This window comes from Cupressus sempervirens, chromosome 3, assembly GCF_028749045.1.
Source record: "Cupressus sempervirens isolate cs-2001-9-10 chromosome 3, ASM2874904v1, whole genome shotgun sequence".
NCBI lineage: Eukaryota > Viridiplantae > Streptophyta > Pinopsida > Cupressales > Cupressaceae > Cupressus > Cupressus sempervirens.
In genome coordinates, this window is record NC_143120.1 from 71,855,579 (window position 1) to 71,927,667 (window position 72,089).

General features: G+C 34.5%; 1 protein-coding gene across 1 annotated transcript; it reads right to left on the reverse strand.

Moving 5' to 3' along the window:
• Window positions 1–11,196: 11,196 nt before the first annotated feature.
• LOC149564843 (protein NRT1/ PTR FAMILY 6.4-like) lies at window positions 11,197–16,543 on the reverse strand. The gene is made up of 6 exons (XM_089818414.1): window positions 16,047–16,543; window positions 15,847–15,958; window positions 15,158–15,375; window positions 13,479–14,041; window positions 12,670–13,076; window positions 11,197–12,454 (listed from the first exon to the last, which is right to left on the reverse strand). Exons 1-6 carry the CDS (start codon window positions 16,047–16,049, stop codon window positions 11,940–11,942), a joined length of 1,818 nt encoding a protein of 605 aa, XP_089674540.1. The 5' UTR covers window positions 16,050–16,543; the 3' UTR covers window positions 11,197–11,939.
• Window positions 16,544–72,089: the final 55,546 nt, after the last annotated feature.

A 72,089-nucleotide genomic window follows, 5' to 3' on the forward strand; every position in this document is an offset into this window, starting at 1 on the left:
AGATGCAAAAGATGGAATATCACCTACTTGATGTGTTGATGTTGTGCCTTCAACATGACATGATGTAGTGTGTACAATGCCAAATCTACAAATTAGTGTCTCTTCAACATGAGAGGATGATATGACTCCAACATTGAAATATGGTGTAGCTTCACAATTCAATTGTATTCTTGAGCATAATAGTCTCATTTGTTCTCTTTGTCTTTCCAATTCTTCCTCTTTGTTTCTTTGTATTGGTGGTTCTTGATCCTCTTCAAAAGTCAATTCTTCATTATTGCTTTGCAATTTTCTTTGTTCACGTAGTAGTTTCATTTTATCTCTTTTAATTGCCAAATCTCTCTCCCTATCTTCATTTGTTTGAGTTTTTGGTTTCTTCCTTAGCATGATGATGATTTCTACATGCCAAATTATTCAAACACCTGAATTACTTACAATGTGTAAATTACAAATTATTCAAATACATATAAATATTACAATTATTTGAATGAATACACAATATATATCAAACAACTTGTCAAAGTTCTAACCATTTCAAAATAACATTTCATTCAAACATACAAATTTCAATGAACTCACTATATATTAAACAACATGTCAAATTATAATCAAATTTGTATCTATATATCAACAAACAATATTTAAAAAGGATTGCACTAACCTTTTCTATACAAGGAATATTCAAAAAGTCTTCAAATCACATATCCAATGATTGAATTTGGTGTTTGCTACTTTCAAAAAGCCTTCAAATAGTGTTGGCTATGTTGAAACCTATGATTTCTATCAGAATAACAAAATGCACAATAGGCCAAAAGTAGAGAATGGATGAAATGGGCCCGAAAGTTTCTTTTTGAGCATTTTTGGGTGATTTCACATAGTGCGTACACACTATAGTGCATACGCCCTATAAAGCACGTATACACTATGTCAAAACACATCCCTCTCTATCCCACCAACCCTCTCTCTCCCTACTCTCTCTCCCCTCTCCCATTCCCTACTCTCTCTCCCCTCTCCCATCCTCTACTCTCTCTCTCATCCTCCCTCTCCCACCACCTACTCTCTCTCTCTCTCACCCTCTCTCCTCTCCCATCCCCTACTTTCTAGATCTCTCACACACACTCCCATCCTCCCTCTCCCACTGCCTACTATCTCTCTCTCACACTCTCTCCCATCCCCTACTCTCACTCTCTCTCTCTCTCTCATCCTGTTCTCTCTCTCTGCCCCTCCTACTCTCTCTCCCATCCCCTACTCTCTCTTACACACACTCCCTCTCCCACTCCCTCTCCCACCACCTAGTCTCTCTCTCCCATCCGCTACTCTCTCTCTCTCTCAGGCTACTCTCTCTCCCCTCTCCCATCCTTTAAACTCTCTTTTATAGATACACACTCCCATCCCCCTCTCTCTCTCCTCTCTTGTCCCCTACTCTCTAGATCTCTCACACACACTCCCATCCCCCCTCTCTCTCCTCCTCTCCCACTCCCTCTCCCACTGCCTACTCTCTCTCTCTCTCTCTCTCTCTCTCTCTCTCTCAAGTTCTCTCTCTCCCTCTCTACTCTCTCTCTCCCTCTCTACTCTCTCTCTCCCATCCCCAACTCTCTCTCACACTCTCTCCCATCCCCTACTCTCTCACACTTTCTCCCATCCTTTCACTTTGTCTCTCCCATCCCATACTCTCTCTCTACCACACCCTACTCTCTCTCTCTCACTCTCTCCCATCCTTTCACTCTGTCTCTCCCATCCCGTACTCTCTCTCTCTCTGCCATCCCTACTCTCTCTCACACTCTCACACTCTCTCCCATCCCCTACTCTCTCTCTTTCATAGACACACACACACTCCCATCCCCCCTCTCTCTCTTCTCTCCCATCTCCTACTCTCTAGATCTATCACACACACTCCCATCCCCCTCTCTCTATCTCCCTCTCCCTACTCTCTCTCACACTCTCTCCCATCCCCTACTCTCTCACACACTCTCTCCCATCCCCTACTCTCACTCTCTCTCTCCCATCCCATTCTCTCTCTCTACCACCTCCTACTCTCTCTCACACTCTCCCCATCCCCTACTCTCTCTTACACACACTCCCATCCCCCCCTCTCTCTCCCTCTCCCACTTCCTCTCCCACCACCTAGTCTCTCTCTCCCATCTGCTTCTCTCTCTCTCTCTCTCTCTCTCTCTCTCTCTCTCTCGCTACTCTCTCTCCCCTCTCCCATCCCCTAAACTCTCTCTTTTACAAATACACACTCCCATCCCCCCTCTCTCCCCTCTCTCATCCCCTACTCTCTAGATCTCTCACACAAACTCCCATCCCTCCTCTCTCTCCTCCTCTCCCACTCCCTCTCCCACTGCCTACTCTCTCTCTCTCCCATCCCCTACTAGATTACTCTCTCTCCCATCCCCAAAAATCTCTCACACTCTCTCCCATCCCCTACTCTCTCTCACACTCTCTCCCATCCTTTCACTCTATCTCTCCCATCCCATACTCTCTCTTTCTGCCACCCCCTACTCTCTCTCACTCTTACTCTCTCCCATCCTTTCACTCTCTCTCTCCCATCTCATACTCTCTCCCTACCACCCCCTACTCTCTCTCACACTCTCACACTCTCTCCCATCCCCTACTCTCTCTCTTTCACACACACACACACACACACACACACACACACACACACTCATCTCCCCCCTCTCTCTTCTCTCCCATCCCCTACTCTCTAGATATGTCACACACACTCCCATCCCCCTCTCTCTATCTCCCTCTCCCTACTCTCTCTCACACTCTCTCCCATCCCCTACTCTCTCTCACACTCTCTCCCATCCTTTACTCTCACTCTCTCCCTCTCCCATTTCCTACTCTCTATCCTCCATCCCCTACTCTCTCTCTCCCCTCTCCCATCCCCTACTCTCTCTCTTTCATAGACACAAACACTCTTATCCCCCCACTCTGTTCTCTCCCATCCCCTACTTTCTAGATCTATCACACACACTCCCATCCCCCCATCTCTATCCCTCTCACTCTCCCACTCCCTCTCCTACCGCCTACTATCTCTCTCTCAAGTTCTCTCTCTCTGTCTCTACTCTCTCTCTCCCATCCCTTACTCTCACTCTCACTCTCTCCCATCCCCTACTCTCTCTCACAATCTCCCATCCCCTACTCTCACTCTGTCTCTCCCGTCCTGTATGATCTCTCTCTGCCACCACCCACTCTCTCTCACACTCCCACTCTCTCCCATCCCCTACTCTCTCTCTTACACACATTCCCATCCTCCACTCTCTCTCCCATCCCCTACTCTCTCTCTTACACACATTCCCATCCTCCCCTCTCTCTCCCTCTCCCACTGCCTACTCTCTCTCCCCCATCCCCTACTCTCTATCTCCCCTCTCCCATTCCCTACTCTCTCTCTTTCATAGGCACACACACTCTCATCCCCCCTCTCTCTCCTCTCCCATCCCCTACTCTCTAGATTTATCACACACACTCCCATCCCCCCTCTCTCTCCCTCTCCCACTCCCTCTTGCACCACCTACTATCTTTCTCTCAAGTACTCTTTCTCCCTCTCTACTTTCTCTCTCCCATCCCCTACTCTCACTTTCTCTCTTCCATCCCCTACTCTCTCTCTCTCTCTCTCTCTCTCTCTCTCTCTCTCTCTCGCTACCACCCCCTACTCTCTCTCACACTCTCTCCCATCCCCTACTCTATCTCTCTTACACACATTCCCATTCCCCCCTCTCTCTCTCTCACACACTCCCTCTCCCACCACCTACTCTCTCCCATCCCCTACTCTGTCTCTCTTACACACACTCCCATTCCCCCTCTCTCTCCCTCCCACTCCCTCTCCCACTGCCTACTCTCTCTCTCTCTCTCTCTCTCTCTCTCTCTCTCTCTCTCTCTCTCTCTCTCATCCCCTACTCTCACTCTCTCTTCCACCCCTACTCTCTCACACACTCTCTCTCTTACACACACTCCCATCCCCCCTCTCTCTCCCTCTCCCACTCCCTCTCCCATTGCCTACTCTCTTTCTCTCCCATCCCCTACTCTCTCTCTATCTCTCTCCCCCCTCCCATTCCCTACTCTCTTTCTTTCACTCACACACCCATCCCCCCACTCTCCTCTCCCATCCCCTACTTTGTCTCTCACTCGCTCTCCCTCTCCCACTCCCTCTCCCACCACCTACTCTCTCTCTCTCACTCTCACTCTCACTCTCTCTCTCACTCTCACTCTCCCTCTCTACTCTCTCTCTACTACCCCCTACTCTCTCTCTCTCACACATTTTCACTCTCTCCTATCCCCTACTCTCGCTCTCTCTTACACACATTTCCATCCCCCCTCTCTCCCTCTCCCACTCCCTTTCCCATCGCCTACTCTCTCTCCCATCCCCTACTCTCTCTTGAACTACTCTCTCTCCCCCCTCTCCCATTACCTACTCTCTCTCTTTCACACACATGCACTCCCATCCTCCTCTCTCTCGCTCTCCCTCTCCCACTCTATCTCCCACCACCTACTCTCTCTCTCCCCCATCCCTACTCTCAATCTCTCTCTTCCCATCCCCTACTCTCAATCTCTCTCTCCCACCTTGTACTCTCTCTCTACCACACCTACTCTCTCTCACACTTCCTCTCTCTCCCATCCCATACTTTCAATCTCTCTTCCCCATTCCATAATTTCTCTTTGCCACCCCTACTGTCTCTCACACTTCCTCTCTCTCCCATCCCGTACTCTCTCTGCCACCCCCACTCTTTCTCACTTCCTCTCTCTCCCATCCCGTACTCTCTCTACCACCCCTACTCTTTCTTACTTCCTCTATCTCCCGTCCCCTACTCTCTCCCCTCTCCCATCCCCTACTTTCTCTCTATCTCTCTCTCTCTCACACACATGTAGCCATCCCCCCCACAAACCCCCACTCTCTCTTGTTCTTTCTTTGCATCTCTTCTTCCTTCTCTATGCACTATTTAAGTCTCAATAGTGTGTGTGCAATATAGCGAGCACGTGCTATTGAGACCAAAATTCAAATGCTTCAAATAGGGCGTATGTGCTATTCAAAGCTTTGCATTAAAACCAAGCCTAAGGCTTGGTTTTGCCTTGGAGATCCAATCCAAAGGTTTGGAGTTTATAAATAGCTCTGAGATGTGTTTTTCTGCAAACATACAAAAAATGATTGATTTTTCTTGTGTTCTCTCCTTCAAGATTCCTCATGGTTGGGCATCGATAAGATCAGATTACATGACATTGTAGGTCTTTATGTTAGCTATATAACCATATAATTTATTTTTAATTTGAACTATTTCAAGCCTTTCATCTATAATTTCTTTTGAATGTATGTTCATTTTTTGTCAAAAACCACCATGTACTAATTGGGCTATAGATTTTAGCTCGTTCATTGAATTTTGCAACAACTTAGTTTTTTAGAAACTAGACTCCATTCTACACACTTTGGAAAAAAAAATTGATTTTAGATTAGTTTTCAATTATTCTAGGGGGGGGAAAGGGTGAGTGAATAGCCGAGTTGGTTTGAAGGCGAGTCGTGAGGCGTAGTGTTAAACTAATGATCTCGGTGCTAGGCATCAACTCCAGTTCGAGTCACACTAGGTTACCACAAACCCTTTTAAGGGTGAGTGAATAGCCGAGTTGGTGTGAAGGCGAGTCATGAGGCGTAGTGTTAGGCTAATGATCTCGGTGCTACGTATCAACTCCGGTTCGAGTCACACTAGGTTACTAGGTTACCACAAACCCTTTAAGGGTGAGTGAATAGCCGAGTTGGTGTGAAGGTGAGTCGTGAGGCGTAGTGTTAGGCTAATGATCCCGGTGCTACGCATCAACTCCGGTTTGAGTCACACTAGGTTACCACAAACCCTTTAAAGGTGAGTGAATAGCCGAGTTGGTGTGAAGGCGAGTCGTGAGGCGTAGTGTTAGGCTAATGATCCCGGTGCTATGCATCAACTCCGGTTCGAGTCACACTAGGTTACCACAAACCCTTTTGCCAATAGTGGCATGTTGTGATGGTTAAGTTGTTGTGTTGTTATCTTTGCCATCAAGGTTCAAATCTCATGGGGATGAGGTCCCCCGTTTGTGGCCTCACTGGTTCATAGCTCCAGGTCAAAGCGTTTACCCCTTTAAAAAAAAAAAAAAAAAAAAAATTATTCTAGGGGGAGCACACAGATATTTCACATTTTTGGGATGTCTCTAGTTAAAAAATTCATTAAAAAAAATACACATTATAAAATTACCCAAAAAATCTACGATAAACTACATAGTGTTAAGTAACTTTTGACCAAAGCGATTAAAGAATTTCAAAAAAAAAATTAAAATTTTAGGGGGGCCATACTTTGTACTGTGTTTTTTTTTTTGGAATAAATAGTACCACTTTCTGTGGGCCCCTTTTTTGAGGACCTAAAACTAAACCATTTTGAAAAAAAATTAGTAGTTTAGAAACTAGATTCAAAGGATTATGACTTTTGTTTTTGTCATATCTTAAAATTTTGATCATAACTATCTTCAAATTCTTGTTGAAGTTCAAAAATTGTTGATTTTGGGAAAAAGGTGTCCACTTATACCCCTCTTTTGGCACCACAACTTGGTGCACTTACCCAAATATGAAAATGTAGGATTTGGGCCTTCGAGATTGTTAGCAATCCAAAAAGGGATCCAAAATGGAGGAATCAAGCCTTACAAGTTGTTATAATAAGGGATCCAAATATGCAAAAGATCATAGTGTGTGTATGAGAAATTTGAGTGAAGTGTATGCCCCCATGTTAAAGCAATTACTAATGCCTGAATAGGAGCAATGACTTTAACAAAGTGCACATGCATCTACTAGAGACATTTTCACTATGAAATTTCCACAAGGACACATCAAGGGAAATAGGCACATGTCTACCAATTATGGGGTCAATATAATCATATGATAATATATAAAATACTATGGTAGATATGAAATCTCATCATTCCCCAAAGAAAATAGACCTACAACATAATAGAGAAAAAACACATAAGAGTTATGAAGAAGAGTCTTTTTCGGTTGGCATTGCAAATACAAAAACTAATTTGATACTACTATGTGATAATGTTTTCTAAAAGGACTACACAAAGGCACATTTACAAGCAATGACACTGTACAACAAAACGTGTAAGAAAATATAGAATAAGAGAGGTATAGATAGAAGAATGAGTGCAACTTGTTTGATCCCTATATCACCTTGTGTCAATGGAACAACAAAGATCATTTCAAGCAATCTAGACAAAACATATAACAAGAAGCACATCATAGAGGAAGAACATTACAATAGGAAAAGATTAGATAAAACCATACAAGAGAAGCTAATCAAGCGCATCACCTTCCCCCTGTCTTGGTCCATAATGCTTAGTGAAGGTGGGAAGCTCACCAAAGAAACAACGTCAGGCACAACATAAAGAACAATCTCCAACACTTTGTGCATCATTCAACACTTTATCTCAACCTTTGACTCATCTACTGCAATTTCTATACTTATTTTATTTTTTGCATTTTGTCTTCCATTACCTTCAATCACAAGATGATTAGAAAAAGATATATTTTCCAATGCATCCACTCTTCTTCTAGTTATGTTCAACATCTCATTGAGTTTTCTTTTCTCCACACCATCCCAATACTCATCCCTAGATAGAATGATTATGAACCTTATTAACTTAATCCCCATCCTTACTTGTGTAGTAATCTTATCCACTCATAATCCCATATGATCTTGTCTTCCTTCTTGAACTAACTTTTCACAACCCTAGTCCTCAATTGTTCACGACTCTCTCCTACCCGCAATAGTATTTTTGAGCTCTTCTCAACAAACCACTTAATGCTCCTCTCACCCATAGATATTGGTGTCTAACCACCTCATGATTGATGATCTATCACCACTTTTAGGAAATTAATCTCTAATGTCATCTTGAAAAAATTCAATGTTCACACCCTAATCAAACAAAATTAACCTTGCCCTCAAAATTGAAGAAACTCAAACTAAAATAGTAACTCGCCGAGAAAATATAAATTCCATGCTTATACTAGCAATCTCACTACTAATAAAAGATAATAATTCTTCAAAGAGAAATAAAAAAAGACAATTCTTCAATGTTAGACACGAAGGGGGTTTCAACCAAGACAAGCTTCGTAAACCCTAGAATGGGTTATGTCTAGTCATGTAATGAAACTATACCTAACTTTAGAAGGATGATTTGGGGTTTGTTATTTTTTCCATTTCCCTTTACTAAATCAACTTTGCAACCATGATATAATGTCTATTAGATTTTTCCTCATCCACAAATTGGAATCTACTGTAATGGATGTTAGGGAGAGAAAGAAGAAAAGTAAAAATTTCACCATTTTCCATCAAGGGCTCATTCTTTGACTATAGAACTTTCATCTTTTCCTCTGCTAATTCCAAAAAACATAATAATATCTTGGAAGGAACCCAAGTTACTAGCAAAAAAATAAAAAGTTCAATTTTTTTTGAGATTGATTTGTTGGAGTCATGGTTGTAGAAAGGTTGGGAAGACTTTCTGAGAGATAATCCATGCAAAAAAAAAATTGAGAATAGGAATTTGAATGTGGATGAGGAAGAGTTGGGCTCTAGAGAGAGTGAAAAGACAAAACCAAGGAGGAAGAAAACTAGGAGGGAGTATATTAGTAGAAAAGAGGAGGAGGAGGAAGATGATTATGTGGAGGAGCCATCAGAACCAGAGGAGGAAAATACTAAAAAGAAAGAGGAGATGAGAAAAAGATTCTACTCATTTCTTAGCAAGCTTTACTATGAATACCTTTGATTTTACCCCTGCTCCTCACCCAAACTAACATGAAAACCTCTCTGATGACTACCACTTATTTAGGGAGGATTGATGAAAAAGATAAAGAGAATTTTTTCCTAACCCCACAATGATGCGGGTTTTGGAAAAGGATATTCCTAAATGGAAATACATTGATTATCAAGGGTTGACTAGTACTATGGAAGCAACCAGTAGTGAGATGGAAGAACTTAAAACCCTTTTTTCTACCTCATATGAGAACTTCAAGAGCTTGTCTCAGTTTGCTATGAAGGTTGCACATGTAGAAGCTACCACGATCTAGGTGCTCCAACGAGATAAGGAGAATGGCCATGGTACAAAGGATTCAAAAAAATTGTATGGTTTCCTCATGGATGATTGGGCAAAGGTGTTGTTGGGAAGGAGAGGAACTGAAAAGGCCAAGAATTAGGCCTTTAGTTTTATATGATTTAATTTTGATGATCTGTTTGTGTTAAAATGTTCTAACTTGTTATACTCTGAACTAGTCATATATGGCTTTAGTTTTATTATGTTTAAGATATTATGCTTTACAGAGGTTTAGTTCACATGGCTACTATCTAAACTTTGATTTTAAAAACAATTATAATATGATTAATAGTAGTTTAGATATGATGGTTATGAAGAACTTGTTTGGGATGGACAAGTTAGGGGTTTTAATATTTTTTAATATTAAAGCTAAAAAGTGTGATGTGTTGTTAATCTAGTTATTGGTAGTCTATTGGTGGGACTACAATTTTTTTTTTAAGGGCCAACCCCCTTGTTTTGGCTACTTTAATATAAAAAAACAAAGAATAATGATAGGAAGTTCAATTTGAAATATAGATTTTATTAAAGTGAGCATACAATCTCTCAATATTTGTTAGCAATCATTATGAAGGCCTTTAAACAATGTCCTCAATTATAGAGGTATCAAACATCATACATGATGATGTTGCTTCTGGATTCGATTGTGTAAGTTTTTTTATCATCAACGTTTCGGATCACACTCTGTGATCCATCATCAGGATGAGAGAAGGAAGTAAAAAAGTATGCAGACTAGCCAAGCCAAGCAGAATAAAAAGAAGAAGAGAGGGGGAGGAGGAGCACACAACACGAGGCAGAGGAAGAAGGAAATGAAAAGAAAGAAAGAAATTTAAAAATGGGACAAGAGAAGAAAAAACTTACACAATCGAATCCAGAAGCAACATCATCATTAACAATGGATTGTGGAAACTTGATATTATTAAACATCATACATGTTAACATAATCTCAAAAGCTTTGCCTTCCCTTCATTCAACACCCCCAACTCCAAATTTGTAATGTATAACATAATGTATGAAATGAGTTAGAATTATAAGTCACAAATGATGATAGATAACACAATGCTCACTGGACCAGAGAAACAACACCTTACTGAATTAATTATGAATTCCAAGATTAGTTACATGATCTTTGATCATTACAAGGGTGGTTCCTTTCTGCATAGACTCAATATTGATTTCTCACTTGTGATGCCAATTACTTTTTTCGCCTCCACCTTGTTTTCACATATGGTTGGTTTTTAATATTTAGCTTTTGGCATGTAAGAACCCCCCATTCCATATGGAGTGTTCCACTCCCTTTCAACAATCATTTGAGAAACAAACTTCTCCAAACTATCATTGTTCCACAACTACCCAGTGACAACAAGTGGCCAAAAAAAGTAGAGGCCAAGCTAATCAAACCAAAATTTAGACTTAAGTAATCAAACCAAAATTTAGATTGTAGTAATCAAACCAAAACTAAGATGACCTCTGATAATTAAAATTTTAGGCCCACCTTATCGAATATGTTATCACATAAGTATATTATTTTGTTAAGGTATCTAAAAAGAACCCCCAAAAATAATAGTCTAACATATGTCATGTTTTATCATATAATTTGTTACTTTAGAATCATTCAATTCATTCAAAATACTTATAGTGAATATTATCAACTTTAAAGTCTTGAGTGTTATATCAATCAAAATGTTGAGCATTACATCAAATATCGCAATATTGAAACATGCACAGCTCTTAAATCCTTTTCCAAAAAAGTAGGTTCATATAGAAATATCACTAAAAAAATATATGTAAATTTTTGTAAAACAAAATCATTGACATTCTTCTTTGAAAGGGTGAAATAATATGAATTATTTTTAAATTTTACTACATATACAAACACTATAAACCTTTTATAAAAAAGAAAATGAATTATTTTTAAATTTTACTACATATATAAACACTATAATCTTTATAATAATAAAAAATTAGACAAATTAGATTTTGAAAGGGCCCGGAACCATATACAGAATGTAAGAATATAACCTTAAAACTGCAATCACACAATCGAAAAACAGAGGAAAAAGACCTAGAAGAACCAAACACACGATCTGTCAGTACTCCTTGCAAGAAAAATAATGAATTTAACTTCCCAAACTGATCATAACAGTTCGATGGACCAGTAAAAAACAACTAGCTCAAAACAGTCACGAGGACAGAGCTAGTCATCTCCAATGAGATGATAGGAACAGTTCGGAAGTAAAATTAGTAAAAACTCAACTGAATGCAAATTCGATCTTCGGCAACCTTTAACTCAGATTACAAATCCAAAAGATACTATTCTTACATCACAACTTCAACTCACTATTCCACAAAATGCCCAAGGGAACATTAAGAACAATTTGTTAGCTTGCTGCTTGTCAATCAGAAAATAAGTTCCCATGACAAGAGCCTGTGAACTACAATGAAGATCTCTGTCATTAAAACACCTGGCATTAAAGATCAGTACTGTCCTCAACTTCTGCCTGATCTTACAAGGACCTTGCATGCTCCATGTGTGCTTCTATATCGACTGCTAGGTGACGAGTGTTCAACTCTTAAGAACATACTCTAATGGTGGAAGTAACTCTTCTCATCCATATAGGTTAAAAAACATTGACCAGTATTTATATATGGAAAACTTAAGAAATCCCTACTCTATGCTCCCATACAAGGGTCGTATGGACCCTGTGGACCTCTTGGCTAGTCTGCAGCATGAAAACCGTTTCCTATCCTTGAAGGTATGGCAGAAATAGCTTTTCTGCAGCTACAATTTCTTCAGAACATATTTCAAATGTTACACATAAGTTCCTTTAATCTTCATTATCTCACACATCCATGTACACTTCAAGCTCTTCAGTTCTTGTTTTCTCTAGACTCGAGTTCAATTCTTTCATATTGACAGAGTTCTGATCCTCTTCATTGCCTGTCCATTCTTCTTTGTACTTATACCAGCGGGCAAAGAAGAAGAATATTACAAGGTTAATGATACTCAAAACTGCAAGAAGCCAGTAGAAGTAATCTAATCTTCCGCTGTTCAGGTTGCTTGGAAGCCAACCCCTGTTCTTCCCATGTTTGGTGACCCTATTAACCACAGTAACCAAGAGGCTGCTCCAGTAGAATCCCAGCGAAAGTGTGGTCAGAAAAAGGCCCGTGCTCATTGATTTCATGGTTACTGGGGATTCCTTGATGAAGAATTCAAGCTGACCAACATAGGCAAAGGCTTCCCCTGCGCCTACCAGGAAAAACTGGGGGACTAGCCAATAAACACTGATCGGAACAGTGGCAGTTCGCTTTTGGGTCAGTCCATATTCTTTTGCTGTATTCAGGCGTTTCTTCTCCACTGTGAAAAGAAAAACAAATATATCATGTTAATGTGCACAAATGGTATACAGCCATAAAATTGTGAGCTTCTTATCTTAAAGGTCTTGAGTTCGAGTCTAATCAAGTTAAACTTGTAATAATAATAATTAATCACAACAAATAATGATAATTAATCTTGCTTCTTCAGTGGACTTTGAAAGAATGCCATTGATGAGTGGTATGAGAAGAGATTACCTAGAGCAGCTGCCAACATGGCAAAGATTGATAAAACCAGACCCACAGATATCCTCTGAAGGCTGGTGATTCCATGCGCCTTTCCTGTCAAGCGCCTCAAGTAGGGAACCATGACCTTTTCACTTAGAGTTGTGAAGAGCATAATGCTTCCTACCAGAAATATTTGCAAGGAAGCTGCTGGAATCTTGAAGGATCCGATTCTTCTGTCCATGGTGTTCGCTTGCTCTACTGAGAATGTTGTCATCTGGGAGTAGACTGTCCAGAACATGATGCATGTGGACCAAATAGGCAGGAGTCTCAGTACCATCTTCACTTCTTCCACCTTCGTTACAGTGGCCATCTTCCAAGGGCTACTTTTTACACTTTCTCCCATGTCTGGATCCAATATGGCGGCCTTGTCTAGGCACCTGAAAAAGCAAAAGAAGGCTCGATTCAGTGGTTTTGATTTCTTTTTCTAGTTATTAAGAGACATATTCCATATTTCCCCATGTTTTGGGCAACGTTTTCCAACTTTTTCTATTATGGCTTAAGAGAAGAGGCCATGGACATCATTAAACTCTCTTCTTTAAAAATGGTATTGGCCTTTCTCAGGAAAAGAAAAATGTTATTTGGCCTAGTCATTTCTAGAAATCTATAACAATTGAATTCTATCAGATTCCATGTCACTCATTGGACTATGTCAAGACATCATAAGAAATCTTCGCCTAGACCAAGTGAATATACTAGAATATAGTAATGATATAGACCTGAAATCATCTAATTCTACATATTTCCTATAGTTCTATTGATTGATGCACGAATTCACTCACAGGCATTGATTGGTGTGAAGGGTTCTTCTTTTGATAGGATCACTGCCGTTGCCATTTTCATCCTGGTTGAGGAGACTTGGGTCAGGAGGCAAACTCATTCTCCTATTTCTCCATGCTGCAACAAGGACTTGGGCTATTTGTGTAAGAGGGCTTCCCGCAGGTTTTCTGAATCTATATAGATATGAGCCCCCAAGCAATAGTACCACTGCCAAAATCATGCTCCCTGCAGGGATTCCATATCCCCATCCTCTTCCTATATTGTCCTGTATGTACACTAACACCGTGACTGCAAACATGGAGCCAATGCTGATGCAGAAATAGAATCTGTTGAAGAAATAGATCATTTTTCTCTGCTCCTTTGGATCCTCATTGTCAAACTGATCTGACCCAAATCCCGAAACGTTTGATTTTACACCTCCTACACCAAAAGCAGTGATATAAAGAGAGGCGTAGAGAAATGCCATCATTTTCCCACTCGCTCGAATACAAACCCGGTGATTATCTGTGCACGCTGGAGGCTGCAAACTTGGCAATGAGGTCGAAAAGGCCAGTAATCCAACACCCTGCAAATATCAAATCATACATCATTTCAATTCAAAAATAAGCTCTCTGAAGCAGAAATATGAAGAACATCGATGAATTAATCTTAAAATCTGGCAGACAAATGAAGCTTATACACAAATAGAAAGAAGAAATGAAAATAACGCCCACAGCTCACTTAGAATAAATCAGGTGACCATTCGGCTTGTCTTCAATGAGCTCTAGGTATCAGAAGTAAGAAAAGATTGGGAAAAAAACGCACCATGAATATAGGAAAACATGCCAAAATAGATAGCAAAAAGAGTTCAACCTAGTGATAATTTGATAAACATGACACCCTGTATTAGTATCTGAAACAGGCTATCAATTTGAAGGATGTTCTCAAAACAGAAACTAAAAATATCAGGGTGGCACGGGCTGTGGTAAGCCAATTGAATTATCCCACCAAGAAGGATATTACTACATGATCTATTTATCTTCTTAAAACCTAAAACTGTCAAGCCAATAGGGAATTTGGTCTGTAGGCTTATGAGAATATGTCATCAATTACTGCTCCCGGCAAAAGATCAAGTGAAAGAGTATTGGCTGGGCTTTCAACAAGACTTTCTAGGTGACGTCTCAACATGTAACATTAGAACCAGAAGCTTAAAAGATGGATCACCTAATCAAAGAGAAAAAGCTAAAACTCATCCTGTCTACAGAACATGTTTACTAAATTCTATGGTAGCTAAATGAAAATCCACTAAACTTTTGGAATACTAGAAAACGAGATTACAGAGCATGGCTATCATACAATTGTTATGGTAACTTCGCTTCCTTGAAAAATTATACCAGAGTTTAACTTAAAACCGTAAACTTTGTGGTAATTGTCTCATTAAAGGTTCATTTATTATTTATGGCTACAAGTTTTTTTAAAGCAAGTTACAGAGCCATGTTATGGTAGAGTAATAGCTTTAGCCCAACATATTAGTGAGAAAGCACAACTTTTTAAAAGCGATAAAAAACACAATCATAAAAATAATCTATGCCTCCAAATGCATAATGAATACGCGGCTATAAAATGCGTGTCAAGTCCAGATTAAGATGAATTTGATGTGCTTGAAATGCTAATTTTTTTCTCATGAAAGCTTAAGACTTACCAGAGCTTGAATTGCGCCAAATATTGCAATTGTCTTGAAACGGCCAAGGAGGGCGTCTGCTACAAATCCTCCAAGCAAGCACAACAGGTACAGGGTTCCCATAAAATTAGTGACAATATTTGCTGCGTCAGCATTTGAGAGATGCAACTTCCCAACCAAGTAAGTGACCAGGTTTGATGCTATGCCTATCACACACATTCTCTCTGAAAGTTCTGCTCCTGAAGAGTACATTAAAAAGAAAAACCGGTTAGAACTTATACTGTCCTCTGAATAAGATTTGTCATGAGATACTTGTCAAGACCACACAAATTCTTGAAAAGCTCAATGCTTTGGCATCCCCTGTTGTCAATGGCCGAACGCATTCAAGCTTTTGCTTCGAGTCATCAAACAAGAACTCCTAACTGGAACAACATCATCCATAATTTTTAAGAGTCTCTAAACTAATTTAGCCTATATAATTCCTTAGTAAAAACACTCAATATTTATTCAACCATAACATCCTCTATCTAGTATAAACTCATTTAGAATCATATCAACTATGACTCATTTAAGATCCACACCATCCATGAATCTGTATACTAGAAACTCAATTACCACATATCCAAACTCTGAATATTTTCACATCCACATTGATGAATACTCTGTCATCATATGTATTGTAAAGTGAATCAAATATGCACTCAAATTACCTAAAATAATGGCAGCTGCAGTCCATCCACCAGTCTTAGACCTGTCTGCTGGATTTCCTTTCTTGTCCAGCACTCCCCCACTGGCAAACTTTGATAAATTCTGCCCTTCTTCCTGAAAAATGAATGCGAACTCAAAATATATAAACAAAAACACCTTGAAGAAAAGCGAAGAGAATCTAAATAAAATAAACAACAATTACCATTTTGAAAATCCCAGAGCTTGGGACAGCAGTGCAATCTGGATCCCAAAGAAAACAAATATATATTCAGATGCCCAGGCTTAAAAAGATAGTATTTATGTAGTATAGACCAAGTTGAGGAGATTGAGGAGTATATACACCAGGTGGGGATCACCTTCAAACACCACACAAACAAGAACACTCTACCCTCAAAGATAGAGAAAGCTTCCTAACACAATACCAACACCAATTAAACAACTTAACCCACAAAATAGGGATAACTTCCTTAACCAACACACACAATAATTCCACCCGCAGATAGCATTTATCAACTTGATTGATTTCAGGAGGTGAGCGACTCTACCGGAAAGGTGGATATTGTTACTGAAAAAGAAAGAAAGAAATGAAAATATATCATATATGGTAGATTCACTTGAGGAATTGATGCCTGAACTCAGGAAGGCAGAGAAAGTTTCTGAGCGGAGGCAAACTAAACTTAAAAGAAGGCCGAAATAGATGTTTTAGGCAGTTCTCGGATCTCTTCTTATAGCCGCGGGAGGGATGGAGTAAAATAATTTGTCTGTTCAAGTTCCCATTAAACACATTCCAGTATCTCACTCCGAGTGAAACACCTGTACAATAATTGACTATATTGTCCATTACCATCTTGCACTTTGGAATGGGACCTACGGTCAACCAGCTCTACCTGCTCTTCCACACATTCACTCTCTATATGCCCCCACATTTGTTTTCTCCCCTCTTCTTGTCGAGGCATTTAAAGTGTCAAGAATATATCTATTCAATATATTTCCACCATACAGCACATGATTTGCATGCATCTAGGTCGGTTATACATCGAAATTTCATTCCGGAATATCTGGCATCTTTTTTCATAAAATCAGTTCATAAATAGGGGGTCAATTTCACACATAAGTTTTAGTAGCTTTAGATATTTTTAGTCTAAGGAGCCGGTATAATTGTTCAATGGTAGAATATCTAGAGAGTAAATGCCAGGTCCCAGTTCGCTATTTGATTGGTTCATAACAAAGTATAATCTACTTGATCCAAGTTAAGCCAAGTAGTGGTTCGAGGTATTATTGAAAAGTATTATAATTAAATAAAAGATTGAACAAAGTATAATCTAGTTGATTCAAGTTAAGATAAGTAGTGGTTCAAAGTATTATTGAAAAGTATTACAATTAAATAAAAGATTGAACATATTGTTGCTCAAGCGAATATGCTATCAAAGTTCCAAGCTAATAGAATTGAGCTAAGATAAGATTCTTAAGCAATTGTGAAGTGGCTTAATAGAGGTGTTGAAAAATGATCAATTTTTGACCCTAGAAATTTATTGGTCTAGCACTTAAGAGTAGTAAATAGAATAGAGATTGTTTTGGGAACCTTCATTCTATGAAGATGCTCGCTCAGGAGCATCTAGATGTCATAACCAGATAGATTAGGGATCTTGGTTTCTTGGAGGATCTGGGTAATGTTGAATCCCTTGCTTCTAGAGATGTGGAAGAATGGGAACTACTAAAGGAAATATTCTGGAAGCAAAAAACTAGAGATGATTGGCTCTAGGAAGGCGATAGGAACACTATTTTTTTCCACAAAACTATGTAATCTCATTGGAATCAGAGTTGTATTTCTTGTTTGGTTAATTATGAAGGTATCCAATTATCTTCCTTGCCAGCTTTGTTTCAGGAGGCTACTCGGCACTTTTCTAACCTCTTCTCTGAGGATTATCCTCCTAATGATAATGAAGAGCATATTATTTTGTCTTGTATTCCATCCCTTATTTCTCGGGACATGAATGATTATCTTATGTGCATGATCTCTTTGGTTGAGTTGGAGGAGGTGGTCTTTGGTATGCCTAAGGGAAAAGCTCCTAGCCTAGTAGCTTTCTTGTTGAATTCTTTCAAGACTTCTGGGACATCATTAATCAAGACTTGTTAGAAGTTGTTAAGGAATCTTATTCTAGCAAACAGATGCTTTGAGCACTAAATTTTAGATTTTCTTGGTTATTATTCCGAAAAACGATGGAGCTAATCAATTGGAATTTTTTAGGCCTATTGCTCTCTATAATGTGGCTTACAAAGTTATTACTAAGTTGATTGCTAAGAGACTTAAAAAGTGGTTGCCTACTATTATGTTAGAAGAACAAGGAGGTTTTGTTGTAGGAACACAAATCTTAGACAAGGTGGTTATTGCTACTAAGCTATCCACTTTATTGCTAGCTCAAGCCAGCAATCTATGTTTATTAAGTTGGATATGGCTAAGGCCTATGATAGAGTCAAATGGAGCTTTCTAAGGGATATTCTTCTTACCTTTGGCTTTCGCTCAGAGTGGGTGAATTGGATTATGAGTTGTCACTTCTTCCTCTTTCTTTGTTCTTCTTAATAGCCAACCTTACCAGTTATTTGGTGCTTTTAGGGGTCTCTGCTAGGGTGATCCTCTTTCCCCCTATCTTTTCCTTATTATGGCTGAGGGTCTGGGTAGATTCATTAAGTATCAAGTTTCCTAGAACTCTATCCAAGGGTGGCATTAGGGCAATGGTTTACCTTCTCTTTCTCATCTTCAATTTATTGATGACTCTACTCTTGTGGGAAGTGCTTGAGTAAAGGAAGTTGAAGCCTTCCAACATACTTTGGATATTTATTTGGTGGTGAAAGGCTAAAAAGTTAATGAATACAATTCTTCTATATATTTCTTTAACACTTCTAAACCTATTTAGCGAAGGATTGCTAATATCCTTAAGTTTCAAATAGTTCACTCCCTTTGACATATCTTGGCATTCCTCTCACTGTTTATAGGCAACCATGACTCTTTTGGCAGAATTTAATTAACAAGCTTTAGGAGAAGGTAAATAACTAGACCCATAGATGGCTCTCTGTTGTTGCTCGTGTTCTACTTCTTTGATCTATTATTCTTGCACTCCCTATTTATAGAAGCATGGTTCAAGCTTCTCCTATTTACTTTCTCAAGGAATTTGATGCTCTTTCTCAACAATTTCTTTGGGGTGGTAATTTGTGCAACTCTAAATGGAGTTTGAGAAGTTGGGAGACTATTTGCAGTCCTAAGAAGGAGGATGGTCTTGGCCTCCGATTTGCTATCTTGAGTAGCCAAGCTTTACTAGTGAGGGTGTTCTAGACAAAATCAACTTTGAGCTTGTATAATTACTCATAAGTAGAACATAGGTGCTAATCCTTGGTCTATTACCATGCTTCATGTTAAGGTCATGGCTCTATGGTGTGGAATACTCTCAAGATTGGTGTTCAATTGGTAAGAGGGGCCTTTTTTGGATATGTAAGGGAGTCTTTAAGGCTTTGTTTTGGTCTGATGCTTGGGACTCTCTCATCTTATCCATTTACCCTCATCTTTAGACTCTATGTGATTCTTTTCTTGCTATTGGATGGGATAAAGTGGCTAATTATAAGACTCCTTATCAGTTGGGTCTTGTTGTTAGATATAGATGGAAGTACTCTTTAGATTGGCCTCCTAGGGGCTCAGAGGCAGACTGTTAGGAGCTTTCTAGTATTTTGGCTTCTAGGGAGTGCTACTCTCTACTGGGGCTAGATATTTTGGCTTAGGGTGGTACCCTGTCTGGTTAATATTTTGTTTCTATTGGGTACTAGGAGATTACTAGACAACTATTAGGGGATGCTGAGGTCCCTTTGTGAAAACAAGTTTGGAATAAGTTTTCTTGTTCCAAATGTAATTTCTTCATGTGTTTGGTGGCTCGTAATTGGTGTCTTATGTGGGATAATCTTTGTAAACATGGATTTCAGAGCCCATCTTTTTGTGTCTTATGTGGTAATGGAGAGAAGTCTATATCTCATCTCTTCTTCCATTGTTATTTTTCTACCAAGTTATGGCTTCTTTGGTGGAGAGATTGGGGTTTCTCTTGTTAGCACGCTTCCTCCTTGCCCAAGTTTTGGGATTGCTTGGGGAATGCCCTCTCCAAGACTTTACCTCTTCAGGTTGCATGGATTGTTGGACCCACTTTTATTCTTTGGCATATCTGGTTGGAGAGAAATTGACGAATCTTCCAAGATGTCTGAATTGAAGTCATGCATCTTTGGTGGAAGATTTCCCACTCCCTTCAAGAAACTATTTAGGCTATGTAAGTTAGATTGATGTATGAATCTTGGTGATCTTGCTATTTGTAGTCGCCTTAACTTCCATTTTCAAGAAGAGTTCTTAGGGGTTGCAGGTCAATGGTATGATAATGTTGTAAACCATCCTAGACGTTAGGGGAAACAACAGGTGAATCGTATGGGTCATCGGTCGCCTCCTCCACCCAGAGTTCTTAAAGTCAACCCTAATGGTTCTGCTCGGGGGAATCCAGGTCCTGTTGGCATTGGGGGTGTGGCTCGATGCAGCTCTGGAGAAGTTCAATTTCTTTTCTCAGTACATAAGGGTTGGCATACTAACAATCTCATGGAGGCCTTGGCCATTTTATATGTTGTGGATCAATGTTGTTTGAGGGGATGACAATAGCTTATCTGTGAATCTGACTCTCAAGTGGTGGTGAATTTGCTTACTTCGCAGTTGCTTGAGTATGTTAGTTGGCAATTGGCTTTAGTTGTTAATCAAACTCTCATCTTTTGTACTTCTCTAGAGTTTATTAGTTTTAATTACATTCTTTGAGAATGGAACTAAGCTACTAGTTGTTTGGCCAAATGGGCTTCTGATCATGTTTAGGATTGGAATATCGTGGATAGGGGGTAATTACCCTTGGATCTGTCTTGTGAGTTAGATGACCTTGTTGCTCATGATAGAGCCCCTTGTCGAGCTCTCCTTTTTTGTTTCTCTTTTTCTCTTAATTAATTTTTATGCCACTTTTAGTAAATGAGAGATTTTAGGTTCAGATTTGAACATAGTATTAGATCATCTCGATCTCCAAACATCCGTAATTTTGGACAAAAAAAAGAGGTGTCAGAAAATAAAACACACTTAAAAATAGATCAACATTATATAATTATATAGTAAAACTCTTTCAAATAACAACTTTAATGCAAAACAAAATCAATCCCTATATTGTAACAGAATTATTCAAAAAATACACAAATATTTTACTAAAAAAGAGATTTTTTATCTTTTAAAAACCTCCATTTTCGAGAAATTAACTATCCGCTCCAAATTCCAACCGAGAGCAATCTAATAAATAAAAAAACAAAACCTTTTCATAAAGGTTTGGACTTTGATTTTGCTAAGAGAGAAAGAACCGAAGACTTCAAACAAAAGTTACACTTTATTATAAGTTTAAATTCTCAAAAATATTAAACGTCGGAAGGATTTTGTGGGGCAAAAGTAGCCTAAATTAGTATTAAAATGGATGCGGTAATCTAAGTGGAATATGTCGACAGCGACAAGGCTAGAATGGACTGTTATGTTCAAAACTAAACGGGGACGCGTTTCACATTTAAAAAATATATATAATACACTACCTATATCAAAGATATTTAGTTAGATTGTTAAATTAGATAAATATGGGAGAGATATTTATTATTATTAGTTTATATAGAAAATCTAGTGAAGAGAAAATTGAATAAATTTTTTAATATGAGTACATTATTTATGGCTAGAATTTTTTTTAATTTTAAGTATAGGATCTTTTTAATATTTTTATGAGAAGATATATTATTATTTATTTAAATGTATAGATTTGAATTATTTTGTAAAATTTTATTTTTATAATAGTTATAAGGAGAATTTAAAGCTTATTTCGAACTATTTTATAATTTATGATATCAGTTTAATTTTTCTTTTAAGATGTGAATTAGAATGAGAAGTATAATTCATGTTAAGCATTAAGCTTATAGATCTTCTGTAATCAATCAAATAAATAATTATATATTTTAAAAATTAAAAATATTATTTATAAATTTCTATCATATTGTATAATTTAGATTTTTTTCAAACTTATTTAAAAATGTACACACTTTTCAATGTGCTAAATATTATTCATTTTCAATATTTGAATTTAACTATAAATTATCATTAATTATAAATCATAAATTAACAATTCAAATATAAAATCTCTCAATTTAAAAATAGAATAACACTTTCAAAATATTTAAAACAAATCATATAATCACTAAGAACCATGTATATGTCAATTTTTTCCGATTATAATATGTAGTGTTTTGCCTTTCACAAGGACTTAAAAAATCCCATTCTGGAAACAAAGAAGTAACATCGTTTTATGCTTGCAAAATGTTGAACATTACATCATTGCTTTTAATAAAATTAATAAAAGTAAGTGATTGAAATCGTGGTTTGGCAATTATACATAAATAGTAAATAAACATTATTAACAAGTAAAGAAGTTAGGTGCTATTTAGAAAGGGCTTTCCCTACAACCATACTTATTTTGACAAGTGTACAACTATTGATTTCTAAGTTCTTATATGGTTAGGAAATCGGTCTCTACCTAACATTGTAAACATTAAACAAAACAAAATAGATGGTAGGAGAACGACTATCATGAAGTTCTCGTGGGCATGATGCACTCTAACCTTTTCAAGTATAAATATTATCTTATTAAATAGACTTAATCACACTTCAGCAATGCAATTTCAAAATGGCAACAAGTAGTCTAAGAAGGGGGCTGATCCTTACAAAAGATTACCATTGTTTAGGATAGCTAGTTTTATATTATTTTCGTGGAAGACAAGTATCGATGATGATAGGTAAACGATATAATTTATTCAAACTAGTGTTTTTAGAATATTCTAGAATTGATTTTAAACTTATTTAATTATTATTTTAAATGGTAAAATATAAGTACTAAAGTAAAATATAATGTTTCTTTATTAATATTTATGGTTAAAAAAATATTGTGTTTCACTTTTAAGAAAAGAATACCACTTAATTGGCAATTTAGGTAAACATGGTGGACATAATGATTTTAAAATACATTTTTGAAAGTAATCCTTCACTTGTGGAGATAGAAAAAAGGAAAGGAAAAGTTTTTAAACTATTGTTGACTTTATATCTGAATATTTAGTCTATAGAATTACCTCAATCTATAAATAAATTTGTGTGAAACATAAGAAAATGATGCTTTAGTTAATGATAAATTTTCTTCTTTTTTTTTTCCGCTATTTCTCATACCTATATCTATATAATTTTGTGATAATTTTTTATTATAAAATTTTCTTTTATTTTTGTATAAAATTATTTAAATTTTAGTATGCATTATACTTAATATATTATTGTTTAAGATTATAAGTGTTGTTTTAAGGTTTCTAATATTTATGATTTTATTGTAGTATAGTTGTTTTATATAATCTTGTTAATTAAAAGACTTTGAATTGAACACAAATGATCTTGTAATTAAAGAGAAGCCCTATGTTCATTAATTGACAATCACAAATATCATATGGACATTTTACCAAACTTAGTTCATACAAGATCATGTAGATGTTAAAATCCTATGAAATATAGTTCACCTATACTTGAGATTGATTACTTATAAAGGAAATTTTTATAATTTGCCTCTTTTTAGTAACAACCTTCCCTACGTACTTCTCTACACTAGACCTAATTGTAAATCTTGAATGCACTAATATCAAAGAGAAAAATATAGTACCACATTAGAAGAATAAATGAGGCTAATTTTTTTGGACCAATAAGATAATTTTAGACTAAATAAAATGTTCTATGTAGATGTAATTATTAACTACTATTGAAAAATTAGCTATGAAATACTGTGAAATGACATATAGAATTATGTGTCAATTAGTCATATCTTTAGGTTTATATTTCATAGACTCAAAAATATTTATATCATATTATTTGTTATTTTAATTATTTATTCATTTTAGATAAAATATTATGTGCCTTAAGAAAATTGTAAATATAAAATGATAAGAAAATTATTATGTTGATGGTCTAATAAAAATTATGAATTTAATTGATTGGTTTAGGTGGAAGGATGCAAAGTAAAAATTCTTGGTAAGTTAGTCTTGTGAGAAGGGAATTCTTTTTTATTTACTAGATCTTTCTTATATTTAAATATATGTTATATCTAGATATTATGAAATTTAATTGTTATTATCAAAGGATAGACCAAATTAAATTAATTTAAATGCTAATAGTATATTGAGAATAATAATTTTAAAATGGGGGAAATGTCGATTGGGAATACACTAACACACTTAATGAAATCATTTGAATCTATTCATATAAACTAATGAATCCAACACCAAGAATAGGAAAAAAATAATAAACAATAAAAAGAGTCATGAAATAACACAACAACAATATCATCTTTGTCTTCAAATACATGAACAACTTTTTATTGTTCATAATGAACTCAACTAGGCAATCTCTATCATAAAAGAAAAATAGCTTGCATATCTCAAAATCATAAAGTACTCCAATCAAGGACACATATTCAATTCCTAAGCATACCACCCGCTACCAATAATAAATGTTTCATAACGAATCTTTACCGATCCAAATACTGCAATATTGTCATAACTAGGATAACCCAAAAAAGGCTATTCACATGAAAACTAATTAACTTAATATATAGCTCAAATAAAGCATACCATGAACAACTACAAGCCAACCATGATCATACGTAAACATCCATAAATCTATCTACAATTGCACACCATCTAATTAATAATATAGAAGTTATACAAATCCAATCTTCTATGTGATAAACTATCAACTTTGTCAGGAAAACAAATATGTTGACATCATCCTTGATAGTCTCCCCCTTTGGCATTGATGAAAATATATGATGTGAATTTAAACCAAATCAATGCACAAATATCAAAACTATTAATAATATGTTGAGATTATGGGTGTTGCACACATTGTATAATATTGTTATATTGTATTATTTTATTTCATTAAGTAATGTCGTATCTAGGAGCACCTAGATGGACGTGCAACATGTAAAGATTCCCATGTGATAACTTGATGAGTTGTATTGTAACATTGTGATAATATTTGATGTAATTATTTAATATTGAGGGAAAGAAATTAAATGCCCAATATTAGATGTGGGGTTAGTGAGTTAGGTAACATGTGGTTTTAGCACATGGTTTATGTAATACCACTTGGTGGTTTTGTGGGACTTACTACCATATAAGTAGCCACAAGTGTAGTTGTTGTAGTAAGGTGAGAAGAGGAAAAGGTAAAAAGGGAAAGAGTTGAGCAAGATAAGGCTTAACAAGTTAGCCAAAGGAGCATTTGTGAAGGTTGGAAGCATGACATGGGATGTGTGGATTCATGCTTGTTCACATAGATTGCTCGGTGGTGGCTATGGCTTTGAAGGCTTCCATGGTTGTATTGCAATGGTGTGTTTTCTAAATAATACATAGTGATGAATGTTTTTGGAGGTTGGGTTTTTTTTTCCCTCAATGAGGGTTTCCCATGGTATATCTTGTGTCACAATTTTTTTGTGTGCATGTGTTGTCTATTCTCTTGCATGTGGACTTTAATTGCATATTTATTTTAGATCTATTATGGATTATGTGAAAACAATTATATTCTTTATTGCAAGTTTCCTTACAAGTGGTATCAGGCTATGGTTTTGTTGTTGTAACCCTAGATTGAATCCATGGGAATGCATGGTAGGATAAAAGAAAGGGCAAGATATATGAGTTGTTTATTGCAGATTTGAAGATTTTGCATTTGCTGTTATGATGGGATGTTGGCAAATTTTGGGCATGTGAAATTGTTGGTCAAAAGGGTTTTTTGGATGTTTTGTTTAAATGAGAGTTTTATGGGGTAGCTTGCAAAAATGACCTCTTAAGTAAAAACAAACCTCAGCATTGGATCTGGGTTGATGTTTCCATAAATTTTGATATATAATATGCCCTAGTTTGGCCATGTTTAGAAGAAATGAAAGAGTTTTTTAGTTTCATCCCATGATGGACATCAAATTTAATCCTGTTGGAATTTTTGTCACAAAAAAATAATTACAGTAAAAATGGTAAAATGATTGTCTTAGTAAAATGACCATAACTTTCTCTTAGGGTATTAGATTTCAAACTTCTTATAGGAGTTGGAAAGATAATTCAAAGCACTACAATTTGGTTTATTTTTTATTTTGTTATTTTGACATTTTGTTAGGTTTTAAGAGCCCAAAAGTTAGATGTTGTTTATTTTGAGAACATATTAGGGCATAACTTGGGCATACAAAGTTAGATTTTGGACTTTGAGTACTCAAGGAAAAGCTCTTGGAGAGCTCTACACATTGGTTCAGATTTGGTGTAGGCTTGACATGATTTATTTGATGATATATTGATCTAAATAGTTTATGTTATATATTTACTATGGTAGCATTGTGAGTTTATGACATTGTATGTTTGGAGATTTAAATTTGATATCAGTGTATACTCAGATTATATTTCAGATTGGTCTCATGATGATATAGTTATTAGTGTTTGATTTGGATATGTATGATGACTCATTGGGTCTAGAATTTGTGCAATGTTGTAAGCGGTCTATACTTACAAGTTGCATTTATGGCTTGAATATGAGTTGTCTTTGTCCATTGATCTTTCATTATTGATGCATATTTAGATTGGTGGCTTGGATTTTAGTTTCCTATGTCCCAAGTCACATGATTTGCTAATTTATCTTCATGTAGAAGGGATGAGATATTATTCCAGGTATAGTCATGGTGGAGCATTGTGGTTGACTATTTTATGCTGACAGCTTGGACACTTTGAGAGTTAGTTTCTCGGTTCATGGATGTGATCATAGTGTCATAGATTTTGGCATGACATGACTAGATATATAGCTACATCCTTGATGCTCATTGGTTTGGATTCCTAATTTGGTTATGGTTATACACACACACACACACACACACACACACATATATTCTTGGTTGAGGATCATGGCTATTTGGTTTCTTTGGAGAAGCTCATGATGTGCACTTTGAGTTCTTTGATGGTTTTGTAAGGAAACTTGGCAATAAAGAATATAACCATTTCCACATAACCCATAATAGATCTAAAATAAACATGGAATTAAAATCCACATGCAAGAGAATAGACAACATACTCACAAAATTGTGACACAAGATATACCCTGGGAAACCCTCATTGAGGGGAAAAAAAACCCAACCTCCAAAAGCATCCATCACCATGTATTATTCAGCAAAAAATACCATTGCCATACAACCATGGAAGCCTTCATGGCCATAGCCACAACCGAGCAAACTATGTGAACAAGCATGAATCCACACATCCCATGCCATGATTTCAACCTTCACAAATGCTCCCTTGGCTAACCTATCAAGCCTTGTCCCGCTCGACTCTTGCCTTTCTCCTTCTTACTCTTTCTCTACAACAACTACCCTTGTGGTTGCTTATATAGTAGCAAGTCCCACAAAACCACTAGGTGGTATTACATAAACCATGTGCTAAAACCATGTACTACCTAATCCACTGACCCCACATTTAATATTGGGCATTTAATTCTTTTCTCCAATATTAAATAATTACATCAAATATTATCACAATGTTACAATACAACTCATCAAGAATATTCCATAAAAATCTTTAAATGTTGCACGTCCATCTAGGCACAACATTACATAATAAATAAAATAATAAAATAACAATATTATGCAATGCGTGCAACACCCATTATTTCAACAAGTTTGATGCCTTCATTGATTCTCATGGCTAGAGGATGGTTTTGTTGATAATTGGCTAATGAGGATATGTAATTGTTGTCATTTATGGCAACAGATGATGTACATGCTTACAGAAAACCTTAGAAATAAAGATACTTAACTTTTGGAACTTAGAAAATTGTTTAAGTATGAATTTGGTATACAATAGTGTATTGTTTTGTTTGTAAATTGTTATTGATGTCATATTATGACTAACAAAGTTGGATGGAGATAATATACATGTTGATGATGACATGTATAACCCCAAAAGTTAGTACAAATTGTACAAAAAAGAGATATTTGTGTTTTACAATGTAATAGGACAATGGAATTAAATGAAAGGAATTATTTTATTTGCAAAATAATTACTTTTCCAATTAGGGCCGACATCCTAGATGTTTAATCTAAGTTGGAAAAGTGTATTGTGGTCTTAGCTGACCTAGCAATAATTTGTGTAAAGGCGCATGTGGTATTTATGCAAAGGACATCTTGCAAATTCAAGTGTGCTATCTTGAAGAAGTTGTGTTGAGCAATTGTATGTGAACTTTTGTGAAAGTGATATATGAGAAGTTTGTGAAGCCATTTTGTGATCCAAGATCGAACTGAGAAAAATCTATATTCTAGAAGTCTGATTACTTGTTTGGGCAGTGAGCTCTTCTTGTAATTGGAAGTGCATGTTTAGGCAGTGGGCTCATCATGCATCTACTGTACTACAACTCCTAACAAGGTTGGAATCTCCTAATAGGGATTCAAAGTCTCCTAACAAGGACTCTCTATACTGAATTTGCTCATTGATTCCTATTAGGGTCCATCCTTTAACAAGGAACTTACATATCAATATATTATCTAGTGGTTATCATCCCCACTAGGGTTTTCCCTTTGTCAGGTTTCCCTAGTTAACAAAATATGATGTTATGAGTTATCTTTGTGCATGGTTACTACTATTGTTCAACATTACTTTATTACTTTTTTATGTATGGTTTAAAGTAAAAAATAATATCTAGTTGGCGACTAAAGTTTGTAAATTATTGATTCACCCCCTCTCTCAATAATTACTATTTCTAACAATTGGTATCAGAGTGCAGTTACTTAGAAGAGGCTTAACAACTTGAGTAAGATCCCTATGGATATGGAACAATTGATGAAGAACTTTGAAGAGACATTTGAACAAATTGATCTCCTCACTGAAGAAAGAGATAGGTTGAAGGATAGATATGAAGACTCCAAAGTATAGATTGGACAATTAAAGGAAAAGATTGAACATCTCAAATCCAAGCCTAAATCTATTGAATCTGAAACTAGTGATGATGATTATTCAAAATTGAAGACATAGTATGAGATCTTGAAGCATGAATTGAAGATTACAAATTTGAAGTTAACTTTGAGGAGTGATCCTAGAAAAATTGAAACTGATTTGAATACTGAGAATGCAGATCTTAGAGCAAGTCTGGAAAAGAAGACATCTAAGCTTGAAACATTGAAAGAAGATCATGAAGAATTTCATAAGTACAATACTATTATGAAAGATGAATTAACTCAATGCAAGTAACAACTTGAGAAGCCTTATTCTAGCAGAGAAAAAATTGATGATTCAATGTCAATATAAAGACCTATTTATGATAAGGCTAGTCTTGGTTATCTATTTAACACATCTACAAAAAAACCTAAGATTATATTAGAGCCAAAAGAAAAAAGATAAATTTGATGATAAGATTGAATCCAATCAATCTTCTAATAAACCTAAATAAGTTGGACAAGACAAGGAAGTTGAAATATTGGATGAACCAAAGCAAGTGGAATCTCCTAAGAAAACCAGGTATGAATTTAGAGGTAAGTTTTTTTCATGTAATGAAATAGGTCATATGAAAAGGGATTGTTCAAATAAGTCATTTAATCATGTTAAGGATCTTTATTTTTATAATTGTCATGGTATGGGTCATAAAGCAATTGATTATAGGAAACCTAAATATGATAATAATAGAAGGAATAGTAGAATATCTAGGAATACTAACCCTATAGATAGAAGAAGATCTAATGAAAGGACATTAAGAGAATGAAGGCCTTATGAGGAAAGAAGATAGATCATGTGTTATAAGTGTAACAATTTTGGACATATAGCTTGGAATTTTCATGTACCTAATCAACAAAATGCTAGAAGTAGAACACCAGTATGTGTAACACCCCAAAATTGGCTCATTGCCATGTTAACCAATTCTGGTCTATTTTGATCAACCCTAAAGTCTTCTTTTAATAGGTAATTCTTACTTTGATTTTCACTACTTGACTTAATTGTCAAATACTAGAAACCCTAATCTGCATTAATCATATTACTCATTTAATTCCTAAAGTATTGACTTAGGTTAGCTGCATTAAACCTATTGATTAGATTTATTTTAAATATAAAGTACTTATACTTTAATTAAATTAAATTATTTCCTAAGGCTAATGTACTAAGGAATTAAATTTATTTAATTTAATAATGTGGTTACTTTAATTAATTGAATGTGATTATCCAAATAATTGAAATATGTATTTAATGAGGTCATATCTCGTCTTATTAAATTAAATAATCTCTTCAAAATCTTCTCTTCAGTTCCAAAATGGAAACTCTGAGTGAACTATCTCTCAAATTGGAATTAATTTAGTTAACTTGTTCTCACACTAATGAAAAGCTTAGTTAACTACTCATCACACTCAGATTTGAAACAATTAACTTCACCTGTACAGGGAAGTTTCCATTTTAACTGAATATTTTCTTTAATCTTAATTGTTCATCCCAATTAATCATGACCATTGATGGATTTCAAGATTTCTATATAAGAGGCTTCTAATTCCTCATTTAGGAGGTCAAAATTTGAATTGTATTGAATTGTTGTCAATTTAATTACTCATTTAAGTTCTATCTTTTACACTTGGTTTAGCATTTGATATCATTTTAGAGTAAAGATGCATACATTTAGCTTAATATCTTTTATTTCTTAGATTATTGCTTGCACTTCATATAGATTAATTGCATAAGCATATACTTTCATAAAAATCCTTCATTTTAGAAAGGTCTAGTTACTTGCTTCTTATTCTGAGAGCATATAGGCATAATCCTTCTAGTTAGAAGGCAACAAGTTGAATTGTCGAGCCTCTTGGATAAACAACTCCATGTTTATTCCAGGATGACTCCACATATAATGACTATGTTGAAGTGTAGGTGGAAGATCTGAGGTCACATTTTCACATATACATTTCTAGCGCCCACCATGGGGCAAAGAAAAACAAATTGTCTAGCCTTCTTTGTTTGGTTTTCTGATATTTTCATCATTCTACCATACCTATCCATACAATTTTCTAGATTTTTGTGTGAAGATTTGAGGGTTTCACCCATTTCTCTCCACTTTCTCACATGAAAAAGTGCTTTATTACATGAATTCTCACACAAAACCTCATTTTCTTGCATGTGTAAGTGAAAGACTTTGTGTGGACTTGCACAAGATTTCGTGTGAAATCTTGAAACAACACAGTTAAGATGGAGTTTTTTCAGTATGCTGCTTATCATTTTTCACTAAAATGTTTTCTTTGAAGCATCTTTATTTTAGTTTTGCTAATTTTCTATAGCCTAATAGTTGTCTGTAAGATGTTTTTAAAGAAGAATCCTTTAAAAAAACTTTCTAAACATGAACTATGTGTTTGCAGGACGTTGTTAAAGATACGATTATCGAAGACCAATCTTAAAATCCACCAAAACAATGTGTCTTTTTCTTGCTTTTCAAACATAGTCTTATTAGGGCTTGTGAACTTCGTAGGGTGCATGACAGAGGAATAGGGGACTATAATCTTCACCACTTGGAGGTCATGACCAAGGGTGAGGGTGAATCAGAAACCTAGAAGCGTTTGAAAGACGACATCTGAGGGAGGCAAGCAACTTAGTGGTTCTTTAGTGCAAATCCTCTTCTATGATGGGATGATGATTTCCTTTTAAGGGGATCAGAATCTTTAGAAAGGATAAATCTAGATTGATTAAGCTAAGTCAGTGATTAATGTGTTTTGTGTGTTTGGGTGAGGAAATAAGGTAGAGGAGTATACTCTTTCCCCTTGAGGGAAATCAAAAACTTTAACCCTTATATTTGAACCAAAAATCCTAGTTAATCCTTTAGAGGGCCTATTGGAGTGATCCAACCTTTGGGAATGACCCAAGTGAGCACACTCATTTCACCAAAGATTCCAACTCACTATAATAAAGAAGCTTTGTAGAGTGAAAAACTCCAAAGCCATATTAATTTCCTCTCCTTCATTCTTGATATCGCATATCAAGGAGAGGCTCTGTCTATTACACTGGCTGGTGCTGGCCCCAATTTTGCTAAGAAAGTGTGTGCACTTTTAGATGCTATTGTGGGCTATCGGTCTCAACTCTACTTGTAGAGGCATCAGAGATTAATACAAATAGAAGCCAAGTAAAAACCTTTAGTTAGAGGCTACCTGGTTCACCTCCAAAAGGGGGTATAATCTTTGTGCAAGGAGGGGGAAGAATCTCTCCTGTAGAACTCACCATGAAAAATAAAATTTCTTTACGAAAATACACTAGGAGAGCCTATTTATAAAGGCCTCTAGGATGCTTCTAGAATGGACTAGAAAGAGCTAGGAGATAAGCATGACAACTAAGCACACACCCATAAAAAGTGGATTATCCTCCACACAGATGAGAGGATAAGTATGACAAGGTGTATCTCATGTAGAGATGATGTAGATGGAGGCCAGGGCCTTAAGTGGCTGTTAATGTAACCCATTGTAAGTTGTTTAATAAGTGAAAACACTACACTAAAAGAGAGTAAAATGAACCTAATAAGAGTCTTTGTATGTTCTCACCCATGTCTCGAGTGCTAGTATAGACTAGGATGGGAGTAGATAGAATGCTTGGTTGTGACCATGCATCGTTAGTATGCCTTGTCAATATGAGAGGATATTAGTGTTGCATAGAGTCACTAGGGGGCTAGGGTCAAGTTAGACTACCAAGATAACTCTAGTGCTGATTCATGTGATGACACTTGCCCACTTTCATAGTAGGTTTCCAATGTGTCTTTGTGTGCCTCTGGGTCTAGATGTCAATTTATCTTAGAACCTTTGAGTTAGATTACTTTTAGGATTTCTCGGACTTAGATATTACTTTTGATTTTTGGATTGATATCCTATTTGGGACTTGAGACTATCTCCTTAGTGCGGTGGGAGTAGGCCTTTTTTGGGTTATCACATAGTCAGGTGGTAGTGCTTTTTACTCTTACCATTGAGATCTGTCTGTTGATGTCGTAGTTGGAGTTTCTTGACTTCTTTTTCTTTCATTTAATCTTTGTGTATTATGATGGATGGTTATATCTTTATGATGGATGATTTCACTTATTGTACTTGGTTTCATGGATCTAAAAGGGACAATGTAATCTATTTTTATAAATGTATATTCTTTCAGCCTTTCATACCTTGTGACATGTGTTGGATATAATTGATTAATTGTGTGTTGTCTTTGATGTTACACAAATATCATATCATTATCAATTAGTATATGCTAAGCTCACTCAAGTAGTAAAGACAATTTTCTATGTCTATCGAGCATTCCTATGATTGCCTACTCTAGAAGGTAGTGTCTATCAAGTTCACTCAAGCGTTGAAGAAAAGTTTGCAAAAAGTGAGTGTTAACCAAGCTCACTTGATTAATGAAAGAAAGTTGGATGGAATTAGTGCTAACCGAGCTCACTTGGTTAATGAAGGAAATTTGGATGGAACCAATGCTAATTGAGCTCACTTATATGCCAAAGGATTTTTGTGAAGTTTGCAGTGCTAGCCAAGCTTCTGTTGGTTAACAAAGTAAATCATTTTTGAGTTAGTTTCTATTGAGCTAGGTTAGCTAATTAAGGATTTTATTATTTTGGCATAGTAAGCTTAATTGATTTATCTATTGATTCCAGCCGACTGAGGTGATGCATATTAATTATTCTAAGTTGTATTTGAGACAACTTCACAAAGTGGAAGATATAAGTATAAGTTCAAGTTGTGATTTTGATGAGGTGGATGTAATGCATGAAGATGTAATGATGAGAAGAGGAAGTGAATTTGAAGGATCAGTAGAATATCTTTGTGAAGTAGAAAAGCTATATTCGATCAAGAAGGATCAAGTAAAAGCCAAAATAGAGATCTGTAATCAGCAATTTAGTTGCATACAAATCAGGTCATCTCATTGTTACTCTCTAACTATTATAGCAGTGATCTAAATCTCTTAGCAGAGTTGGCTTAACAATTATTCTCAAATCCTCTAACAAGGTGACAATTCTACTGAATTGTCTACTTAGACCTCTAACAAGGCCAATCCTAATAGGGTGATTAAATCCTTTTAATAGGGTCACACCTAATATGTGTTTCATAACCTTTAATAGGGTTGGCTCCTAATAGGGCTCACTTTAGAGGAGTAAAAATAATAACTAGTTGCAATTGGTGGTTTTTCTCAAATTAGGTTTCCACATTAAATCTTAGTGTCAAATGTGTTCAAAGCTATACACTTTTATGTGTTTGAAAATAAGTTAAAGTAATCGTAATCACAGATAACATCTAAATTTTATATGTCAAGCATTTACTAAGTTGCAACATTCTATATGTGTTTACTGAGCTTCAACATATTCAGTTTTTAGTTTGCATTTGTACTGACATCTAAGGGATTTGGGATTTATTCTAGTAGTAACTAATTCACCTCTCCCCTCTCAGTTAATCCTCTTATATTTCTAGCAATTCATATTAGAGATTTTGGTGCTTGTAGCGAAGGTTTCAAGGACCTAAGCTAAAGTTCAGGATGTCTTATAGAAGAGAAATCCCCAAGCTGAATAGAGACAACTTTGTAGCATGGCAAGGATTTATATGAGGTTACACTTGGCTACCATCAGTGACTTAGGATGAAAGTATCTTGATATTGAATACAAGACTCCCACTGGAATACTATCTGTTGAAGATATTACTGAAAAGAAGAATCATAACATCATGATGATTGATATTGCATCTACTCTTAGTTATGTTGAATTTGATGAAGTCAAAGATTGTAAGACAACTTATGAGATGTGGATCAAACTGAAAGATATATATGGAGGAGATGACAACATAAGAAGATCTAAGGATGAAAGTCTTAGAGGGCACTTTGATCAAATGAGAATGAGAGAAGATGAGAACATTGCCAAATATGTGGAAAGGATCAAAGCAAGTGTAATTGCAATCAAAGCATTTGGAGGAGACATTGAAGAGAAAATAGTTGTAAGCAACATATTTAGAGCTCTTCTTCCTATTTATGTAATTAGAGTATTTTCCATTCAAGAAATGAGATGTGATCCAAATAATAATATATCTTTGGATGCTCTAGTTGTAAGATTGATAGCTTTTGAGTTAGATAATTTTGATAACTATGTTCCTAGTTCAAAGGTTATTGAATCTACTTTTAAAGCTAAACTCTCACTCAAAGAAAAAGGTAAGAAATCAAATCTATTCAATTAGGAAGTGAAGAAGAAGGAGCATTAGAAGAAAGTTCAGATAGTGATCTTGAAGTTGTTGAAGCCCTACTTGCAAGAAAGCATTCCAAAGGAAGAGGAAAGTACAAAGGTAAAATTCCTCTGATCTACTTTTGTTGTGAAGAAGTTGGTGACATTGCTGGTAGGTGTCTAAATAAGGAAATCAAAGATGAAAAGAAAATAAATAAGCACAAAGGAAAGAAGGATTCCAAGAACTACAAGGATAAAGGTAAGAAATCTTATTTTATAGCTAAAGATTTTGATAACAGTGAAGATGAAATGGTATATATTGTTGTGAAAGATGAATTTGATGATGAAGGAGATAAGACGACACTTATCTCTCATGTTAGGAAAAATGATATATGAATTATTGATAGTGGTTGTTCACATCATATGACTGGAGATAAAACAAAATTTGAGCACATGGAATATTATGACGGAGGTAGTGTGAGATTTGGAAACAATGAACCTTGTAACATAAAAAGAAAAGGATGTATTTCATCGACTAAAGAGCTTGTATGTGACAATGCTTATTGGGTTGAAGGACTGAAGCATAATCTACCAAGTATGGCACAATTGAATAACATTAGATTCAAGGTAGAACTCATGAATGGATAGGCCAAACTACTGGATGGAAAAGGAAATATGGATGTATTTGGCAAGAAAAGAAAAGGTAGTCTATTTTATCTTGATCTCAATGATTGTTCATGTTTTATTTCTCAAGTAGAAAAAAGTTGGTTATGGCACAAGGCCATGTCATGTAAACTTTGATAATCTAGTTAAGATAAGAAAACATAAAAGGGTAAGATGTATTCCCAGTTTGAAGAAATTTGATATGGGTCTATGTAAGAATTGACAAATTGGTAAGATGGGAAAGACTAGTTTCAAAAGTAAAAACTATCAATCAGAAGAGGTCTTGGAAATTGTTCATATAGACTTATGTAGACCTATTGGAATAGAGAGTTATAGTGGAGAAATTTTTTTCATTCTTTTGGTCGATGACTATTCTAGAATGATGACTGTAATGTATCTAAAAGAAAAATCAAAAGACTTTCAAAAATTCAAGCGGTATCTAGAAAGAGTAGAAAAATAAACAAGAAAAAGGTTGGAAAGTTTAAGATCAAACAAAGGTGGTGAATTCATCTCCAATGAATTCAATAATTTCTTCATTGAAAGAGGAATCAAAAGACAAATATCAACTCCTGGTACACCACAACAAAATGGTATAGCTGAAAGAAGAAATAAATCTATCATGGATTGTGCAAGAATCTTGATGATTGAAAATAATATTGCTCTCAAATACTAGAAGGAAGCTATCAACACTACATTTCATACCTTGAACAGAGTATAGTTGAAGAAAGATTAAAAAAAAATTCCTTATCAGCTATGGTATGGCTACAAACCTAATATAAGTTACTTGAAAGTATTTGGTAGCAAATGTTATACCTTAAAAGAATCTAGAAAAGGAAAATTTGATGTAAAAGGTGATGAAGTCATATTCTAGGACATTCCTACAAAAGTAAAGCATAAAAATGTTTGAACTTGTCTACTCATAAAATTATAGAAAGTGCACATGTTAGAATTGATGAGTTTGTAGAAAAGCGTGAAGAAGAAAGCAACAAGGAGCTAGAATATTACAAAAGATTTCTTTACTATGAACTTGATATCCTACCAAATCTATCTGAAAGGAAGGAAGCTTCATCTCTTGAGTCCCCAAAATCTCCAATAGTTTCTAAGCTATAGATAGTGCAACCTAAGTTACAGTTGGAAAGGAATTGAGTCACAATCAAAAACTACTGAGCTAGTTCAAACTGAGCCTGATGGACCCAAGTGATAGATAGAATGACCCAGGCTTGAAATTGAAATTCAAGATGAAGATGGTGGAACTCATTTAGAGCACAAAGAGCCTATGTTAGAAAAATATATTAGAAGGCATCATGCACCTGATTAGATCATTGGAGACAAATTTGATGGGACAATGACAAGAAGCAAATTAAAAGGTACATGTTTACTTTTTGAATTTGAACATAGAAGTGTTAAAGATGCTTTGGATAATGAAAGTTGGATTGAGGCAATGAATGAAGAGATAGAGAAAATAGAAAAGAATAAAACTTGGACTCTTCTTCCTAGACCCAAGGATAAAAATGTAATTGGTACAAAGTGGGTATTTAGAAATAAGCTGAATGAAGATGGAAAAGTTTCAAGAAATAAAACAAAATTGGTGTGCAAAGGCTATTTTCAGGAAGAAGGTATTGATTATGGTGAGACTTTTTCTCTTATGGCAAGATTAGAAGGTGTTAGAACTTTACTAGCATATGCAACACGTAGAGGATTTAAAATATATCAAATGGATGTCAAATTTGCATTCTTGAATGGAATTCTTGATGAAGAAGTCTACATTGAACAACCAAAAGGTTTTGTAGATCCTAGCAAAAGAGACATGGTTTGCAACTTGCACAAAGAATTATATGATCTCAAGCAAACTCCTAGAGCTTGGTATGAAAGACTTCATAATTACTTGGTACAAATTGGCTTTCAAGGTATAAATGATAACAATAGTTTGTATATCAAGGAAGGATCAGACAAGAAGATTGTATTGGCAAAAATATTTGTTGATGATACTCTATTTATAGGAAATGATGACTTGTGCCAAGCATTTTTAGAAGAAATGAGTAAAAAATTTGAGATGTCTATGTTTGGTGAGATAAAATTCTTTGTTGGATTGCAAATACAAGACAATAAAAATGGTATCTACATCACTCAATCTAAGTATATCAAGGAAATATTGAAAAAGTTTGGAATGGAAGGTTCAAGAATAGTTAGAACCCTTATGTCTAATGGACATAATCTCTCCAAAAATGGTGATTCCAAAGAAGTAGATCAGACCACATATAGATCAATGATTAGAAAATTATAGTATGTAGTACACACAAGGCCTGATATTGCTCTAGTAGTTGGAATATTGGCAAGATTCTCAGCAAATCCTAAAGAAAATCACTTGATGAAAATCAAAAGAATCATGAGATATCTTAAAGGTACTAAAGACTATGGTTTATGGTATAAACTTGGAGGCAATTCAGACTTGAAAGTATTTACTGATGTTGATTTGGTAGGAAGTATTGATGATAGAAAAAGCACTAGTGGTGGAGCATTCTTTCTTGGTAAAAGATTAGTGTCTTGGACAAGCAAGAAGCAAAATTGTACATCTCAATCCACAATAGAGGCAAAATATGTGGTAGAAGCAGTTAATTATTCTAACATTATTTGGTTCAATTTTTTTTTCAAATGAATGAAGATAGAGATCAAGGATTCAATAGTCATGTACTGTAATAACACTAGTGCACTCAACATATCAAAGAATCCAGTGATGAATACCAAAACAAAGCACATTGTAATAAAATATCACTTCTTAAGAGAATTGGTGCAAGAAAAAGAAGTCAAATTGGAATATGTTAATAAAAAGGAACAAATTGCAAACATATTTACCAAGCCATTATCTAAGAATACATTTCTGTATGTAAGAGGTAAGCTAGGGGTTATTCCCCCATTTGAAGTTCACTAAATGAAGCTTGGTGATGCATCAACTAGAACCTGTTGAAGATCAATCAGTGGGTGCAGATTTAGCAAGGGCATATTGTAGATGAATTACTGCTTAAGGTACATTGGTATTAACAAAATTGTTATCTTTGACATTTTTTTGTCAAAGAGAGAATTTTACTATCATATCTCTAAGAAATTTTTGGAACCAAAATAAAGTAAGGAACCAAAGAGGGAGAAGTTTTCCAAAGAAGAAGAAGTTTTCTAAAAGAATAAGAAAGTTCTAAATGAACTTGGTAGCAGTTATTGTAGACAAAGAAAGAATCTAGTGAAAGAAAGAGTTCATACTAATAGAGGGAGTTCTCAAAGAACAAATCCAAAATTTCATTGTGCTATGATATGTTGTGTTGCCATCAATGCCAAAGAGGGAGATTGTTGGATACAATTGATTAATTGTGTGTTATCTTTAATGTTAAATAAATGTCATATCATTATTAGTTAGTATATGCCAAGCTCACTTAGGCAGTAAATTTAGTTTTTTTGTGTCTACCTGAGCATTCTTTTAATTGCCTACTCCATAAGGTAGTTTCTACCAAGTTCACCTAGGCATCGAAGGAAAGTTTGCAAAAAGTGAGTGTTAACCAAGTTCACTCGGTTAATAAAGGAACATTGGATGGAACTAGTGCTAACTAAGCTCACTCGATTAATGAAGGAAAGTTGGATCAAACTAGTGCTAATCGAGCTCACTCAGTTACCAAAGGATTTTCATGAAGCTTGTAGTGTTAACCATGCTTCTATTGGTTAACAAAGGAAATCATTTCTGAGTTAGTTTCTACTAAGCTGGGTCATCTAACAAATGATTTTCTTATTTTGGCATAGTAAGCTTAATTGATTTATCTATTGATTCCAGCTAATTGAGGTGATGAATATTAATTATTCTAAGTTGTATTTGAGATGACTTGACAAAGTGGTAGATATAAGTATAAGATCAAGTTGTGATTTTGATGAGGTGGATGTAATGCATGAAGATGTTATTGAAGATTTAATGATGAGAAGAGGAAGCAAATTTGAAGGATAAGAAAAATATCCTTGTGAAGCAGAAAAGCTATATTTGATCAAGAAGGATCAAGTACAAGTCAGAATAGAGATTTTTAATCTGCAATTTAGTTGCATACAAATTAGGTCATCTCATTGTTACTCTCTAACCATTGTAGCAGTGATCTAAATCTCTTAATAGAGTTGGTTTTAACAACTATTTGTAAATCCTCTAACAAGGTGGTAGTTTTATTGAATTGTCTAAAAACCTCTAACAAGGCCAATCCTAATAGGGTGATTAAATATTTTAACAAGGTCACACCTAATAATGTGTTTTGTAACCTTTAATAGGGTTGGCTCCTAACAAGGCTCACTTCAAAAGAGTGATTTCGTAACTAGTTGCAATTTGGTTATTTTTCCCAAATTGGATTTCCACGTTAAATCCTTGTGTCAAATGTGTTCAAATCTATTTTATTTTATGTGTTTTAAACTAAGTTAAAGTTAACATCTAAAGATTATATGTCAAGCATTTATTGAGTTGCGACATTCTATATGTATTTATTGAGCTTCAACAATATTATGTTTTTAGCTTGCATTTTGTACTGACATCTAAGGGATATGGAATTTATTGTAGTAGTAACCAATTCACCCCTCCTCTCTCAATTAATCCTCTTATATTTCCAACATCATGTACAGTGGATGATTGAGCATTCCAAATTTTATTGCCAAGTGGCATTAAGAACAAATGTATATTATTTAAATGGACTTGGACTTATAATTATTCTTTCATGTGGATGTGGTATTTGTTAGACTTAGTATTATTTAAATTTAAATGTGATTCAACATCTTGGGATCCTTAAGGAATATAATCTATTATGTTTGCTTATGTATGATTGTATGTTATTGCTTCCGCTACTTTATGATTGATGTGTATGTTGTTCTCTTTAAAAAAAAATGTTTGGCAAACTTAGTAAAACTTTAGGTTAATTTTTTTGGATCCCTTGGCCAGGTGTTATAGATAGTACATTGATGAAGTATTTATATTGTGATTTGACCTTGTAAAAGTATTTGTAAAACATACACAGTTCTTGATTCTATTGTATTTTCCAAAATCTTTTGCCAAAATAGACCACTTGCTTGTCTCACTTGAAGTTGTTGTGTCCTTTAAGAGACTATTTGTTCACATATCCTATTTATTATTAATATTTTATCATTGACTATCAATTTTTTTTTAGAAATTTCATTCACAAGAACCCTATGATTATTTCTCAGTAAATCTATCAATAAAGATGTATAATTTCTTTATCTTTTTGAGAGATTATTTGTCCACCCATCATATTTGTTATTAAGATTTTTAGTTGTGCATAGTAAATTTGAGTCCTCATGTCTGACCAACCAAAGCGCAAGCTCACAAAGGTTAAGCTTAATCCATCCTTAGCATACAAAGAAAGAGAGTAAGCACATCAACAACTAGCATCATCAATTTCAAGACTTGCAAAAGAACTACAAATTGAGATACAAGGCATTGAAACAAAATTACAAGACCAATAGGATTTCAATGTTAATAACCCAACCCTTAGAAAAGTAGTAAAACACATGCTTACTAACCACTCATACATTAAGAATCATAATTAATTTTATCTTCATCACATACCTTGCACATTTTTAGTGAGATCTTTATCATTGAGTACCCAAAGGTTGTTAGCCACTCCATTTACAAAAGTCGTAGTATTGTTCCAAAAAAACTAGTCATCAAATGAATGCTAGGGTATACTTGATCACTACATGATTTGAAAGTTGTCCTAGCAAAAAGAATACTAAAATTGAGTTCTCATGTCAAAATGATCAAAACTCAAGTTCAAAAAGGTTAGGCTTAAGCCATTCCCAATATATAGAGAAATAGAAGCCAAACATAAGAACATAACACCCAATCCAAGAATTACTAGACTAGACCAAATTGAGAAAGATAACATGCATTACAAGAAAAATGGGAGTGCGAGGTCAATAACCTAAGATAAAATGCATTACAAGAAAAATGGGAGTGCAAGGTCAATAACCTAAGATCCAAATGTGGAGTTAATTATACCCTTATCAGAAGAAGCACTTACAACTATTACAATTAGGTCCAATTTCTTCCTAACATACTTTACCCTTTTGTTTACCCTAGGGTTCTTATTTAGAGTCATCATATATGTTGTACTTTTAAGCATTGTTAGATTCATCATCCTTTAGAAGTATATTCAGAATCCTCATCTAGTTACATCTTGATCGATATCCTTTATCGCATCCCATCTTTAGTATCACCATCCTAGCAACTACATATCTTATATCTCACATCCATCATAGCACTACAACTATTCCTCGGTTAACACATTTGTTCAAGGTAGTTTAACTTGTTACTTATGTCCCTTATCACCTTATTCTATAAGTTGGGCTCTACACTTGATTATCTGCCATCATCTTACAACTTCTTTTAGATCACATCACATCCATCTTTGATACCAAGATAATCCTTACAATCCTATAGGAATCACATATTTAGCACTAATCCTCCACCATCATTCTATATTTTTAGCTTGGTCTCCAAAATTATATTCTTAGGAACATCTGTGCATCTTAGTTTGTTATGTTCATTGTTAGAAGATCATGGACATTACCTTAGCACTTGCATCCATTATCATATCTTATTTGTACCCATGTCCAGGTTATAGTGTCATTTTATGCCACCAATCACATGTCTCAGTAAAATTAAAAAAGAATAAAAAGGAAATCACTCCATATCCACATAGTAGAAGAGCCAATTCATATATTAATCTTGTTGGCACTCAAAATTGTAGCCCTAATTTTGAGTACCATTGAAGAATCAAGCCCTTTAAATGCTTTTTGATGCCTATGTGCCTGATTGTACTTTTGAGGCCTAAGAGGTGTTCAATGTTTCTAATACCTTCCATTCAGTGTGTCTATATGTCTCGTAAAGTTAAATTAACATTATGAGTTATTCCATGAAGTCTTGTTTTGAGCATTTGTTAATTCTACATTTTTGCTGGAGTATCAAATAGCGATAGGAGGCCTTGTTTGCAGTTGAATATCTCACACCCAGAAATGTTTCATGACTTGTCACTTTGAGAGTGTTTAGTGTCCATACCAAAGAGCCTATGTTTCAAATTTTGAGTCATTTCAAATCTGTTTGACTAGGTTTTGAATCCCTCAAAGTTGGTCATTTACTAATGTCATGTTGATATGAATAGTTCTAAATTTTGGGAGGCCTTGTTTAATGAGTTATAACTTTTGACCAGTTGACCAAAATGATAAAATTCCTTTTTGCATCATATTATAGGGGTCAAAAAATTGTTATGTTTCAAGTTTGAGCTTATAAAAAATCCATTTGATTAGTTTTGAAATGCGATTCCAAATGGAATTTCTAAGTTTCACTGGTGTCAAGAAAGGCAGATTGATCAGCACCCCTATTTGTGACATCATATCTCAAAATCCATGATAGGTGAGGTCAAATGGATTGTACCACTATGTTGTACTCTAAAAATACTTCAGGTATGCCAATTTTCAAGTCTTGATGAATCCGTCTGCACACTTTTCCAAGTAGATTCCATTTGCAAAAATTAGTTTTTGCCATTGTTCCCAGTCTGCAAATTTTGAGTAGCCTAGTTTGATTGCTTGCCATTTGCGTCATGTTATTCAAATGAGCCTAAATCCTAAACTTATGCTCTCCTCATGATAGTGAACCGAAGCCACAGTTTTCAAAACCAAATCCGAATGTGATTTAGTGTTTTCTGACATCTTTTCTTGCAGGCAGTTCTGAAAGGGCAACTTTGATGGTCAATATCTTTTGACCCCGATGTCGTCATGAGACAAGATTTGGTAGTATGCAAGAATGTGAAATAGAGAATTATTATTGTTGATTTCATAGCCTAATTAGGTGTTTTAGTTAGTTTTCAAAGCCAGTCAAAGGACCTCTTGGCACAAAGTTAACAATTTGCAAGAAAATGATAAAATGAGTTTTAATTGGTAGTTCAGTGATGGATTTTGATTTGGATCTATATCAGATGACTAATGGATCACTTTGGCACTTCAGGTGTTTGGAAATGATTTTTTTTTATAGTTGAACCCACTTTGGGGTTCGACTAATTCCGCCAGGATTGATGAGTTTTGAGGCAAATAGAGGATATTTTAAAGGGAAAGGTTATGCATATTTAAATAAGAGAGAGGTGGTCTACCAGTGCCTCATGTTTTCTTGGAAGAACAGATAATGAGATAAAGAATGTGTGGAATATCGACTTAAAAAAAGGGGCTTCCCCAAGAAAGAACTATGGTGGACCACAATCAAATCTCACTTGAAATAGATGTCTCACTTGAGATAGGTCATTCTACGGAGAAAAAATATATGCTTGTTCATAATCAACAAGAAGCTTTCATGAAAAATTCCAAAAGTGATTCAAAAAGAAAGAATCACAAACAGAGATAATAGTGAACATGTTTGATGAACAAGTCAGCTTATGGAGTATGGTGCAGAGAATTAAAATTCACATTTACTGAAATTGGTACACCACAACAAAGATGAGGCAATACTAGCATTTAGTGTTGAGCAGGTCACTATGGAAATCCATTGAAATGGATCACTTTAGTCATAAACATTTTAGCATTGGCTGATACCATCCAATTCCAATTGGAAGGCTTAAATTAGCTACAAAACAAGTGTCAATGAATGAAACACAAAATTCTTAGAATAAAAGGCCAGTGAGGTTTACAAGGTCATACAAAATGAGTGTCCTTGAAAAAAATCTCTTTGGCACAAAGGGCTAATTGGAATCCAATGCTAAGTGGTCTTTTATAACAACCCATTTCTCAAACTGTAGTTAATGAATGACATTGGACTGAGAATGATAGGTCACTGCAAAAATTTTTTTATTAGATTGAAGTTTAAATTGACCTTCTAAGGTTCAAAGATCTTTCCATTGATCATAAAATTCAGCATCAACATTTAAGATACTGCATGCTTGAGGGTGAATAAGACTACATTGCCACTTTGATAGTGGCACACTTCTTGCACTTGGCCTCCAAATGATTTTTTTTGATAAGAAGAACTTTTTGTTGCGAGTCAAGTCATCCTTGTAATGTGAAGGCTGATACAAATGACATAGTCACTATTAACACTACATTTATGGTATTCTCAACTACTATGTGTAAGGGAGTTCATCCTAAATTGTCACAATGATTGAGACACTCCCTTGACATTAATGACAACAACATATTTTTAAATATGGAAGGTGAAAGAAGCAACCATTAATGTTAATGCTATAGTTATAGTGTATGGAGGTGTCTGTTAGGTGGCAATAAGAAAGCAACTTCCAAGCAAATGCAAGGGCAAGAAGGAAAGCCACCTAGTATAAAAAGCTGCCCAATGAAAAGGTAGCCCCACACATTCAAAGACCCATGCATAGAGAACAACTCTCGCAAAAGAGGGCCAATAGCAAGGGAATTGAAGCTACCAAGGCATGTGGGGAGATGGCACAACTGTGACAAAGAAGAGCTCATGCCAATAAATAGGGCAGCCCACTCATTTAAAACAAGGGAATTCACTATAGGAAAAGAAGTAGTAGATATCACCAAAGATGCTCATCATGAGCAGTCCCACGCCAATGCAAAGAAATGTATGAAGCCACATAAAATTTCATGCAAAGTGTGTGATTTTAAGCACTATAGGGGAGTATATGGGAGGAAAATCTAGTGAAAAAGGACATCCACACAATTAAAAGATAAGAGAACACCTACACAAAGCAGAGCAGGGCACCATGGTAGGGGAGCTCGATTTATGAGCAATCAAAGTAGACCCATGTATAAAATGAAATAAGCCACCCACAAGGAATGGTATAAATTTCACGTGCTAAGGAGGGAAAGCCACAAAGGCTATGGCCTTTTTAGAATGTTTTCCATTGGCTATAGTGTTGACAAGATGATTAAGAGGCATCTATGGATTTCCCTGAAAGATATATTGGGTGTAACCACAAATGATTACTCCATGCAAATGGATTTAAGTTGAATGTGGAAGAGCTAATAGGAGCTTGAGGTCCTTAAAGACAATTATGAAGTTAATTGTCCTTTAAAGTATATCAAGAGAGTGTTGGTTAGAGACACTTATGCGATAATAAGAAAAAACCAGGAGAGTTGCAAAGATCAAAGAGGAACAAGAATGTCTATGCAAGAAGTAGCGATGTTTTCTTTTTGCAGGATGACCTAAACTTTTTTTGTCACACATTGGCTGTAGGGGGGAATTTTTAGTCTTTAAATACAATAATAGTCACATGTTAAGCTGTGTTAAAGGAATAGGCTTTTGAAAGGTAGTGGGTTCATGGTGGGTCTTACTTGGACAATTGGAGGTGACCACGAAGAAATTTTGAATGCCCAAGCAGTATGATGATGATATTAGTAGGTCATTGGAAAAGTTGAACAATTCAAGAAGGGGCCATGTTGCCACCAAAAAATGGCAAGGTTTTATGGTAGTGACATAGGGACTTGCCAAAAAACCTAAGAATCTGACAAGAGTTGTTGTGGGTCTCGCCTAGTTGTAGATAATGAATTAGGTAGTGAGAAGTGGCAGCCAACAATGTGTGTACAAGATGACTTAGCGATGATGTAGAGTTTTAGACCAACCACAAGGTGCCATGTGGCACAAATATAAAGGCAAGCTATGATGTGGCAAACAAATCTCAATGATGCACCAAATCATGCCACATGGTAGATCTGATGGATGCCACTATGTCACTAAGGAAAAGTTGCACACCAGTTAACATAGTGACATAGCAACCATGATGAGGTAGGCTGAGGTGGCACCCAGTTGTGCAAGTAAGAACCAATATAGATGTGGTATGTGGTGCATTATGGATGAATAGGTGGTAGTGCTAGACCAATGAGATGATGCCACATGCCATCCAAGTGATAGGGTTTGATGATTGTGCAAAAAGGAACCAATCAAAACTTGCCACATGTCAAAGTTGGTCAAACCAGGTTTGATCCAAATGAAAAGTAAAGAGGGTTTTCAAAAGTAAAACGGTTTATTATTAATGTTTTTCCCTGAATGTGCAACCATCACATTTTTAAATAAAGTCTAAAACTTTTATATAGTTGAAACCTTTCAAAGGGTCAATTTTTTGTAAAATGTCATGCAAAGCCATGGTTGGGAACCTAAATTTCAAATGGGCATAACAAGGGTAATTTTTGCTCAAAATAGGCACTCCAATATACCATTGGAACCAAAATGATCTAAATTTTTTGAATTTGGGGTTAGTTTTTGTACAGGTGCTCACTAGTTGGAGTTATAAGAGAATTTGTAAATTCTGGGGCTTTCCTAGCAAAACGGTTAATTTTCACCATGGAGCATCCAAATTTATTAGAAGGTAGATATGAAGACTTATTGGGGTCTAAATGTTGAAAAAATTGACTTTAAATAGTTTTCTTGCATTCTAGAGGCTATTTAACTAATTTTCACTTTTACCTTGAGTTTAGTTTGGCAACAAAATCAATTATAATTCTCATCAAGTTATAAGGCTCATTGACCATTGAGTGATGTCAAAATACCCATGAATGCTCAGTTATAACTATGGTCAAGTAGCTCGGCATGAGTCTCTTCCTTCCTAACTCAATAATCACTCAGATAACTTAGTTAGTATACCTATGAGTGCTCATTAATAATTTTGACCGAGTAGCTTGGCATGAGTCTCTTCCTTCCTAGCTCGACAATTATTAACTGAGTAAATTGGTGGGCTTCGAGAAACTTAGTCAAAACTAAACTCAAGCTAGCTTGGTGACCACAATGCTCATGTAGTATTTTGGCTTGCTTGGCACATGTATCATTTTGTCTTGCTCAACACATGTCATGTTCTAGCTTACTTAGCACATATGGCATACTGGCTTGCTTGACATCAATAGTGACTTGGCACATATAGATCACTTGGCACCTGAAGTCACTGGCTTTCTTGGCATCAACTATGCTTGCTCAAATCCAACTATGACTCAACACATATAAATCACTCAACACATGTAACATGCTTAGCACCTAAAGTCACTAGCTTGCTAGGTATCAACTGTGACTCAACACATATAGATCACTTGACACATGTAACATGCTTGGCACCTGAAGTCACTGGCTTGCTTGGCATTAACTATGACTTGACACATATAGATTAGTTAGCACATGTAACATGCTTGACACCTATAAGAATTCTAGCTTGGCACATACATTGTACTTGGCTTCTATAGGTCAGTTGCCATTAGTTTTTGCAAATCTTTATAATGCTCCATGAATGCAAAAGGGTTTAATGTAAAATTTTTAATCCCATTACATCGACCATGCACGGTCAATACTTATGGGGTCAATAGAATAGCCAAATTTATGCCAAGTCAGACCAAAACACTTGGTCAACTCAAACATGGAGTCAATCAATCAATTTAGAATTGAGTAATACAATAAACAATGGAACCAAACATGTTCTAACAACACTACATGGAGATCTTTTGCTCATGTTTGATTAAGGTAAATAAAGAAGGGAAATTGGTAGGAATGAAATCTATAATTACCTCTATATCCTTCAAGTCATAGCCAATATTAGATAGATTATCTACAACCTATTTTCCCTCCCTTAGGGTATGAGAGAAGGACACCACTTCAAACTTATTAGTCATTTTCCAAACTTTTTCCAGAATATAACCAAATTTCTAGTTTGTGAATCTTTCTTGACACATGAATTAATGACCACTGAAGAATCCCCCTCAATGTGAATATTAGCTATGCTTAGTTGAGATTCCAGTCCTAAACCAAGTAAGAGTGCCATGGCTTTAGCTTTATTATTTGTACAAATTGGTAATTTTTGAGCCAACATACCCAACACCTATCCATTATGATCTCTTATACACACTCCAACTCTCGATTCACCAAGATTGCCTCTCGAACAACCATCAAAATTTAACTTACAAAATCCCCTAGCAAGGGAATCCATTTAAGCATCTTTCTATTAAGCTTATCAAAAGGACCTCCCGAAGTAATTAGTTGATAAGATGGAGAGGGTAAGGAAGCCCATCTATTAGCCAAAGCAATATCCCACCCTGTGACAATAAGATGCTCAAAAGTTCTTCTAACATACGCTAGAACAACTTCCCCAACTACAACTTCTAGTGCTAACAACATAGATTCAAATGTGGAGGGTTGACTTCAAAAAATCCTTTTGTTCCTTTCCCACCAAATAGCCCAAATAACTATTGTTGTATTAGGGTTGGCCAATCATGAAACATATCCCATAATGTGTTAAAGAGGGGCATGTTGTAATTTTATTTTTTAAGAATGAAGACACAACATTGATGTGCCAATTTACACTAAACAAAGAGGTGATCGACATTCTCCACTTCTTCCATGCATATGACACATTGCATATTGTGAGCAATGTTCAATTTTGATAGCTTGTCTCCTATTAGGATTCTTTTTGTCGAAGCTAACCAAGAAAAGTTACCTGCCTTTGGTAAAACTACCAGGTTCCAAAAAAATTTGAAAGCCCAAAATGATTTATATCTAATTTCTATGTCCTTGGAAGCAAGGTAACCCAATTTAACTAAGTATCTACCCTCTTGGTGTGGGGTCCAGATTAGTGTATCTAGGAGATTAGATACTAAAACAGTCCTTGATTTACAAATGTTAACAAATTATTTTTTGATCTAATCGAGAATTGGTAACTGATCTGAGTTTTTCCAAGTAACCCTACCTAACAAGGGATCAACAAATTAGAAGTAATCAACAACATAACGTCCCCATTCATCATAGAAAATTGTAATCCAATTATCAAAATATGGGGAGTTACATAGTGGAGGAAGGCCATTCCATGAATCCTGCCAAAAAAGTACCTTGGAACCATTATTAATTTTCCAAGTCAAATATCTAGCAACTAAATCTTTGGATTCCACCAAGAAGTTCCAAACAGCTAACCCTTTAGGAAAATGCTCCATAGTAAAAATTCTAGAGGAATCAGGAGAATCTAAATATTTTCTTTGGAAAATCTTACACCATTTAGCCTCAGGTTTCTCATACAAAGACCAAACTAATTTTCCTCCAAAAGCCATATTTCTTGAACTCAGATTAGGAAGATTAATCCCACCTTGATACTTCTCTAGAGACATTTCTTTTAAAGAGATGAGAGGGATTTTTCTAATACCTATTTTATTATCTAACCATAAAAAATCCCAAATGATGCTTTCAATCTGCTTAATAATATCCCTGGGTGCTGATAGTATAGAGAAGTAATAATTTGGGATAGTTGATAAGACAGACTTGACTAGGAGAATTTTGCCAGATAGAGAGAGCCATCTTACCTTCAAAGCCATAGTTCTAGCTTTAATTCTGTTAACTATATTTTTCTAGTAAGAAGCTTTATTACTGCCCATGATAAAAGGAACACCCAAGTATGTAGATGGTAACTTATCCTCCTCAAACTAAAGAATTTTTTTAATCCTTTGTTTAATAGGAAGAGCTGTATTGAAAAAGAAGATTCTAGATTTAATCATGTTGATCTTCTAGCCTGAAAATAGTGAATATTGATCAAGTAAATACTTAATATGCTTAACCTCACTAATGTTTGCTAAACCAAACAATAAAGTGTCATCTGCAAAGGGAGAATGAGTGACTACTAGATTGTTTTCTCCAAATTGGATGCCTTTCCAAAGTTCCAACCTTGGAGATTGAATTATGACCCTACTAAAAGCTTCTTCCATTAGAATGAATAGGGAAGGAGAGAGAGGACTGCCTTGTCTGATACCTTGAGAAGATTTGAAGAACCCCTCTCAGGAGCCATTAATAAGAACTAAAAAAGTAGCCCTTGAGATATAGGCTTTGATCCATTTGCATCAAGCTTTACTGAATCCAAATTTCTCCGAAACTTTGATAAGAAAGGACCAATTAACTCTATCACATGACTTCATCATGTCAAGTTTGATAAGGAAGGTAGGGATTTGGTTTTCTTTAATATGATGAAGAGTTTCATGAGCAATAATTTCCCCTTCTGAAGTCTCTTTTCCTGGCACAAAACCACCATATTCTAGAGAAATAATACAAGGCAAAAATACTTGCAATCTAGAATAAATTGCCTTTGCGAAGATTTTATAAATAGTATTACATAATGAAATTGGAATGAAATCAGCAAAAGTTTAGGGATCGCCAGACTTGGGGATGATAGTAGTATTAAAATTCCCATACATATAACCCTTGCAACGGGAGGATTCAAGGGCCATAAGTAAATCCCAACCTAGAACATCCCAACATTTTTGAAAGAAGAGAGCTGTAAAACCATCAAGACCAAGAGCTTTGTCCAGGGGTAGGGATTGATCAATTTTTTGAATTTCCTCCAAAGTGAAGGGTTTCATTAGAGCATAATTATCTTGGTTTGAAATAATTCTTGGGATTGCCTCTAAGAAAGAATTAAGTTGATAATTGTTTATATCCATTTTCTCTACTGGATCAAGAAGTTATTTAAAGAATATGACCCCTTCCTTTTTAATACTTCCCTCATCTAATAATATATTCCCTGTAAGTTGTTCCTTGATTGAAAAAATGGATTTATTTGCCTTTTTTTTGGCTTGCTCAAGCATGAAATAATTTTTTGTTACGATCACCATCACTTAGCCATAATTCTCTAGATTTTAGCCACCAATATTCTTCCTCCCTATGACAGTGCTCCACCCAAAGAAGTTGCTTCTCTTTCTGATGAGAATATGAAATAGAATTCAAACTAGAACTAATGATTTCTTCCTTAATTTCTTGGAGTTCTTGTTGCACCTTCTTTTTTAATTCAAAAATATTTTTAAAGGCTTCTTTGTTCTAGGCTCTAATTTTACCTTTAAGATATTGGATTTTCTTATAGAACCAAAACATACTGTTACCTTTTTCCTATGAAGTATTGACCTACCATTGTCTAATTAATGGGAGAAACACTAGATGTCTAAACCACATACTTTCAAATTTAAATGAAGATTTATAACTTGAAGACTGTTGGTCCACTTTATTATCTAGAGACAATGAAATAAGGAAGTGGTCCGAACCTAGGAAATGGAGAATTTCTGCAAAAAATAGGATAGGTGATATTTTCCATGCTTGTGAAACTAAAAATTTGTCAAGTTTTTTTGCAATTTGCAGGAAACCATCCCTTCTATTATACGAAGTGAAGCATCCATTAGACGTTTCAATTTCAAACAAATCATTGATAGTGATGAAGTAATCAAAATCCTCCATTATTTTTGGAGATGGAAAAATTCTTCCCTATTTCTCCTTATTATTTCAAATTGCATTGAAATCACCAGCTATGATACAATTTTGCTATGGTAATGATCTAATTTTTGCTGAAAAGACATTCCACATTTTGGCCTTATCTAAAATACTAGAAGGACCATAAATGTTAAAGATAACCATCTTAGTTTCAAAATGTTGGAACTTAAGGCATTGACAACCCAATTCTTTCTCTATTAGTCTACCAGTAAGAATTTTCAAATTACATAACATGGTTAAGCCTCCCAAAGCTCCAACACTAGGACAATGTATATATTTCCAATGTTTCCATTTAGAAATTGACTCCTCATATTTTTCATCTAATAATTTTCTCTCCTGTAATAATATAATGTCACCTCATCAAGTAATTTTTAAATCTTGCTTCTTTTGTCAGGGGCATTTATGCCCCTGACATTCCATGTAATGATCTTCATCCTTCCACTAGAAGGCCCTTGGTCCTTCTAGTGACTGGTTTCACTAATTGAAATTTCTCTTCCAAATTGGATTGAATGTTTGTTGTAATTTATTCTTTAGCTTTTTTGCTTTTACTCTTTCTACCTGGAGTCTTTGGAGTGGAGAATATCCCAATAGGATCTCCAGGTGAGTTTACGATTGAAAGGGTCTATGAGAAATCAAAACTAGTCCCACACCTAATGTTTCCATTTTTCAATTATTTAGGCTAGATTTCTTTAAGTTGGCTTTGGTCTTATTCAAGATTTTCTCCTAAAATCTAGGATATGTCTTCTTGCATAACTTCATCTACAATTAAATGAAATTCTTCTGATACCACAAATGTTGAGATCTCATTTGCCAATTGATTTAGCTCAGCTTCCACATTACTGCCCATCCTAAGGCCTTGTATAGTTTATTTACAAGTCAGAACAAACATCTTTAGTGAGGACTAATTAAACATAACACGATGAGTGACTAAATCTGCTATAGACCAAGATTGTTTGTTCTAGTTGGGCATCACAAAGTCATGGAAATTTAGCTGCCTACAAATAGTTTGATGCAAAGAGATATTGTGGTTTTTTTGAGCGTATGCCATAAAAAAAAGATTTTTAAAACTTACTACTAGTAAATACATTGGAAACTATCTCACAGAATGGCATTTCACAAGGCCCCTTCTTTCCATTTTCTTGAGACCATCTTGTGAAGTGATAGAAATCTAAGATTCCAGTCTAGAACTAAACTAAGATGAAGATTGATTATTTTTCTTAGTTTCTAGAATTGAAGGGAGGATCTAATTATTACTCTCAATTTCTAGATTTGAAAGGAGAATCTGATCCTAAAATGGCTCATTTGGAAAATCCAAACTTAAATTACAAGTTCGAAGAAGATCTATACTACTATCATCTATTTTCCTAAATTTGCAATTACGAGGCAATGATGAATGGTCCTCACATACCACAATTTGATCTCGGTCAACATCTTGGCAATCAACATTAAAATGGCCTAAAACCAAAGGATGTTTGTCAACTACCTCTAGCTCTTGAATAGGAATAATTTGCTTCCAATCCCCCCATTTAGAATGAGAAATTATCTGCTAACTACTTAGAAGTAAACACACCCTAACTGGACAAAATACTTGTTCAAATGGGATGAGATCATGTCTGATAAAGACACCCACCTTGTTTGCTATCAATTCAACAATTTTAGTATCTTTGTATTGAAGTGGAAAATTTGGTAATTCTATCTAGTAGGGAAGAAAAGTTACATCAATCGATTTAGGGGAAAAATTTGGGGAGAATGGGGAGGTAGAGATGCCAAAACCTTTACAAAACCATCCTTTGTATTTGTGTATACAATCCCTACACTGGACTGAAGAAAAGATAATAGTAAAATAGTTAAAAGCTTGATCATGGAAAAGTACTTCTTTTGTGCCTAGCTAGTTATTGAGAATGCATTGTTGTATGACCGATTTGCTAAGATTGTGAGTTTGGATGTGTACCCTGAGTGCTATCTTTCTCAAAAATTGAACATGTGGGGATATCAAACTTTCTAGAATAGTGATCTTCATTACTCCTAGATCTTGAAACCTAGTGTTTGCATGAGCGGTATCTTCATGAGCAATACTATTTGAATGCTTCTTCCTCCAAATCCTTTTAGATTTACCAACATTTATGTTAACTATTGGAGGTTTCAGTTTGATGGGAGCTCTTCTAACCTCTTTGGAAGTTGATTGTATTTACATCCCTTGTAATGAACACTCTCCCTTCTTCCATGTTCCCTTACTTACCTAGGGAGTGGAGCTAACAATAATAGAGGAGCACACCTATGGATTTACCATAGCATCTCACTCGTTTGATAATATGGGTGTTGTATTTTTCTCAAAAGAAATGCCATTACCTAGTTGAATGAGAATTTTACCATCTGAAACCCTGTGTTCAGTAACCAAATCTTGCAAAGGGTTGTTGAATGGTGTCTCTTTTTCATAGATGTTAAAAGGCACCTTCTGCATAGGTTTAGTATTGATATGAAACCTAGGGTTTGGGAAAAAGGGTTTTGCTAGTTGAACAATAGCACTTTTATGGAAGATTTTATCCCAAGATTTTTGAAAACCCGATTTGCCCTACCTGACTATCTGTGCAATTGAATTTTTTTAGCAAATCTTCCTATTTGCCATTGTCAACCTCCTTGGTTGATCCATCATCCTTCATCCACATAACCTACTTGATTGCTTACAAGTTGCATTGACTGCCAACCTTCCTGATGTTCCTCCATGTTTTTTCTACCATTTTTGAACTCCTTGTCATGCTACCAATTCCTACCATTGCCAAATTCTTTGTCGTGCTACCATTTCCTATAAATTTCTTAGCTCCATTTAGAAATTGATCACATGACTATTAGTAGTTCATTGCCATTCATTTTTCTCATGACCAAATTCATGAGTAAGCAATTTTATTCATTACTTTGGTCATTGATTTAGCCATTTATTATTGTTAACTAGTAGTTTATTCTATTTTCTAGTAAGTTATTTGATCATTTATTTGATCATTTATTTGGTAGTTGATTAGATAGTTAAATTGGTTGTTGATTTGGTAATTTATGTGTTAGTTTATTTGATCATTAATTTTGTTATTTATTTAAGAATTAATTTATTCATATTAAGGCATGATGGAATCAAACCACCATCCTCCTACTTCTAAAGTAGGTGCTCTTCCATTGAGTTAGTACCATTTAACTAATAAACATATCATATATCCTATGTCACCACTCCAACCTTCTAATGGAGATAAATATGATGCAAGTGAAGAACATAAGGGGTGTAGTAGTTGAGTGATAAAATGTAGACCTAATTTATTTGAGAGAAAATGATTAACATAAGAAAAACATAAATAGTTGTGTTCAAAGAACATAATCTAAATAAGATATGCAAAGCCCTAAATTTCATGCCACTAGTGTATAGTGTTTATATATTTAAATGAAATATTAAAGAAATTAATAGAATAAGAAAGAGATAACACACCTTTTAAATATAATTTTGATCTTAATCTAAGAAACTTAATGAGAAATTTTTGAAATGAGGAGAGAAGGATTTCCTTATGACTATTATTTGTGTGAAATTTGAATTGAGTGATCCTTGCACTTAGAATCCAAAAATTTCCATCAAATATAAAACTAAATTAACTTATTTAAAGATATAAACAATATTTTCTAAATAGTCATCTCTCAACATCCATATGTATGTTTTATAAGACTATTGTACAAGCTTCATTGTCACTGTTACAATGAAATCTGTAAAATCTAAATGACTGATTCTCAACTATTTATACAACATTAACAAAATTATTATATAAAAATAATACATCAAATTCACATTACATTTTCAAAACATCAATACCTATATCTAGAGGTTCATTACCCAATACTCATATTCTTTTCACATAATTGGTGTGTCAAGACTCAACAAGAAGTATATCTTAATGTTATATCTTAACTATTTTTACTCAATACTCATGATGAAACATAAAGGATGCAGAAATTAGTTATTATATACTCTGAAATAGTGGGGGGAAATAAATCAAACCTTTGAATGACCATTTTGGCATATTCACTAGTACACAACTAGATGCGTGTTTCTTTCATTTGACTAAAGATGCATTTGGGTTGTTTAAAAGATAGTCAATTGATACATCTACTACATCCCACATTCCACCATTATGTTCTTTACAAAATATAGAAAAAAAAATCTATCGTGTTGGAACAAGAGGTGATAGAACTTGTAGTCTAGCATACATATGCAATTAGAGAAGACAATATCATAAGAAAATTTCCTCTTAGAAAATCAGAGTATTTTTAGCATACCAACCAACCATAGGACATTCTTGTCATAATGTGTCATTTCTAGTGCCACCCACACCATTGGAAATATCATTAACTTTATTTTCTATAGATGTTATGCAAGGGAGCATTTCTATCCAATGGTTCCAAAACAAGAAAAAAATTCATTGATCTACAATGCAAGTCAAAAATTAAATTGATCTACAATGCAAGTCCAAAATAAAATTATTTTACAATGCAAGTAAGATCATAAATATGTTTGAATAACACATACATGAAAAATATTCAATAAGATTTATTAGTTTATAGAAAGCCAAATAACACACATTCATTTCTTAAAATGACCAAACTAATTTTTTAAGGCTATCATAATTGTATTATTATGTCTAAATAATATAACATCCAACTTGTTACACATGGATTCCTCAAAGAACCCTAAGATATGAAATTCCTAAATAATTATTAGGTTTGTCCCTTTCTAAACCACAACAACAGTTCTAGATTTCTTTCCTCTACTTGTTTAATAGCAAAGTTGACCAAAGATTTTATAATTTTAAAAAACCTTTAGGCACTGTATGAAATGTTTTGATGGCTATTTTCAATGTACTTCAAATTTAATCTCTTTTTGTGCGGTGATCCCATCTAGCTTGTAATTATCCATTTTTTTTTTTTCTAACAAAGCATTAACATTCTACAAATACTAGCCTCACACTTATTTGATGAGTCCCTAATGAACTAATGTGTAAGACTATCATAGAAATTAAGGTTATTCACCTTATTCTAGAGGTGTGTGACAAAATATTTCTCAAGGATGTCCTTTTTCTAGTCACAGACCAAAATTGTTTCTTCCATAACCGATCTTACATATCATAAAGTGATAAATATCACATAACTTTTGAAATAAATAAATTATACTTTTATGAGGTCTTCCATCTCAATGACCATGTTGAAAGTTGCACTTGGTGGATAGTGATTGTCTATCTAACCTTTTCCATAACCTTATGCTCAAATTTCTTCTCAACATGCTCCTTTAACTTCTCTTGTTTATCTATATCAAGAGCATTCCCCTTCTCTGCCAACAATGCTAATTCTTTCAATATGGGAGATTTCTCCTCCAAAGGAGTATTAGGCACAATTTATAATAAGATATCCTTGACATCAATCAATACATGTTTGTTCTTGAGTTCTTTCCTGAGAAAATGTTATTCTATCTTTCTTGAACATAATTCACCATATTCTTTCAAGGCTTATCGATCTAGAGAGTAGGGGTTATAGTTGAGAATAATAATGACTTCATCCAATGTTACTAGATTATTCCTTGTCTTCTTTTCATTTTCTTCTTATCTTTTGAAGTGGCTGAGATTGTGCTATGGGATATTATTAGTGGAACTAGAGGCTTTTGCCCCTTTTTGTCTTTATAGGCACATTATATTTATTCTTTTCTAGTTCTCTCTTCTTCTTATGGGATTCACTTTGAATATTTTTCATAGGTGGCATTTGATATTTTTCCTTGATAGGATTCTATTTTTCCATCTCTTGTTCATCCTATGAACTTTTCTTGGGTTGAGATTTTTGAACTTTCTCCTTTATTCCCTCACTCATAAGTCCTTGATAATTTATCCTAGTACTTGCACCAATATCATAATTATCTATTGTATCTACATTATTCTCTCTCTCATTTGTGCTATGACCTCATTTCCATCAGCATTATGCACATTTTCTTTATTCTCTTATTCTTGATTAGTATTTCGTTGTAGCTTGGTTTGTTGCTTATCTACATTATATATGTCCATATGAATGTTAGTAACAAAATAATTTAAAGAGTCATTTGTATTTATATTTTTTGGCTCATTTTGTGCTACAGGTCATTGATAAGCTTTGGCTTGCTGAATAATAGGACATATCCTAGTATATACATAGTGGTTGACTCGGTGAATGGAAGATCTTTATGATTTTTCTTGGTGTTGGACATCATTGTGATCCTTATTTGTATCATCACCTAGATATTCTCCTATTAGGTCTTCAATTTTCACATTTTCATTTGTATTTTTAACCATATTAAGGACATCATCAATAACATTTTGAACTCATGTATACCTATACTCATCTTCTTTGTTATCTACTTCAAAATGTTGCGATAACATATCATCTAACACCTAAAATACCTCAATTTTCTTAATGTCAAATATTTGTTTCCACACTTTTTTTTCCATCTACATCTTCTTCTCTAACTCTATCAATCAATATTTCCAGTGCTCTATTCTTGTGCAAGAATTCGTTCTACTATTTTTGCATTTCCTCATGCATTTTTGACACTACTAAGTTTGGCATTACAACTGCAAGTGCACTTTCTCTAACTTTTCACTTGGTATCCAAAGCATATTTCCACCTTGTAACAATTTTTTTTATACAATTCATTAGGTATCATATTCCCAAATTCAATAAGTGCATGCTTAAATTTATACATCATATCTATAAGTGTGTTTTCAAGTTTTAATTTATCTTCATCACTCAAAGTGGGGTACTTGAAGTTCCTAAATGTAGCTAAGCCTCTTGTCTCTCTTATAGAATCTTCTATTGCATCCATAGTCTCAAATTTCTTATTTCTTTCCACTTTGAATTGGCTAATATCATCATATTTAGGTTTTCCACTATCCTCTTCAAAAATCAACTTCCTTCTTCTCCTTTTTTTTTGTTGGTTAGAAGATGCTTGTCCATCCTTCCTTTATAATATGTTTTTTTTATATGATTGAATTGGTTTGGTAATCTCAACAACTCCTTTCTTGATAGGTGGGCATAGATAACAACTCTAGTCCTTGACCTAGTAGCCTTAGGACTCTAAGGTGTATCCATTTGTTTTACTTTTTTCTTCTTGGCCTCGGGCACTTCTCCTTCAACTTCTTCTTCATTGATTTCTTCACCATATTCCTTGATTAACATTAAAACTAACTTTTTGTACCTTCACTAAGTACCCCTTCCAATTTGTCAATCATTTGTCTTGTTTTACCTCTCAATTTTGGGAGCCATGATGTCTATCTATATTCTTTTTTTGGTTCTTTAAAAGTCCCAAATGAAGTTTCCTTTCTATTTGTAGGCTAATTTAATAGGTCTTGAATTACTATAGTGGCTTGATCAACATCAATTTCGTACTTCATGGGTTATAGCCAAGATACCCTCAGTTAAATAACTTGGATCAAGGTAGTATTTGTATCCACTAGAAAATAAATATCATCTCTATACTTTTCCACCACTTGAGGAGATATCCTAAACCTCTAATACATTATCTCCATAAACTCATTAAAATAACCACTCATAAAAATTTCAAATTTATCACCTAAACTCTCAACATACTCATTTATCTGATAGATTATAGGCCTTTCACATCCTAATTTACATTACCACTAGTAGGGAAGTAATTTTTAAAGTAAAATAAGACACATACCAATAATGTATCATACTTTTAGGTTTGGTCTTAGAAACCTGAATATTCTTCATATTTTATTCTAATTACTTCAATAGTAGCTAGGCTAGGTTGAGCTTAAGACCCTTCTTCACAATCCTGTAGTCAACATCCAGTGCCCTAGATGGAATTCTATTGGGCCAACTAGATTGATAGATTTTGTAGGCCATGATATAGGTTCCATACCTTGTCTTAGGATTGGTGATAGTAGCAACCTTTAATCCTCTTCCATCTCAAATTACATCACTATGATCTTCAATCTCTTTGATCAATGCAGCCTAAATGGATTTCACCTTCTCAATAAATAGATAATGAGTAACCATTTGAATAAAAGCCATGGTTATTTTCATTGTTTCATCTGGGCATATATTTGTGTTATGAACTTGGATCAATACAATCCTTATCAATTTAATCTTGAAAACCTCATGGAAGTGTGACATGTGGGTTAAACCCTTCATCTTGAAATATTTATGATCATGCTTGAGTTGACCATCTATGCATAATTTATTGTAGGTTTTCTATAATTCATAATCTCCTACTTTTCCAATTTTGTTGTTTGTGAATTTAGGAATGTCTCTAACCATCAAAACTATAGGGGATATGGATGATAAAGCTCTAGTCAATCTTGTTAGTTTGTGTGGATACTTTAGAATGTAACTTGTATTTTGGTTCCTTGCAATCCTCTTTCTTGATCAAATTGACCTTTCTAACCTTTGAGATCTTAGTAGGTGTAGAGATGGATGTCATTTTTGGATTTTGTAAAACTATGGTTTTGGTGAATGTAGATAGAACTAGCTCAATTTTCTCACTTCTTTCACCAAATCTACTCAAGGCACAAGAATATTTGAAAAGTCACTCCCTTTCACTCTAAATTCAACAAAGCTCAATAATAGCTCAAATTCACATAAATTGACTTTGTAGACTCAAAAATACAAGGTGTGAAACAAAGTGTTCAAGCCCTTATTTATAGGTAAAAATTGCCTTTTTATGTTACATAGGGCATAATAGATGATATGTAGTATGAACTCAATTTACAAACCAACTAAATAATTTCCACTTGGTTTCCATGTGACACTCAATCAAGAAATGCCTTACTAACCAACATGATTTACTCAAAGTTAATGCCAACTATATTACTATCTCAGTTCTCTCTTTCACACATTGCCATGATCTATAGAGCTCACCAAATTTACTAACTTCCATCTTTCAATATGCTAATATGGACATCATTTCAATATTACAAGGAGTTGATGTGAGATATAGAAATTTTAAATACAGTTCCCATACCTTATTGTATGATTTTGTTTGAGGTAGTGGATTCACCTAATCCATTAGATGAGGTGTCATCGAGTGTTACATTTGATGTTCTAATTTCTTTAGTCTTATTTCTTCACATCTTACCCATCTGATTATGAATACATCAACTTTTCTCTTACCTTTATTATCATCTTTGTGTGGATTTGATTCTTGGTATCTACAATCACTACTTAAGTTACTACCCTTATGAAAATGAAAAAATATCATTCTAGTTTTTGTATAATGGCCAAATCTTCCTCTAAAGTGTAACCTCATACAATTGGATGCAATGTGATAATGTCTTCCACATGTTGTATAGGCAATCCTTGCTTTGTGATCCCAACTAATAGTGTTTCCTTTCTTGCTCAATATCTATTTGGAATTTTACTGTGATTTACAATCTTGTGACTTATTCCCATACTTATTACATATGTAGAAATAGCTATTATACTCATATTTATTAGGATACTAATTAAAATAGGATCTACACTCATATCCTTGATGACCATACTTATTTCAATTATAATAATAACTATAAAATTTTGGAATAATAGTAGTCTTCTCGATCTTCTTCCTACAAATATTAGTTATATGTCAAGGTTTTCCATAGTGATAGTATGCAGGATTCTTTGTCTTGGGATTTGCATACATGTTCATTTATTCATCTTTCTTTGATGAATCTCCTTTCTTAGTTGTAGAGTTCTTGATAAAGCCTAGTCGAATAGTATCTCTTGGTCTTCTCTAACCTCTTAACTATTCATCCAATTTTCTCATGTTTTCTTCTGATATTTTTATTCTTTCATTTGTGTGTTTATGATAATTCAATTCTCTCTATTAATTTTTCATTTATAGATCTCAACTCAATACTTTCTTTTATCTTCCTACCAATCTCATTGTTTGCACCAAGTAGTTGATTTACTAAATAATAGTTGTTCTAAGTTAACCTTGTGGTCTCTTCATCATTTGCATATACTCTTGTAGTGGTTTTTTCTTATCATCTTAAAAAATTATTTTCTCATCTTCTTCTTGTATCTTTTGTTCCAAGATATTGCACATCCTTGTTAATTTTTCTTATTGTTCTCTCTTCAATAATTTTATCTTCTTGTTTAGGGTTTGGTTTTTCTCCATTAGATCTAATATATAAGTTTTAGATTCATCAAACATATTACCATTAGATAGTTCCTCAATCACTTCTCCCTAATATGTTGTTCCATTCATTTGATGTGCTAATTACTTCCTTTTATTCAATGTTTTCTTCATATTTTCTCTTATTTCATTGATCTGGCCTATGGCCATCCTTACTTCCAAATTTTGGTTCTCAGTCATCTTATCAAGCCCATACCTTTCCATCTCTGAGATCTTTATTCTAGAGTAGTAAAAATCCTTAATAAGAGAACTAGCTCTCAGACCATTTGTTTTAATAAGGTACAATTCTAACAGGGGTAGAAGGGAGGTGATTCAATATCCTTAAATATTTATATCCTTCGAAATTAATTTAGCCCATATGCTTTATGTAGTTGGTTATCATGCATGTTCATAACTTCATAAACATTAATCAAACTAAACATATCTAATCTAATTCATCATGAGTACATAAACATAAAACATTAATGCATGCAACACATTGACATGGTAATTTGATCATGAAGAAATCCTTGGATAGAGGGAAAACTAAGGTGGGCATGGCACCCACAAATTTCTCACTACTGCAACAAGAGGTTTCCAATTAGAGCTTCCAAAAGTTTTCACTTCTAGCGACTTACTCTATTATAAGTAATACAATATGATTTTTCAAAATTCACCTTTCTCAATGATTTTGCAACACAAAAAAATTGCACTCAGTTAAGAGATTTACAATGAAGATTACTAGGTCTTCATCTTTAAAGGATTTTTGTACTATAATAGTAAGAAAGTAACAATGATTTGATTTGATGAAATGCAACATGCTTTGAAATTTATATCTACCTTATGCTCAACACTACATTACCTCCTATTATTGATGATTACTATTTCTCCCTCTACTACTCAATTAGTAGCTTCCTCAACTTTTCATTCCATCAGTATATCCCTCTCAATATAAATTCTGACAACAACTACAACAACCCTCAATATGTTCTCTATAGGTCCATATATAGAATCTTTTTAATTTTTGATACATGACCTAATTATGGTTTAAGAAACTTTAGGAGTATCCCTCTAATTAAGATCTACACTCTACATTCATCCTTATCATCTCATTTAAATTCCTTTTATTTCATTGGTATATATTCCTCCTTGGGATCATGAAGAATCAAATATCTCTTCCCAATAAATCTTTCCAAATACATTAATTGATCTTAAAAACAAGTTTTCCTACTCATTGGAATTGAAATACATTGAATTATGTGTCATCTCAAACTTTTAGGTTCATCTTGTGTAGCTTGGTAAGCTCCTTGTTCTAGCTTAGTAAATATGCTGACATGTTCACAACATAGCTTGGTGATGCTTGTCTCGCTTGATTAAACCTTTTCTCATTGTAATTATCCCTAGTTTGTATATATATCACTCAATATTAATAGCACACTCTAATCTATGCTCATACATTCCTCAGTGCACCCTTGTACTCAATCATTATATTGTGGTTTGATAATAATGTTCACCAACCAATCTCTTCAATACTTACCAATCATAATTATTGCATTGATGAAAACATATGAATTCATATAGGAATAAAAAGTTTAATGTGACTACATGTGATATGGGTAGTCCTTTGTCTTTTGGCATTATCTATAGAACTTATCCTTAACAAGATTATATGTGTTTCCTTGATACTTATAATGATAAATGTGACTTGTGAGTCATCTTAAAACTTTCCAATTTCTATGTAGTGATTATGTTCATGATCATAGGATTTTATCTAAGTTTTTTTTGCACACCTTTTGTGAAAAATAATTACAATGGTATTCATATTTCTCATGTTATTTTATTGATTCCTTTCATAAAATTGCTAATGCCTTTATCCCACAATTTTAGAATAACATTGGTCCTTTAGTGTCTCTAACTAATTTGATGCATCTTATGTAATTTTCTATTTTCCATGTATGCCTGACAACCCATTACCAATCTTGAATTATTGTATGAAAGGTTTGTAGAAGGGGCCATATATAAGGAAGTATGTCTTGAAGTATTGTATGGTGAGAAGATGCAAATAGATCCATATGGATGGTATAAGAGAAGTTGTATGGTGTGCCAATATAGGTTGTACGGTAGTGAAAAGAATTTCATACAAGATGATAAGGATGTTTGTATGATGGCAAGGAGAAGGTTGTATGCTAGTTGAACTGGCCATATAGTGGAGGTGGGTAATATAGTAGGTCATACATTAGGCTACAGAATAGGGTGTTAAGGAGGAGATATGTCATATGGTGGGAAGATGGTGAGCAACTTGGGCCATATGGTAGATGCAGGGAGGATGGAAGTATGGTGAGGGGAGGGATCAATAAGGCCATATGATAACACAGAGGGGAGTTGGAAGGGTGCACAAAGAGGGAAAGACCTATTAAGGTCAAATGTCTATACGGTCACAGGAGGATGATAGTTGAGATGAAGATGATGATGGAAAGAAAAGAAGTTTGAAAACACTGTTTCAAATATAATGCAATATATTAAAACAAGAATAACTTGTAGATAATCAAAGAAAAAATAGATACATACTTGTACCAAATAATAATATTCCACATAGAAATGATGCTCTAATTTTCTAGATCTGAGCCAAGTAGTACACAAATAGAATAGGGTGAGGGTCAAATCCCACCGAAACTAGAATGCCAAGTAGGGAAGGTCTTTCACTTTTGAAATGGTGAACAACAAAGAGTCCTAATGAGAATTTTCAGTACAAAGAAAGATAATCCAAATTGTATACCTATGAATACCTACATGTCATACTTAAATACCTGTTAGGAAGCCTTCTAAGGGTGTACAAAGATAGCCGACTACCAAACTACCTATGGAAACTTATCTTAGAGATATCACTTACTATTTGGATTTATTTGACATAATAATACATTCTTTATGCATTTCTAAGCCCTAGAATTGGCATTGGGAAGTAAGAAACAAGCTACAAGAGTGAGGAGGAACTTGAAGCACCATCTCAAGTTATTCAAAGGATTGGTGGAAGACATTATATCTAGTTTGAATGTTGTTTTAGTATGACAGATGAAATCTATAAAACCACATACTGGAACAATTAAATTAAAAATGAGTCTGAGATATATGAAATCAATTGAGCCATTAACAAGGTTTAATTAAATAGATTTATTTTATGATGGGAATATTATAGTCCTCCTATCCCAAAATTTTCTTGTCCTTAAGTAAATGCAAATCTAGCTGTAGGAAATCTTCCATAATTAGCTTCTTCAGTCCCAAGTTAGGTACTAAGTAGATCTTCCTACCAAAGTAAATGATTTCATCAATAATTTTGTATCTTTCATTGCATACATAGCCATCCATCAACTGACATGCAAAAGTGTTCTTGGAGTACTTGACCAATAGATAGGCCCACTAATTATCCAAGGAATGGGGTAAGGTGTTGACTGTCATGTTTTTTCTTGTAGTGTCTAGGATTCAATCATGATTTAAAATGGCCTCCATCATCTTGATTGTGACTTCCCTTGATCCTTTATTTGAAATTCCTCTTATTAGTACCTTCTTTTCATCCATCTTGAATGAAAAGTCCATCCTTTTGAAACTTTAGGTGTACTAGTCAAGAGTTTCCAACCATTGGATGCCCAAAATGATGTTAGTATTAACCAAATCTATGACAATAATTCATCTATCAGGGTATAGTTTCGAATGGAAATTTGTAGCTATGGGATCACATGAGTGCAAGGTAACAAGGTTCCTCCTACAACCTTAACCTCAAATCCTCTATGCTAAATTGCATGCAAGTCTTTAGTAGTGACAAGGAATGAATTGATGAAATTGAGTGTAGGGACACTATCAATCATGATTGGGACTCATTTTCCATTAAGTGTGCCATGAACTCTAAAGATACCACTTCTAGTCATGGTCATGATGGTAGCAATGGAACCCCCTTTTTGTATTAGGACATTTATTCTCTCCTGCTGGTTAATTTCTTCATTAGTCACTATAGGTATTTGTCCTTCATTGTCATCAGGCATTGCCTCAATGTAATAAATATTTTTCCTTCCCAAGGTAGAGATGACTAGGTCAAACAGAGCTTTTTCCTCCAAAGCTCTTGCCAAGAATCTTCATTGAGCTGAGGTTTTTTTGAATTAGCTACTTGTCTTTATCTTCATGTGGATTTGGAGTTGGTGTAGCTACATGAGTTTTGGAGGAAGATGTGTCCATGTCATGCACCTTCTTAATAGCTTCATTGAGTGCACATGGGTTGAACCCTTTGATCCATCCTCTCAAATTTTCTCTTAGCCCATCCATGAATAACATAATTTGACATCTTTCAGAGATGTCTATGACTAACACTAACAACCTTTTGAATTTAGTAATGTAGTTTTCTACCATGCCCATTTTCTTTAGCTTTATTAGATCTTTGAATTTTAGCTCAAGATCCTTCCCATCAAATGGTCAATGAGTCTCTTAGTGAACTTGACAAAAGGGGTTACTTGGTCATGACTGAGAGTGACCAATCTATGATGCCACCAATCATGCAACACTCCTTCAAGATGAAGTGTTGCAAACTTGATTGCTTCCTCTTTAGGAAACAGATTGAGATGAAAATAGGCATCTACCTTTAGAACCCATGACTATGTGGTAATGGCTCCAGATCTATCAAATGGTGATCAATTTACGTTTTTGATCTTTCTCCTGAGATCATCATTAAAATAACTATGATTTCCCCCACCAAAATATCTCATTCTTAGATCAACATAGTCTTTATAAGATATATGACCTTCCATATTCATGTTCTAACAATCTTCATGAAGTTTTTCTCGCATTTCATAAAAAGTAGATTCTCTTTTCTTTAAGTAGTGCTTTTGTCCTTGGAAGGAAGATGGGTATTCAAGGTCAAGAGTGAGAGGGTTGAAATTTTTCCCTTCCTAAAATTGAGTCATCACTATGCCCATTTTGTTCTCCTGTTGTCTTTCCCTTAAATAATTTTTGTAGTGCTTCTTGCATCAGCTTTTGGGTTTCATTCATTTGAATTTGGTTTCTGTTGAGATCTCTTAAAAGATTCATGAGTTCTACCATAGGATCCTGATGATCTTCCATTCTAGAAATGAGGTTATTTCATCTTCTCCTTTGAGTATAAACTTGCATTCACTTCCATAGGTTGGCAGAATCAAAAGCTTTTATACCACTATAATGTTTCTTTTGCTATGTATGCCTAACAACCCATTACCAACCCTAAATGATTATATGCAAGGGTTCTAGAAAAGATTGCATAGGAGGAAGTATGACTTAAATTATTCTATAGTGAGAAGATGTGAATAGAACCACACAAATGGTATAAGGGAATTCATATGATGTGCCAATATAGGTCATATGGTGTTGAGAAGAAGTCCATATAGGATGGCAAGGATGTCCATACGATGGAAAGGAGAAGGTTGTATAGTGGTTAAACTATTCATATGATGGAGGTGGGGTGGGTGATGTACAATGATGGGACAATTTAGTAGGCCATACATTAGGCCATACAATAGGGTGTGAAGGAGGAGGTATGTCATATAGTGGGAAAATGGTGAGCAACTTGGGCCATATAGTAGATGTATGGAGGATGGAAGTATGGTGAGGGGAGAGGTCAAGAAGGTTGTATGGTAACATAGTGGGGTGTCAGAAGTGTGCATAAAGAGGGAAAGACCTACTGAGGCCATATGTTTGTATAGTGATAGGAGGATGAATGGTGAAATGAAGATGATTATGGAAAGCAGAGGAGTTTGGTAAGGTCATTTCAAACACAATGCAAATTATTAAAACAAGAATAGATTGTAGATAATCAAAGAATGAATAGATACATACTTGTACCAAATAATACTATTCCACATAGAAATGATGCTCCAATTCGCTAGATCTGAGCCAAGTAGTACACAGATGAAATAGGGTGAGGGTTGAATCCTACCAAAATTGGAATGCGAAGTAGGGAAGGTCTTTCACTTCTGAAATGGAAAACATCAAAATATCCCAATAGGAATACACAATACAAAGGAAGATAATCCAAATCACATACCTATGACTAACTAATGCCATTTTTAAATATCCATTGATAGAACTTATGAGGGTGTACAGAGATAGTTGGTAGGCAAACTACCTATGAAATGTTTCTAAGATATATTAAATCAATTAAACCATTAACAAGGAATAATTAAATATGTTTATTTTATGATGGGGATATTACATCTTATACAAGGTCCTAAGGAAAAAGTGACTAATTTTATTGGTACATTTAAGAATTTTAATGCTTACATTTCTTACAAAGTAGTTGATATTGATATTTAGCATATGTTTGTTGTAAATGTATAAAAAGACTTTAGAGATAAGATTCTACTTACTAATTTTACTTCCTTTTCACAACTTTGTGTTGTGCTTCATCATTATCAATTACAAGGTTTGTACCTATTGATAAGAGTGGTGTCATGCCTAATCATAAATAATTATAGAAGCCTAAGAACTATTTCAATATTAAAAAAGCAATGAATATAATAGATTAATAAGTAGTTGTAGCATCTCGAGAGGTGTCTCTCTCTTTCCTCTTATTTTTGGATGAATCATAATTTTTATCCTCTTTCTAAGTCTTTATATTTCATTATGGTAAGTTTGATTAGTGATCATATTATTACACTCCCTCTTATTAAACCACTTCTTACTTCTATTACATAAGGTCTACACTTTGATCCTAAAGCATTTTTTCAATATTATGATAATCTTGGACATGATACTAAGGAATTTGATAATGTAAAACATAAGATTCAAGATTTTATTGATTCTAATGCTTTATCTATTGATAGTAATGATAATAAATAAATAAATATGGAACCCCTTAATAAAAGCCTTTAAATATATACCAATCCTTTACCTCAACACACAACTAATACCATTATTCAACCTTCTTCTTCTTCTCCTACTTTGAATGATTCTTATTATACCTTACAAGAAGATAATTATCATACTATCAACACTATGAAACATGTATCTCAACCTCAACTTCCACATAAGAAGAAAGTTCCATCTACAACTCATAATAAACCTAAACCTAACCTTAAGCATACTAGAGACCTTACTATTTCATTTAATGACTTTGATATTTTTATTGCTTCTTATGGTCCTCATTATATTACAACTCAGATTGCTAAGTGTTAGTGAATTTATTTGCACTTTGGAAAGAAATGCAAATAATGACTCAATATGCTTTGAAAGAAGAACATAACATACTAACAATTGGATAGATTATCATTTCATTGATAATTTTTCTCTGAATTGAGAGGTACAACTCCCTCATAAAATATATTCAATACATGTGATATCTAGTTATGTCTTTAACCTGAAGACACAAAAGGATTTCTAACATCCGCCCATCAACATGGGGTGAATGTGATAACCAGATTTGTGAGTAAAGAGAGAAGAAAAACAAATAACCATATGATCATGTATTCAACTTCCCACATTACAAAAGAGTTAAGAAGGGTTATATATATCATTATGCAAAAATGTGAGTACATGAACCATAAGATCACATACATCACAAATTTGGCATAATAATGTGTGACTGTATCTAAAACAGAGAATAAAAGACCACAAGATATTTTTAAACTAGAAATATGAATGAATAGACCATAGGATCAAACACAGGCATATCCTTTTTATTTTAGAAACATAATAGAATAACAATAGCATTATTTTATTCATACCATTACAATCAGACTACAAAAAAAATCTATATTTCTTGCTACAAATAGAAAATATTCTTCTCCCTCCTACAACTACAAAACTCCAAAAATAGAAAGAAGAACCTTAGCTACAAAGGAATTTTGCCTATTAATGAATCTCCCCCAAAGAAGTTTGGAAACCATCATAACTTCTTACTAGACTAATTTTGTATTCTTGGGCACATAACTATAATAATTAATTCCATTTATTTTACATTCTTTTTTTGATTTAGCTTCTTTCCCAAGAATTCCTCTCCATACTATTTTCTACTAAAGTTTAATGTTACAATAATAATTAATTCTTTTGAAGAATTAATTGCTTTGAATTCCTTTTTCACTTTATCTTACCCCCATTAATTAACCAAATTTACATCTCTTCCTATTATAATAATAATTAATCTTTATAGAATTAATTATGTGAGAGATTTTTTTAATATTAATTTAATATTTAATTATTTTGTATTTGAATATTTGAATATTTAATTCTTTTAAAGAATTAAATATTATATAATGAAAAATAATTTATAATTGATCTTTGAGACCTTACCTTTTATATTTTCTCACATAATTGAATGGGGGGAAATATTTAGGGTTCCAAAACCATAGGTAACAGTGACTCTCTCTGGGGGTTGCATTCTATGCCAGGATGCAAAGAACTCTAGAATCTCTATCTATTGTTATCCAGTGCTTGATTCCTTGGGCTGTAGAGTCATTTATCACTATACTCTCATGCTTGGAAAAACAAACTTTGACATCTTCTTACTCATTCCAATTCTTCAAGTATTACCTTAATTTGCAATATGCTCCTTTTAGGTAACCATCCCACTGAAAAGCTTTGTTTAAATTCTCGTTCTTGATCAATGTCTCTTGCCTAACACTATTATCCATTACAAACATTACAATATCTTGTCTCATCACTGCAAAGATGACCACATCTTCTCCCAAAGTGCAACTTCCTAATTGTATCATCCACTAATATTTATAATAATAAGATCACAGTTCTCTTCCTTGAACTTGTCAATCCCTTCTTGAGAAATGTGATGGGTACTTGGAAGTATTTCAATCTCCTCTAAATAATGAATCTTCTTAACATGGAGCTTCTCCATAAAATCTTGCACACTATTGTTTCTCTTACTTTTATATACTCAAGGTTGCTTGATCCAAAAGCCAATGAAGAGCTGCTGAGGCATTTGAGACTTTTCTTGCATAGAGTTCTCAACCAAACCAAACCAATATTGCAATATTAGTTTCTCTACTAATAACTACTAGAAAGCATGGTCTTACATTATGGAAGATTGCAACAATTCTCATAAGTGCTTACTATGATATAAAGACAAAATCATAATGCAAACATAAATTAAAGCTCCATCCTATTCATTTCCAATAGTGTGAAACCACCCACATTGGAATAATATGCATTGTTTTAGTACTAGTAAATATGATGAGGGACTAAATTCCTCTTCTTTTTAGTAAGCATGTTTAGTAGAATAGATGGCTTATATCCAAACATACCAATTTCTCTAGCAATTTTTACACTTGTGGAACACATGATAGATGGTCATCTTCTGGCAATTTTGATAATCCACCATATGAAAATGCATGGAACAAAACTTGGTCATCAAGAAAATCTATGCACCTTTATATTAGCTATGTCCATGCTCCTTTTAGTGTTCCCTAACTCCTCCTAACTAAAATTGATGCATGAGTTTCTATTCACCTATGATACCCTTCAATATGCCACATAGCCATTACAGACATATACATAATAGGCACTGTCAATGTTTTTTCAACTTCCTTCCACACACTATACACCATCTAATAGATTATAAACTAAATTAGGGTTTACATCTTTATCGTGATGCCTTGAAAAGGCTGTAGATAGTGATTTTATTAGAGGAAAACAATATTTGCTAACCTATAGTACTATTATTATGGATGCCTTAAAAATTTGAACTAAATACCATTCTTCATCTATTCTTGGCATATTTCATCCACAAGCAACAATAACCACAACATGCTATGACATGTCCATGCAATGTCTAGATCAAAAATGATTGTTGGTACAAAATCACTCTCCCACTAGT

Coding starts and splice junctions, on each gene's coding strand:
- LOC149564843 (XM_089818414.1), bottom strand. Junction 14,042..15,157: donor TTGGCGCAATTCAAGCTCTG/GTAAGTCTTAAG, acceptor TGATATTTGCAG/GGTGTTGGATTACTGGCCTT. Junction 12,455..12,669: donor CATGTTGGCAGCTGCTCTAG/GTAATCTCTTCT, acceptor TTCTTTTCACAG/TGGAGAAGAAACGCCTGAAT.